The sequence below is a fragment of the Chionomys nivalis genome, chromosome 9, assembly GCF_950005125.1.
Source record: "Chionomys nivalis chromosome 9, mChiNiv1.1, whole genome shotgun sequence".
In the NCBI taxonomy this organism is placed as follows: Eukaryota; Metazoa; Chordata; class Mammalia; order Rodentia; family Cricetidae; genus Chionomys; species Chionomys nivalis.
The window spans coordinates 63,314,158-63,386,246 of record NC_080094.1 but is presented as its reverse complement, the minus strand read 5'-3'; the positions used below and the strand labels follow the sequence as shown (position 1 = coordinate 63,386,246).

At 36.8% G+C, this 72,089-nt stretch overlaps 1 protein-coding gene across 1 annotated transcript; it reads right to left on the bottom strand.

Annotated features, from left to right (window-relative positions):
• Positions 1-13,755: 13,755 nt before the first annotated feature.
• Positions 13,756-68,426, bottom strand: LOC130881018 (ankyrin repeat domain-containing protein 26-like). Its single transcript, XM_057780194.1, has 9 exons — positions 68,188-68,426; positions 56,119-56,236; positions 55,246-55,454; positions 52,537-52,750; positions 50,025-50,137; positions 47,781-47,907; positions 41,848-42,062; positions 39,948-40,176; positions 13,756-14,346 (listed from the first exon to the last, which is right to left on the bottom strand). Exons 1-9 carry the CDS (start codon positions 68,424-68,426, stop codon positions 13,756-13,758), a joined length of 2,055 nt encoding a protein of 684 aa, XP_057636177.1.
• Between the last annotated feature and the right edge of the window lie 3,663 nt (positions 68,427-72,089).

Genomic DNA, 72,089 nt, shown 5'->3' with positions numbered 1-72,089 from the left:
TCTCTTGTCCATCATTGCTAGGCTTGCAGCCTTCCCTTTGTAGTAGGTGTTTTCCGCTGTAAGACTCCCTTGAAGGAAACTAAACCTTCATTTGTAAGTGGTTGACAATTATAGTTTGCTTCTGGGTTAGCAATAGTGGCGTATGTCCACTTCTTTCAGCTCGTGGGCCCTATCTGTGCAGACCTAACATTTGTAACTAAGACAAAGAAAACAATTTATTGCAAATTCTAAAAAAATAATTAGTTCTTTAATTAACTTGCAGGAAACGACTGGCGAAAGTGCTTCAGTAAAATAATGCAAACAATCAAGAAAATAAAACACCAGGATGAAGAATTCATTTATTCATTCACCTACTACAGGTAAATAATTTCTTCTGAGTTTCGCAAACTATGAAAAAATTTATAAACTTAAAAAGAGAGAAAATAGTTAAAGTGTAATTATTTTTCAACTTTCAAACAAGTTAGAAAACAGTAATAGTGAATTTAACATAAATGAAAAAGTATGAGATTTTCTTAGGAAATAAATTACCCAAAATGAAATTAACCTTAGCATAATGATTTAACTCCTCCCCGATTAAGCATCAATGTATTTAATAAAAAAAAAATAGGCCTATCTTCTTGCAACCTCGGTGGAACTCTGAAACACAGCTTCCTCCACTACTGAGGGGACATAAGAGGTGAGTGAACAGCCACACCATGGGACATCCCACTCTCTAGGACCTCCACAGTGAGACAAAATCCCGGGACCCTCCCCCAACTCCCATGACTTTTCTAGCCAGCCAGCAGGAGACCTTCCTGTAGGTAGGCTCCCCCAAAACCCAAACCCATCCACCTGACCCTCCAAGCTACTAGCCCCACCCTGCCCTCAAACTCGCCTGTTTTCCTGTAACCTCAATGCAACTCTGAAACATAGCTTTTTCCAATACTGAGGGCTCGTGAGAGCTTGCTACAGTGCTGAAGGGTGCAAGAGATTGCTACAACACTGAGGGAACCAAGGGAGTAAACCAAGAGAGAAGACCAAGAGAGAGGGCATATAGACACCTCAAATGCTTCTCAAGACACAGACATTGACAGTACAGAGCAGACTAAGATAAGTTCCCAAACACTCAGACAGCCACTGCAAGGACTAGACCAAGGCAAGAAGACACAGCTGGCCTCATTTGAAGGAAGAGATAGGTAGGTGCCAATGCAAGAATTTATCCAACAACCTAAGACACAATAAGGTAACACCAGATCCCAGTGGTCATATAGCAGGAAGACTTGATCATTCTAACCCAGAAGAAGCAGAAGAAAACAACTTTAAACATAACTTTGTGAAAATGACAGAGACCATTAAAGAGGAAATGGAAAACTCCCTTAAAGAAATGGAGGAGAAGACAAAAAAATATTGGAAGAAATTAATAAATCCCTCAAAAAAATGCTGAGAAAAAACAATCAAATAAGTGAATGAAACTGTTCAAAACTTGAATACTGAAATAGAAGTAATAAAGGAAACACAAACCAAGGGAATTCTGGATATTGAAAATCTGGGTAAACGAATAGGAAATACAGAGATAAATATAACCAAAGAATACAAGAGATAGAAGAAAGAATCTCATGTGTTGAAGATACCATAGAGAAAATAGACTCATTGGTCAAAAAAACATTAAATCCAACAAATACTTAACACAAAACATCCAGGAAATCTCAGATATCATGAAAAGACCAATCCTAAGAATAGTAGAGGTAGAAGAACTCCAGCTCAAAGACACAGAAAATATATTCAACAAAATTATAGGAGAAAACTTTTCCAACCTAAAGAAGGATATTCCTATGAAGCTATAAGAAGCTTACAGGTCACAAAATAGACTGGATCAAAATGAAAGTCACCTCATCATACAATAATCAAAACACAAAACATACAGAATAAAGAAAAAATATTAAGAGCTTCAAAGGAAAAAGGCCAAGTAACATATAATGGTAGACCTATCAGAATTACACCCAACTTCTCAATGGAAAACATGAAAACCAGAAGGTTCTCGGCAGATGTGCTGCAGACACTAAAAGACTACAGATGCAAACCTATACTACTATACCCAGCAAAGTTTCATTCACCATCCATGGAAAAACAAGATATTCCATGACAGATTTAAACAATATGTATCCACAAACCCAGCCTTACAGAAATTACTGGAAGGAAAACCCCAATCCAAGGAAGCTAACTGTACCCACAAAAACATAGGCAACAGATAACCTCCCACCAGCAAAACCCAAAGAAGGGAAACACACAAACACTATTACCAAAAAATAACAGGAATTAGCAACCACTGGTCATCAATATCTCTTAATATCAATGAACTCAATTCAGCCATAAAAAGACACTGGCTAAGAGAATGAATACAAAAACAGGATCCAGTCTTCTGCTGTATACAAGAAACATACCTGAATTTCAAAGACAGACACTACCTCAGAGTAAAGGGTTGGGAAAAGGTATTCCAATCAAATGTACCTAATAAACAAGCAGGTGTAGCTATCCTAATATCTAAAAAAATAGATTTTAAACTAAATCAATCAGAAGAGATGGAGAAGGATACATCATACTCATAACAGGAACAATCCATCAAGATGTAGTCTCAATACTGAAAATATATGTTCCTAATATAAGAACACCCACATATGTAAAAGAAGCATTACTAAAACTTAAATTACACATCAAACGTCACACATTAATAGTAGGAGACTTCAACACTCTAATCTTGCCAATGGACAAGTCAACCATACAGAAACTTAACAGAAAAATAAGAGAACTAACAAGTGTCATGAATCAAAAGAACTTAACAGGCATCTATAGAACATTCCACCCAAATACAAAAGAAGATACCTTCTTCTCAGCACCTCATGGAACCTTCTCTAAAATTGATTTTATACTCAGTAACAAAGCAATCTTCCACAGATAAAGGTCTTGGAGAGATCAGAGATACAAGAAACATATCTAAATATAATAAAAGCAATATACAGCAAACCGACAGATTTAACAAATCACATCATACAGGAGGGATTCAGATCCGCTACAGATGGTACTGGTGATTTACAACTTTTGTCATTATTCTGCTATTTCTTTTTAGTTTTATAAGACAGGTCTACAAGTATTCCTAGTGTGGTCTCACACTTCAAAGCCCTGGTTGAACTTGAACTCCTGTATTTCCTGCCTTCACTCACCAAGTACCAGAACTATAGGTGTGTGACAGTTTTTCAAACTACCCAAGTATTTTAAGTGCTTAGGCATTACTGAAACTTTGAAGGCTCTTGATATTTAATGTACACAGATTGACAGTATAAGGTGCTTGTATATAAATATAAACCTGTGAAGACATTCAACCATCACTCAATGCTGTTAAATACTCATCACTTTCAAATGTTGATCTTGTCTATTGCCTTTGTGATAAGAGGAGTTAATATAGGTCCTATCCTCTTAGCCACTTTACAAATTCTATAACATATTACTATGTTCTTTTGGTTTCCAAGACAGGGTTTCTCTTTAGTTTTGGAGCCTGTCCTGGAACTTGTTCTTTAGACCAGGCTGGCCTCGAACCACAGCAATCCACCTGTCTCCATTTCCCAAGTGCTAGGATTAAAGGCATGCACCACCACCACTGGCTATTATTAATTATTCTTAATTAATCGTTCATAGTTAATATTAAGATTAAGTTTTATAATAAGGATCTTATACTGTATAAGATTGAAAATGTACTTATTTTAGTTTGTAAAATATTTTATGAGAAATCAGTAACTATGTTCTTAGTCATACCACCTAGTTACCATAGTTTTGCAAAAGTATTTATATGTACTGAATCATTTAATTTCAGCAAAAAAATCCTTATGGTCAAAATTAAAAGAGAAGTAATATATTTTTAAAGAGGTCTAGATTCCATGAGCCATATAACCAAAACAAAATAAAAATTGAATGTATTATACATGTTAGGCAATGTTTTCAACTTTCAGAATCAGAATAACTTCTACATTTTTAAATATTTTTTGAATTGGTAAGTGTTATCAGAATAATGTAGACAGGTTCAACAAGGTGCTTGTCCTTAAATTGGTAAAGATGCTAGTTCTAAGGCTGAGAACATGAGTTCAGTCTCGGGAGCTACATTGTAGAAGGAGAGAATGGAACTCCACTTTCTGTTCTGCCAATCCATTACACAAACAGGTAAATATAATTTAAACGTTTAAGAAAAAAGAGTGAAGAAGGAAATGTGTATGTAATTTAATACATATTGCATTAAGAATGAAATATTTCCAGAGAGTAGTCAAATAAAAATCAAAATATATACCTTCACTCTCACTGAAAAAAAAAAAAAAACAACAAAAGATGAAAGAGATGATAAGAACAAAAATTCAAAATTGAGTAAAAATAAAATGAAAAAAGGCACATCTTTTAAATTTTGACAAGCAATTAATACATCTCCAAACCTCTTCACTAATTGTTTAAGAAAAAAGATTAAGAAAAATAGGAAAATAGTCTTTTAATGTTCCATAGGTACCAAAGAGTTGAGAGGATGAATTTTGCAGTCTTAATTCAATCCTGTAATGGATAACAGAATCATAGAAACAGTCACAGAAACTCAGTCCTACCTCCAGTCTAACCTTATAATAGTTGGCTCTTTGCTCAAACCCCATTGGCTAATTGAGTGACAGTCTTTGTATTACTACTTCAATCTCCTTTCTTGTTACAGATCTGTTTAAGCTATTCATATTTCTATGATTTAATTTTAAAGGTCATATATGACTAAGAATTTATCCATTTCTTCTAGAATTGAATATTTTTGCTCATATTATAAATACAGTAGTTATATTTACATGTTATGAAATGCATGTATACAACTAAACATATTTAGTTTAATAAATCTGCTACAAAATAAACAAATTCTACTAATAACTTATTTTAAGTCATTTAAATATTCAGCATTTGCATAGATACAATATGAATTTAACGTTTTGTTTCTGAAATGGACTTACTTGTAAGCATTTCTGGTTGATTGTTAAAATTTCAAAGTCCTAGTCTTTTTTGATGAAATTTAAATTCAATGGATTGGAAGGCCTGACGATTTTCACTGAATTCTAGAAAATTCTTGAACCTTAAAAATTAAGAAGCTAAGACCATATAGATATAGATAAACAAACAAAAGCAGATGAAATCAATTGTTCAAAATACCAGGAAAATATGAACTCTTTCAATCTGTATCTGTGCATAATTAATACTTAACCACCACTACCCTAAAAAAATTCTTCCAGAAGTGTTCTTGCAAAGACAATCATAACATACTTATAGTTTTATGAGTTATACATACGTTCTTTTTTTGTCAACAAAGTAACTTTCTAGGAACTGATAAGTATGCACAACTTAGACAATAATGAGGACACTAAGGGAGACTTACATACATCTAATCTACATGGGAAGTAGAAAAAGAAAAGATCTGAGTAAATTGTGAGCATGAGGACCATGGGAGAGGGAAGAGGCAGGGAGGGGAGCAGAGAAAAATGTAGAGTTCAATAAAAATCAATTAAAAAGTATACACAACTAATACATAACATTTGCAATATGTCCACCCACTTTTACCTACTAAGAAGACCTCTGATTCAACCGTTAATGCATCTCAGTTGCAAGGATGGGAGGTGCATGTTCTACTGTATTGTGCAGCAGATCCAGGGTTCTTACATAGCTAAGTGCTAGGTCAACGTTACAATTTAAAGTAATTTCTATCTGCAATATAATTTAAGAGGAAAGAGAACAGCTGAAGAGACAGCGAGGTTGATTGTACCAGTGTGCTGCCAAGTTTAGGATATAATTTCACACTTCTGTAGTTCCTGATGAAGTGTGGCAAGAACAGAGGACTTGGATCTTAATGTCCCACAAACTTTTGTTTTTTATACAAAGTGACCGAGCGCAGAGAGGACAGTGGTCCTTGGGAGTCATGATTAAGCTTGAATAAAGCAAAATTCTTCCTGGAACTGTACTATTATTCATAAGGAAAACAGAACAAGAAAACTAGGTACAGATAGATATTTTAGAATTCAATAGAACTCAGTTATTCAAAGGACTTATAAAAACTAGTCTTCTTGTGGACGTTTGAGTGCTTAGATATATGGGCTCTTAAATCATGCAGAAGTCAGTTCCAAACACCATGCTATCTCCTACTAACAGGCAGTGTGTACACTTAACAATGATAGTGCTTACCTATACCCCTCTGTGAAGCTTCCTGGCCAATGCCAAGCTCATCCACGCAGGCCAGCTCTCCAGATTCCCTCACTAGCTACAAGTAGAGGGAGCTACTCTTATGTCAGCTACCAGCCCTAAGGCTCCGTTGTTCAAGACTTGCCAAGGTCAGGAGACATTCTGCTCGTCCTTCCACTGACTCCATTATTTGAGAAAGAGTATACAGAAACCCCAATCAAAGATGAAAAGACTACAGTTACTAATCATTTTTGGATTACTGGCCTGGGAATTACCTCAGAAGTCATGAGGAGTATCCAGAACCAACTAAACCTCCAAAGAAGGGGAAGCAGAATGGACATTCTTCCAGTTGCTTCTATTTCTAACTACTCCTGTGATTCACTATAATATCACACAAACACCAAAACTGTATCAACCAGGTAAGAACAACCAGTATGGTCATCTACTAAAATCTCAGAGGTCAGGGTTGCTTAAACGGACTAGATCAATTTCCCAGTATCCATTGGTATTGTTTAACTGCAGCTTTCTTTTTTTTTCTTTTTTGGTTTTTTCGAGACAGGGTTTCTCTGTGGTTTTGGAGCCTGTCCTGGAACTAGCTCTGTAGACCAGGCTGGTCTCGAACTCACAGAGATCCGCCTGCCTCTGCCTCCCAAGTGCTGGGATTAAAGGCGTGCGCCACCACCGCCCGGCTGCAGCTTTCTTTTATATATTCTTGCTGTCTTGAGTGGCTGAGACAAGATCGTAAAACAACTGAAGGTTTCTAGTTGGGATGACTCCCATTATTGTAGGAAGGATATTTGACTGAATCTGGACCTGTGAGTGGAGATCTGTACTGTGCACCTTTGTCAATATGCCTTCTCTTTTTCCAATGTCATTTGGCTAAAGGCAGTCTTATGAATGTCTCTCTTAGGATTCTCTCTCTTAAGGTTTCTGGGTTCATGTCATAAGCAGTGGAGCATGCTAAAAATTCTAAGAATTACTAGGTTGCTCCCAGACTCTTACCAGTGTACTTAGGACAACTCAAAGTGATAACCCACAAGTCTATTTAATAGTTTATTAAGTAGTACAGTGAAAAGCAAACTCATGAATGGAGAACAAAGCAGACACCAATCCAGAAACCAGCTGCTGCTATCTGGTAGCTTTCCCAAGGGCAATGAGAACAAATGGCAAGGCTTGCTCAGATTCTGCCCACCCAAGAGAGTGGACTCGACCCTTCTCTTTTCTCTGGTCACATCTCGAGATAAAAACATGCCCATGGTTAGTCACTACCAAATGTCAATGGATAAATAGATCGAGCTCCCACAACATTAGGTAATATGGCTTCATATAAAGAGATTCTTTTCATATCTGTCCATAGTAAAATCATGGGACTCCCTTTGCAATGTGTGTTTTGACTTAGTTTTCTCCAAGACACTTTGCTATCCAAGGTCATTACAATCTTTACCTCTGCTAGTTTTTACTAGAATGAACACAACTTATATATTTTGAAAGGGCTGACTTAGTATGATGTACGGTGTTTTATAATAAATTAGAAGACTTCTCTCTACTACTTTGAAGTCTACAAGAACATATTAAAAACTTACTACTATAAAAATAAATACTTCTCCAGTTGAATGGGAGATGGGAGGATTATATGACTTATGGCAATTAATTGCTTTAACCTCGCCCTTCTGCTGGCTAAGAGAGTAGTCTTTTGACATTGATAGGGGAAGAGGTTCTTGAAGGATGACCTCAGTGTTGTAGGATGTCTGCCAGTTTTGTACCAATGACCTGGCTCTAGCATCAACCAACCCATTAGAATTCTTATATCGATTTTTATTATTTTGTGAAAATGTTATAAGGTAGGGTTGCAAGGTACCTCTAAGTATTTAGATCCACAATAAATTTTAAGAAAGCGTGTTTGTTTTCATAAATTATTTTTGGTGTTGTCTAATTCTCAGACCTTTTGGAAGAGGACTTTTGGAGAAGACCTTCACTGTGATCGCTAAACATTAAAGACAGGGGTAGAGTAGCAACGGTGTCATAAAGATGTGTCATTTGTGCCTGAACATTCTACTGATACTTATTCTCCACTCTTTAACTAATCTACATTGACTGTACACCCGTATACAAAGAAAGTTGTCTGATGAGATCTGAGAGCATCATTAACCTATTGGCAAAGAGATAAGAATTATAAAGCAGATTGACATTATGCACTATAAGAAAAACAATAAGAGTAGGTTGAAATACCTGGAACCCTCTTGGTTTACAGAACCATACATTCAGGTCACAATATGAAGAAATCAAGTTAGTAACTAACCAGAAAACTTCCTCCCCACTGATTAACTTTCGTTATATCTAAAGGTTCTGTGCAGGCTAGTGGAGGGAAAAGTCACAGACAGTCTTATCCAACTGTGAATCTATTGAGAAAGAATAATGGCCTGCATAACAAAATATGTCCATGCAACAGTGAAATGAGTGTCATAGGGTAAGCAACTGCATTCTGATTGGGTTTAAAGGCACGTTACAGATAAGGAAACACATGCCTAATAATGCAAATTTGGGAACAATGTCCTAAAAATATTTTTGCCTAAGATCTATTTAAATGTTACAAGATAGTTAAAACTAGAAGACTGGTAATTGATGTTCAATTAATAAATCATGAATGCCAACAACAATGAAGAGGAAAGAAAGTCTAAATAAGTCAGTATTTTGGCTCTTATCTTTTAAGGCCAATTAATGCACATGGGACAATGGAATACCTTCAAAGGTACTATAATCTGGTAAATTCTACCTGTTCCTCTTGTTCATAACAAACAAGCACATCTTAAAGGCTGGACCATAAAAATGTGCATCCTGAAGAAAACAAAGTCAATGGAGAGGGAAATATGCCCTGTGGTTCCTGAAGAAGCTTCATGGTCAGCAATCCATCTATTTGGGTTATCTATCCCAGTAGAGGGTATAACTGTTAAAGGAAGACTAAAGAAGCAAAGGACCCTACTCAGACCATTAACAGTAATCCCATAGGAGTCTTGACTGATGTTAATATCAATATATGTAATTCCTGGATATCAATATGGTATCTCAAGAAGAAAGAGAAAGGGAAAAATACATGTTTAGATGAGAAAATTATAAACTCAAAATATTATAAAGGGAAGTTTGTGGTCTATATAAACATTTTCTCCTGGAATGGTTCAATTCTAACCCTGAAACGAGACAATGTAGTTACCTAATAACTTCTTATGAAATTAACTGAATGACTACTTACAAATACCAAGAGAAACATGATAGAAGAGGGTCTTAAGGAGAATGATCTCTTTGATGGGGACACTATGCTTGAACACGCCTCTGTCTTCTAGCTCAGAGAAAAAAATGTTTAATATTAAGAGTATGGTTTTTATTACTGTGGTATTATTTATCAAAAATGCTATGTTCCTCGTAAGCCTTCTGTGTAGGCACAGATGGAACTCTGTAACAAAACATTTTGAGTCCCTACAACGGCATTCAGGACTGTTAATCTGATCATGAATGCCTATGCAATTTAAGTCAATGCTTGGCTAGAAGGTAACACTATAAAACAAGGGACATGACACCCACTTGATACAATGGCATGGCTGTTGTATTATTTTGTTAGACAGACTACATTCACAGGTTCTCAACACAATTGTCTCCATCATAAATAGAGCAGTGATAAAAAGGTATTTTTCATAGAAAATGCACAGGTGTCATAATCAATTATATTCCATTCTACACTAAAGTGTTTCATATTACGGATACGGTCTGATGGCAGGGGTCTTAGGTGCCACAGTTCTCACACACATAGGTGTACAGACTCAAATATTTATTGGATATAATATTCAGTCATACCAGTATTTCACTTCAACTTTTCCCTATGACTCACATAACTTGAAATTATTTTTAACAAGAGACAAATTTTCTTTCCTTAGTCATAAACAAAAGTACAGTCTGGAAATACTAAAGGGAGTTAGTGCACAAGGATGAATGGATTTCTCTCAGTATATTTGTGTCTTTTTTTCTTCTTTTCTAAAGTGTACAGGAAGACTTTGATACTAAAGATGTGGTCCAAGGAAAAAGGAAGTTGAAGAAGTCAAGATTTGGAGAGTAGGTGCTATTCTCCGGAGCCATTCCTCTGTGGATAATGAAGCAGGACCTGAACTCCAAGTTAAATATGGAAGAAGCTTGCAGATTGGCACTAGCACTCACAACTTATTTAGCAGAAAAGAGAATTGATGTTAGTTTCAGCCTGCAGATCTCCATATAAACATTGAAGCCATTATAATGAAACAGTTAATCTGGGTACAAAAAATGCTTGGTTCAGGAGAATTGCTTGAAAAATGCTATTTTTATGTTTAACCAACTGTCAGGATTTTTAATGAAACCGTCACAGCATTAACTGATATCATTTAGCTCGAGATAATTGAGACAGTCTGTGTTTGATGGAACCTAGGACCTCCCTGAATATCCTGGTAGCTTATTACTAAATAAACAGTCATGAGAAGCCAGAACTATTCTTATTCTTTTTTCATCATTGCTTGTATGACATATTAATCCATCATGAGTCAGTGAATCACATCATGCCTGTCTAGGGACCTAGGTCAGATTTTACCCAGAAACCAGGTCTGGTTTGCCAGCTTATGTTGACTCCAAGGTGTGCTAAAGTAATAACAGTACATCCTCCTAGTTGTCGACAATCATAAACACTCCCAGATACCCTTTAAACACCAGAAACAAGGAAATCACCTCTTTTTCTCACATTTGATGAAGATTCTCACTTTCAAAATGTTTTTGCCTATTAAAATTTTTAGAAGAAATCTAGTATTTAAAACAGAAAAAAAAAGAGAGGGAAAAGGAACTGGGATTGATATGTGAAATAAGACTGTTTAAAAAAAAAAACAGAAAAGAAGGAAACAGAAAAAAATTAAACATGCATTGTTAGTCTCTTTAGAAACACAAATGGCTTAATCAAGAACCAAAATGCAGACTTGCCCCCGATTCTCATAGACTCAGCAGAGCTCTCAGTTTCCTACTATATCAACTTCTCAGGTGAAAGTGGATTTTGTTTGTTTGTATTTTAACTTTTTGTAAGATGTTCAGGAACAAAATGTTCAGAGTGACACAATCACATAGCAAACAATAGTTATGTAAATGTGGGTGGAGTAGAGAGGTAATAATTACTGTTTCATTGTATTGCAATCTTTAACATATGAAGGTAAATGTGCATCTGAATTTTCTTGATTACAACATTTTAAAACTTTTTCAGGGACAGTGCACTACTAGGAAGGGTGTGTGATTGTAACTGATACTATCATAATGAAAAATTGTTATAATACCCAGAGCCCACTGTTACTATAAGATACCCCCCAAAAGCATTACGGAATGAAGCAAAAATAGAAAGCATATGTGTGTATGTGTGTGAACTGTATGTGTGTGTGCATGTGTGTGTGTGCATGCCTGCCTGTGTGTGTGTGTATGTGTTGTCCTGCTGAGTTAATAAAAGTATAGGGAATCCTGGAAATGATAACAATGAGTATTTTATCAATCACTAAATTTTGAATTCTAAAGTTCAAAGATTTTAAGTTCTTACAATACTATACATTAGATACTATGTTCATTACAGATAAGCACAAATAGACTTAATAATATTAAACCTGTAAGTAGCACATGCAGGTTTAATGTGCAGGACAAAAAGAGAAAAATATAGATCAGTGATCCTCCAACTTCCTAATGCTGTGATCCTCATGATGTTCCTCATGTTGTGGTGACCCACCACCATAAAATTATTTCATTGCTACATAATAACTGTAATTTTGCTACTGTTATGAATTATAAGGTAAACATCTGACATGCAGTATATCTTATATGTGACCCCCAAAAGGAATTGTGATCCACACATTGAGAGCCACTGCTTTATATCAAGTAATAGAGACTTCAGACTAACAATTGATTTTTTATATCTATCCTGCCATATCCACTGGATTTATTAATTAGTATATGTATTATCAGAGATTGGTTTTGATTAACACCCAGTCCCACAAACACAAATATTGTGTGTTTTCTCTCACATGTGAAATCTGAGAGTGGGATGGTAGAAGAATATGAAACTAAAGTGGAAGTACAAGATACTGGAAATGCATTTTTGTTAGTTTTTTTTTTTTTGGTGTCAAAATGTGAGTTTTGAAAATAACTGACTCGTGGTACATTATAAGAGAGACTATGAAATGCCGTGAATTGCATGAGTCTAATCACTCCTTTGAGCAAAGATAACCAATCTTAAAGTTGATGGTTATTTGCTCCCTACCATACAGCATGTATCAAGACAGATATTCTGGGGTACCTTTTATAAATCTGGGTCTCCCAAAACATTAGAACATTATAGTAGGAGGCAGTTTCAAGGTTTCTATTTCTTTCTTTGGAAGCCCATTGTTTGTATGTGTTTGATGATGTAAGGAAACAAAACTTATTGAAGTAGTTTAATTGCCTTTGGAATTCTTTGTGCTCAAATAGAACTGCATAGGAGCCCAAATTTCTGCCTACACCCACAGTCTCTCACTCTATACCTAATTCCAACATACATTTAAGAGACATCAGAGCATGCGAATTTGTGCAGATTATAGCTCCTAACTGGAAGCTCTTTCAGCACAATGTTTTGCCTGTAGAATAAATTCCTGCCAAGTTATTCTGGGTTTATCCATGGTTTTGGTTCAAAAACAAAGCCAAAGATCTATCCTAAACCCACTATTTGGAGAAGGAATACTAGCAACGTCAGAGCAAGAGTAATAATATTTCAATAAATATTTATTCTAATGAACAAAAGTAAAACTTCAGAATTGTATATTTTAGCGACTATATGAGAAAGCAGGAAGCAATTATCATTATTCATCCATTAAACAAAATTAATGTAGAATAAATGCATCAAATAATAAAATTCCCCGAATCTGTTTCTCAAAGAAATATGTGCTTTATGAAAAGTCATTTAAATAAGTAAGAAAACAGAACAAAGAGTGATTATAATTCTTAATCTGACCATACAACTAGTGAAAAAATTGTAGAAGCTAAACGATATACTGGGAAGTTCCTGGAAAAATATTAGGAAAAATATTTCCTAATAAATGTGAAAACCAGAAACCCGTAATCATACATTCAGCCGGAAGATAAAGTTTTCCAGGGAGATTACAGAGTCCCGTCATCTGGGATCAACCAACTTCTGGGATTTTCCACGAACTCGTTTATCATACAATTTTCCAAGCTCAGAAAAAGTAATAAATTTACCCATGTGAGCCTTCAGCGGTACTAGAAGCGCACACTGGGGTAAACATCACCGAAATTTTCAGTCTTCAAACCTTAGGGTGGGGCAGGGACCTTTTCTACTGAAAGAGTTCACTGCAATGCACTGAAGGAGATTTACAAGACATACGAACAAGTCCTGACGTGACGGATTCTGCTCCCTTCCGAGCTCGGGCTCTGTGCGGTTTGGGATATCTGACTTATCTCCGAAGCAGGGTAAAACATTTATAAAATGGGGTCTTAACTTTACATAATCCCTTAGTTTTCAACATACAGGTGGAAAGGATGCTCCCGCATAACTGCAAGGAAATGCAGATCGGGATGTGGTGCCCACAGGGAGGAGGGAGAGAATTCCCACTGACCTTTTTGCTGTTTAAAGGACTGAATGGAGCCTGAGTAGTGGACCATTTTCACTCTGCCTGTTCCGGTGGAGTTAAGGAGCTGTCCGAGAGAGATGCAGTACAACAGTCGCCCGACTTTCCAGAGACACTCCTGGGGCTCCAAGCCACATAGCTCATCGCAATCTGACACCTGCTTTAGCAGGCACTTAGCTCTGAAGGCTGTGTGCCCGCCAGTCTCATCGTCATAGCAACGTGGGAGGGCAGTACCGCGGTAGGTTCCCCTCAGTGGCCACTTTTGTAATAACCCCACATTCAGGCTGTTGCTCAGTGCTGCAGTGAGGGTGGGTGTTGCAAAGGGTTTTGGTGTATGTGGGAGAGGCAGCAATTTCTTAAGGACGACGCATAAATTCAAGCATTGCTCTAAAGCTGTCACGAAGGAGCTCATTTTCAAGCTCTGAGCCTCCTTATCACACCCAGGCACACTGGTATTAAATTCCTGGAAGTTAGCCTGTAAATAAAGAATGGTGAAGTTGGAATCGGTCCTGACGCAAGAATACTAATGGATGCGGTGCTGTTCTCATCTTTCCTTCTTAAATTTAAATGTGGGGGAGCCCACCACAGCATCCATGGGTTGTGTCAGAAGATAAGCACTTTGCGTTCAAGTTCTCTTCTGCTTCAGAAACTTCGATTTCAATCTTTGTGTGTGTGTGTGTGTGACGCTGCAATACGCAATTCTTCTAAGTATGTTGAAGAAATATCACCTATGGTTCTCAATATAATCGTGTTAAAGTCATAAAAACAATAATTTATATTATAGCATATCATATTTTACAGAAATGAAGACTCACAGCAACTCATAAGTTCCATTATTACATAAATAGGAACCACATTTTCCAATGTAGTCTTTTTTTTCCATATAATCAGAGCTTCTTAACCCCAAAATTCTTCCTAGAACAGGAGAAATAAGGTAGTATTGTACAGAAGTACAGTAAAAGGGTCTGTTGGTTCCTGAATTTGAAGATTTGTCAGACCAATTAATTTAGAGTAAGTTTAGGGTCTAAATAAAATAAGATTTTAAAATGATGTTATTTCACAATTTTAAAAACCTAAAATAGATTGAGTTACTGTTAAATTTTCTTTGTCTTCATACAGGTTGTATGATTCTAACACCATAGAGGTAAGACATATGGGTTTCAAAGAAAGAAATCTCAATTATAAAAAAGTATATAGAACTCAAAAGCTTAAAGCTACAACTGATTTCTATTTGTATAAGGTGGATGGATAGCTTCAATTAGGCTTTTCTCAGATTACTTTAGATATTATCAGTAACAATCTGTGAGGCTGTCTGATATAAAGAAAGAAGAGGACAGACTAAATCACAAAGATAGAGCAGGTGTGGGATCCACTCTGAGTAGAAGGAATTTCAAAGAATATGCCATGATATTGACCAATGAGTAGTAGCTACACACACACACACACACACACACACACAGAGAGAGGAACTGCTATGCCACAGATTATAGACTCAAGCATGTCTATTGTGAAATGAAGATCTAGCAAAGATCTTATCCATTGTCTCCAAAAAGACATGATAGGTGACTGAACAGATGGTAAGGGAGTTAAACAGCACTTGCTGCTCTTTCAGATGAATCAGTTTTGGCCTCAGCACTAAGTTGGAAGTTCACAATTTTCTTTAACACTAGGGAGCATTAGAGTCTCTGAGGACACCAAACACATGTGTTCCACATACACCATGTGCAGGTAAAGCACTATACACATCAGATAAATAAAAACAAATCTTTTTAAAGGAGTACAAATTCAGTGGATACATCTGTAAAACAACTCCCACATCTCTGGCTCAGGGAGCACTGTGGAAGAATTGGGAAAGAAAGGTTCTAAGAGGCAAAAGATTAGGGAGTTTGCTTTAAGGCTGAATCTCTTAGTCAGGGCAGAAACCACACCCATACAGTCTCATAAACATAACTGGGAAAGTTATCAGCTGCCCAAACAGCACCAGTGGACATACCAAACTGGACAGGTGAATCCCAAGAGAACACCACCTTACAGGAAATTAAGGAATGCTGAGAAATAATTTTTCTTTGGGAAGATAACAATTGGTTATCCAGTACCAAATGGTCAACCCCAAAAGAATATATGCAAGTAGCATTATACAGATTGAGCATGTTTTATTTAGAAATATATACATATAGAGAGAAACAAACATGCAAGTAATAACAATATTCAAAGAGTTCATGAATTTGAAAGAGGACAAGGAAGGAAGTATGGGAGGGATTAGAGAGAGGAAAAGAATGGGAAAATGATGTAATATATCATAATCTAGAAATAAAAGAAAGTAAACAGAAATACTTTTATACAACTACTTTTCAAGACAATTAAACCGAATCCAGGAGCAATAAATAACCATCTTGAGACTGGTTTTGTTTTTCTGGTTATGTCACCTGAAGTCAAGATGATGGTAAACCTGAACTCATAGTTCATTCAGATGTCCTATAATTAAAGAGAATTAGAGACAACCCCAACCTCACGTGAGGCTAAAACCAGGCAGTATATTTGAGAACTAATTCATAGAAGGAAACTAACACACAATAAATCCTTGTCACAGTGATTTGGTTAGAGATCTGATTTGCTTTTCATAGTTTCAAACTACTGAAATAAGTAATAACTTTGAGATGCAATCATCCAATTCAAATAGTTATCATGAAGCTAGCTCATAGAAAGGAATTTAAAGCTTCTGTTTCTAGAAGATACTTCCAGGTGTTAGATGTCGCACCTCGACCTCTTAGAACCTCTCCTGATAATCACTGATTGTCTCCAACTGATCTTCTGACCAGAAGTTGGCAGGAGAAAGGAAACAGCATAGCAGTTTGAATTAGAAATGAATTGAGATTTTCCAAATAGACTGATTATTTTTAAGCAACAAATTTAAAATAATCTCCACTCCATTCACCTCTGTGGTATAGCTATGATTAAACTGTCTTCATACATATTTGGTTATTTTTCTTTTTAACAAAATAAATGAGGTTGTACTGCCAGATTGATTAGCATGGGATTTAAAGAACATTTTTTGCTTGTTTTGAAATCAGTCTTTTAGGTTTTAGCGAAGGTTGCTAGAGAAACAGCTTTGTGAGGGGCTGGGGAAATTTTAAGCTCCATCTGCTTGATAGGCAAGACATTGTAAAAGAGAATGGGAAATGTGTGTGTGTGTGTGTGTTGTGTTGTGTGTGTGTGTGTGCAGTGCATGCCTGTGCAAGTAAAAACAAAGTGTTTATGTATCATGGGAGGAAAGTGAACAAGAGGAATTGGAGCAATCGCCTTACTGAAAACAAATTTTCCTGCAATCTAGAGAAATATTTTTAGGCTGTCATCTCCATTGTAAATCATTTAGCAGTGTGCATTAAGTTGCCTCAGTAGGAAGACTAAACTGTGTTAGATTGCTTTTTCTTACAGCTCTTGGTTTCAAAACATTCTCCAAATTTTAATGCTTTGATAAAATTGTATTTATGTATTTTTCAGTCAATATCATTATTAGTTCCATATACAGTATGATTTTTAATGTTTTGTGCAATATAAAAATAACTACAGAAACAGCCCAAAATGTCCAGAGTCATTATTTTAACAAATTGCAATTAGGACTTATACTTTAAATACACCCCTTTATTTTTTTTGGTACTTATGCCAACAATACATATTAAATCATACATTCATCTACATTTCCCCCTCAAACCTCTCATGTATATCTTTATATAATTTTTCTTTTTTTTTTTCTTTAGGCATTGACCCAAGGAACACTCTCTCCATCTCTTACAGTTGAAAATTCTCTTCCTGTTTCTGTCTTTAAGCAATCTCCCAGCCCCTCTGCCGCATCTTTCCTCCCGGAGAACTTAGGAATTCTATTTTGTACATAACTTGTGGGTGCTTAGTTTTGAATCTTGCAAGATGACTTTAATAGATATAAGATATTCTCTATCTGTCTATGCTGTGCTCTATCTGCCTGTATGGGTCATGAATCGGCATCCTTAATTAAGATTAATGTTGCCCTCTGTTCTCATTTTCTGAACAGCTACATAAATAGAATCTGCCTTTGCAGTTACAGATTCAAATTAAATTATTTGATGTAATAATGGAAGAATGAAAACACAAACGAATTTTGTAAAGCATCCACCCACAAACAGCAAGGAATAAAGAGAGAGCTCTCTCCCCAGGAGATACTACAGAGAAACATGACCACCTTAAGGTTAGATTGAGTATTGATTAGTAAACTATCTTCTTCATAGAACAGAGAGTTTATCTCCTTTTCCATAGGCTTCATTATTTATTCTTGTAAAGTAAAAAGAAATGAATTACCAAACTGTAAAATCTCTTCAGAAACATATTTAAGTTATTATATTATATATATTTATTATATATTTAATGTGTTGACAAAATTTTAGTCTCAAATTCCTCCATAATTATTACAGTCTCAACTGAGCATTTGAAAAGAATAACAGGAAGGGTAAAGAGTAATTTAACAATTACTTTCTCCGAAGCCTATTGACCTGGATTCAGGAACAGTATAATAATAGAATTAATCAGGCCAGTCCTGCTGATATTCACACTGGTGCTCATCATTCAGAAATGACAAGTCTAATAGATGACTAAGAGAAAGCAGTGGAGGAAAGTCAATATCATCAACCTTGTCTGAGTTGGGCCTCCTGAGTTCTAAGTTTTACCCAGCAGTTTTGAGACAATGATTTATTTGAGAAGATAGCATCAATAGAACTAGAGAATTAGAAAATGAATGTGATAATTTATTATATAAAGTCTATATTTTATGTTCCTGCTCAATGTTTCAATAAGAAGGCACCTGTGGAATAAATACCCTTTTAGTTTGTCAACAAGTACTTTGTCTACAACCTCAATTATGGAATGGTATCTTAAGTTTTGTACATGTTAAAAGAACTGTAACTACATGTAGATAAACTATTCCTCTAAAAATGTTTAAATATTTTCTCTCAGTTGAAAAAAGAAATGATAATTGAATTTCTGTCCATTAATTGACCATTAACAGAGGTCCATTTGTGCTCTTAGTCCTTTCTCCAATGCTTTTTAAAATAAGTATGTTTTGATAATGGTTTTCTTCCTTCCAGACATCTCTGTGTTTGCTGCTATATTTCTTTCCCTTTGGAATGATTGTTTTTAAGCTCTTGAAGTTTTTTTCCAATGCTTATTTATTCTTCAAAGAACCATATAGAATGTCATTTCTTGTATGAAAACTTTCTTCATCCATATCCATTTTCAGTGAACTGTATTATTCCCATTGATGTTATTACTTCATAGCATTTTTGTAATGTTCCTAACATGAGCTATGTATATATAAGTTCTAAGCCAGCATGTGCTCTATTCTTCACTTAAGAGTCAATCATTTAAAGTATACTTTGACTTGATTTTGTGCAATTCCATCTGAAAAAGTATCAACGTGTAAAACTTGATTATATATACTAGATGAATGAATGGTTTATTGTAGCTGTTTATAATAAAGTAGTCCCACACTAGCTCAGAATGGAGTAAAATAAGGTATCTTTATTTAGAGGGTAAACTCACAGATTAGCTGTTTTCTGCATGAGGACAGGAACTGAATCCAGTAGCCAAGGGACTGTGCATGTTTCCACATCTGTATATATAGTAAATGTGGCCACACCCAGAGTGAGCCAGTATTTTAAAGCTATTGGCTGAAGGAGTTCCCAAAGCAGTTTATCTCTGATCTTCAAAATGTGTTATTTGGCAAAAGACTTTAGCAGCAAGCTTTTCAAATATAAATCTATGTGTGGATTATCCTTTGAAATTCATAGATGATCTATGGCTTTGTATTGTTCTACCATCCTGTTTCTGCCAGTTAGATAATCTTATACATCACAAACCAAACTACTGTTGTGGTTATTTTTTTAAACTTAATAATGTAGTAACTGTGAATTAGTTAGTTATTATTATGCATCTTCACCAGCTTTTCAATTAAAACTCTGATCATAGTAACAATTCTATCACAGTTTTGCAGTTTCCATGATTTTCCTAGCAAAACAAGAACTTTGCAACACTGACTGAGGGATACCAAGTATTTTTGTATTTTTTATTTTATTTTATTTTTTTTTGTAGCTATGCTTCTGCCATACTGATTTAAACCTATGTTTTACTTCTGTGGGACAATGGTCTATACCCTGTAACCTGTTTTATAAATAAATGCCGATTGGCCAGTAGCCAGGCAGGAAGTATAGGTGGGATGACTATGCAGGAAATAGAGGTGGAGCAAAGAGAATCCAGGGAAGAGGAAACACTCTGCAGTCCTCGCCCAGACACAGAGTAAGCCAGACACAGAGCAAAAAGATGTGACTGCTTTGCCAAAAAAAAGTACCAAGCCACATGGTTAACACAGACAAGAATTATGGGCTAATATAAGTTATGAGTTAATAAGAAACCTGAGATACTAGGTCAATCACTTTATAATTAATGTAGATCTCTGTGTGATTTCTTTGGAACATTACAACTGAGGGAACTGGGCAAGACAGAAACCTCTGTCAACATTTTACTATTGCCTAAGAATGTAGGAATGGAAAACAAGTCCTTTGTCCAGGAATAGTTGGATAATAGAAAATAAATTGCATTCTTTTACTGTGTTCTTTTTTGAGTTTTGGTACTTTGACCCTATTGCTTTTTTGATAGTTTTATGATTTTGTTTGAGAGTGGAGAGAGAAGAGAACAGGGGGAGAATATAAAGTTGGTTAGAGAGGGAAAGAGGAAGGTTCTGGGGATGATGGGAGAAAGTCAAACATGATCAAAATATATTGAATGAAAAATTACTTTAACAAATGCAGAGTTCAAAATGAAAAAAAGAGAAAGCAGCTTTTATAAATACAACTTTACATTTCGGGAATAATATATGATTGATCTCTGAAGAATGAGATACTTCCTGTGGTCTCTATGTAAACATGACAAGCCAGTCATAAGAGTAACACTATAATACTAAATAACCTCTTAAAATATTATGTGTAAAAATATTTATTTACTGGGAAAATATTCCTGATACCTATTGATAAATGTAGACAAAAAAGTATATCTTTTATCAAAGGTATATGTATATCTATCTGGAATAATTATAAAATATAGCTAAGTCTGCCTAGTATAAAATGGAATAAGTAATTCTATTTCCTTTCAATCAGTGATATTTTAATCTTATTTTCCACCAATAATAGAGCGGCACGTGGCTAGGTTGACTTTGTTCTAGTGTAATTATTAAAATCTCAAATTTTAAAAATTCTATATATTTTAAGGAAAAGATATTTTGTCTAGTCGATTAAATGGGAATGGTCCTATAGTTTCAAATACTTAAATACTTGCTTCCCACTTGGTAGAACTGTTTTGGAAGGATTGGTAGGATTGACTTTGTTGAAAGTGGTGTATTATATGATGCGGATCATGAGGGCTCAGAAATGTATGCCATTCACAGTTAGATGCCTTACCTTATGCCTATGGATCAAAATGTAAGCTCTCACCTCCCTCTCTAGCACCGTGGCTACATGCCTGCTTCTATGTGTCCACCATTAGGGTCATGGACTCTATCCATCTGGACCTGTAAACCCCAAATAATCTTTCTTGTACAGGTGCCTTGGTAATGTTGACTGCACAGGAATAGATAAGTAACTAAGTCAGTTGCCTAACCATTTCTTAAACTAGCAATGAACTGGGAAAGGAAGACGTTGATTAAGGATTCTGGCTGTATATCAGCATACTATCTAACGGTGGGAAAATCAGATTGCATCCTTGTACTTAGATGCTTTACATATAATAAGGCTGATAGCGCAGATTCCATACCTTCACATTTAATAATTCTAGTGATCTTGAATGAACTTAATACCAACTAGCTTCAGGAATGTAATGCTTGTGGCCACTTTGCCCTATCTCATTTCTTTTTTACCTCTATAGACTACTACCAAAGGTAGCAAAAGCCACAAATCTCAATAATTCAAGTCTCTTAATGGAACCTTCTGAAAATTCAAACTCCAGTGAGATCGACACTAAATATTCTGCTATGACAAAATAGTTTACAAATAAACAAAAGCAAAAGGACAACATCACAAAGTAAAATGATTGTTGAATAACTTAACTTAGGAAAGGTTGTCTCGGTGACTTGAAATCACTTATGTACCTACAACCAATATGTCAGCTTTGCTAAAGAGCCTAGGTTTAATATCACTGACTAACTGTCTACTTTCAAAAACAGTTAGCAAATCACACTTTTTATCAAGTATACTCATTTATTTGCTACAATTTCTATATGAGGAGGTGAACAAATATATTCTTTTTATTACATTTAACAAGCTCTGAATTCCATAATTCAAATTCAGCCAGGAAATATAATTTTAATTTTTACAAGCTTTAAACTAAAAGAAACTTTAAATCTTTGCAATTGCCTTAAGAGTAGATGTCATATGGTTGCATAATTCTAGAGGCTTCAAAGTTCCAAAAGCACCAAGTGACTGGGGTAGAAATGGCCCACAGTACAGACATCCTTGCTCTATGCTTGGCTTCTCACCCAATATGGGTCTCTTTGCTAAGTGGAGAAACTCAAGATAGGGTTATGCCACTCACAAAGAAAAGAAAAATCCGCAGCAGTAGTAGCTGCACAAGAATCCCACAGCTTTTGGCAGGCAGAGTTTATAGTAAGATTAGGTGGTAAAAATCAATACAGACCTGCAAAGGCAACTCTAGCCATCTTACAACTCTTCTGTGATTGGATGGATATGGTCAAGGATTCAGCCAATCAGGGACCAGAAGATCCTAAATAAATTAGGCTCTCCTCTAGCTTTAGGTACATTTTGTTAATGGAAGTCAACAGAGAAAGATGTGAAGCCTTCAGGGTGAACTAGCACTATGGAGACACTGACTTGCCTGCTTCCCAAGTTTCAGGCTTCTTCAAAGGGATCTGAGTTTCCTAACCACAAAGAGCGTTCTCCCTCACCTGAAACTTCTGCAGTTGTAGGCAGAGAGAGTCATTCCTGCCTCAGTCACTAGAGACCTGAGATTCCAATCTCTAAGATCTTTCAGATAGGAGACCTACTCTTGGTATCCCTCTAAACTACCTGTAGGTTTGTTGTTTTGGGCTGCTACCCTAAAGCTCCTGATGGCTTTGGGTTGTAATATTTTTCCAAGCCATAATGTCTTGCAGCTACCATTTTATTGCTACCCAAATTTAAGACTTGTTTCTACTACTACTTCATAGTAGTCACTTTTAAGTTGTTTTACCTCTTTAAAAGTTTACGCTAAAGTTCTTCTCATATTTACTCTATGGCGTGTTCTTGCACAATTCATGGAGGGAAGTCAGGCTAGAATCTAATTTAAGAAAGATGGTCTCAACATATCAACTCTTGAGTTCTGCATTGGCCCTACATCAAAAAGTCATCTTGTTTATAAAGAAGCAAAAGAATCTCTTCAAAAAGGTGAACAAAATCAATATTCTCCTACTTTCTTCTATTTTGTAGAGCCTATATGATCCACTATAATATTCTCAACAACCCTGGTGCTCTTTTGGTTGGATAAAATGACTGGCATGGGTATTAGTCTTAAAATTTCAGTAGTCAGACTTGCTGAGGTAGACTGGGTAAGTTCCTTATCACCCTTGCTTCTGTGAATGTTGGTCCTATTCCTCTTTAGCTTCCTTTTTCAGTACTCTGTCAAATGGGCTGATGTGATGTTTCCCCATCCCCCCAAAACTGAAGGTTTCTGGCTAGGGCAGTATGCACTATTACAGAAAGCTTTTTAACTTAACTTGCCAGTTGAAATTTCAATAGAAATCTGCACTCTATATTCTCATCTATCTTCATTTTGCCAATCAAATGATACTTTACCAAGGACCTGATTTTAATGTATTCATTCTATCCTGGGTCACTTTCTCTTTGGCCTACTGGTTGCCATGAAATAAAAGTGGGGCACGCTAGGAACTTTGCATGTTGATGGTGATGATTATTCTATGGTCACTTGATATAGAAGGCAATGGGATACGGAGAGGTTGCTGCATACAATAAGGAACAACACATTGACAACTGAATGTCTAATAAAGGGCAGCTCCCTTTGGCCACCTAGCGATAGAGTTTTGATACAGTTTTGATGATGTTCTGTAAAGCGATAAGAGGCTATCCTGTCCTCTTGAGAATAGGATCCCCAAAAGCCAGTACATGCAGCAGAGACACATCCCAGTACCACTGTCACTGGCCTCCCAGTCTGCTCCAACTGTCAACCACATTCAGAGGGACTAGTTTGATCCCATGCTCATTCACTCCCAATCTAGTTGGAGTGGGTGAACCCCCATTAGCTCAGGCAAACTGTCTCAGTGGATGAGCCCCTCATGGTCTTGACCTCCTTGCTCATACCCTCACTCCTTTCACTCTTCAACTAAACCTTGGAGCTCAATCCAGTGCTCCAATGTGGGTCTCCACCTCTATTTCCATCTGTTGTTGGATGAAGGTTCTATGGTGATATTTAAGATAATCATCAGTCTGACTACAGGGCAAGGCCATTTCAGGCACCCTCTCCTCTATTGCTTATGGAATTCCCAGGAATTCAGTCTATTTCTACAGTACCTGCAAACTCATGAAGTATTAGGATAGAACTGAATTGTTGCGATAGCTTTTGAAATGATTATCTGAGATGTTAGGATGTTCTATAGATCAGGAGATCATGAGTATAAGATTTCAACTCAGTAAAATTTGGCATTTATTTATTTACTTATTTGCTTATTATTTTCCAGTGACAGACTACTGATTTCAAGCAGCTTGGAAACACAATCATGGAATATTTAATAAAGCATTTTATTTATAATTGAGTATGTTATATTGAACATATACAGTTTTGAAAAAAAATTTCTTAACCTTTTTTTTATTTCCAGAATATTGGCATGCCTACAATTCTTGCTTTACTCATATACATTTTTATTCATTTATTTATATAAAAGTTTCTATAAGCCACATCTAATATATGATGGATAATAATCTCTCAATACTGAAATATAAAGTAAGATATAAAATAGATTTTAGATAAAATATGATTATTATAAAGTAGATTACAAAAGAGATTTACATTTGATATTAGCAATCCTAACATTTCTATATGAATTAAATACTCACTGCAAAGGACAATATTGCAATTAAGAAATGTTTCTCTAATGTGTATCAGTTTGTTATGTCTGTAGAATATGATTTTCCTATGGCAGCTTGTTACCAGCTTTCCCATTTCAGGAGGGTTCAGTGTAAATGTCTGACATTTCAATGTTATACCTGATTTCATGATAGTGGTCTTAAGGTGTTCTCAATTTCCTTATTACTTCAAATCAGGTTAAATGCAGACTCAACTAGCTATCTTCTCTGTTTGAATGCTGACCGTTACATAAATGCAGCTCTATGAAGAGAATAGTGTAAGGGGCCCTAGCTCTTGTCTACACCATCCATGTGTGTTTGTGTCTGTGCATGTGTGTGAGCGCACACGTGTGTCTGTGCATCTCTGTGTGTGTGTGTATACACCACATATCTGTAATAGAAATGTTGGTGAGATGGCAAGGAGATGAGATGTAGGAGAAATCTGACCTCAGCTGAATAACAGAAACATATAATTCAGCAGCACCACTTAGAACCCTGTATAAAAAGATCTATGACATATCCTTTGTCAACTGATATACAGATGTCATAAATACAATTAGAGATAGGTGGGAAGACACAGACATACAGACACATGCATACACACATGCATGCATGCACATGAGAGAGGTTGTTAAACAGTAGATAATCCATTTTCTTATCTGCTATAGAAACTCGTCCAATTGTTTCAAATTGTTTATTATTTGTCAATAAAAATATGGTTGGTTGTCAGTTCCTACAAAGATAAAAAACAAAATATTTGTTAGAATCATTCAAGCACTTAAATTTAATATTCATTTATACATAAGTTTCAATATCTTGAGTGCTTATTTTATATACTGTGTACACAGCACCTCAAAAATTCCAATTAAAAGTTTCCTTCCAAAAAACATCTTTAGAGCTCCTGCTGCAGGGCTTTCTTTCCTACACACCCCTCCCCCCCAAGCCTGCCTTGTCTGCAAGGTCCTTTGCTGAGGAACAGCTTCCTGCTCCTACACTAAGGCTACCCACCCAGAGCAGTGAGGAGGGTCTGACTAGCTGGCAGGCCTCAGGGTCCCCCACAAGGGAGCGGGGCCCCTGCTGCTGGGGCTGCAGGGTTTGCTGTGCTCTTCTGGACCTGCCCTGCCTGCCATGTTCTTCCCTTTGACCCTGGCTCATTGGGCTACCAGGCATCCCTGTGTAGGTGCTGAGAAGTTCCACCTAGATGGGTGAGTGTATGCTATCCAGGGGCGGACTGTACTGGAAGAGAGCACAAATCCCCCTCCCCCAGCTCCTGCTGCAGGGCTTTCATTCCTACACCGCCACCCCCCCAAGCCTACCTTGTCTGCAAGGTCCTTTGCTGAGGAACAGCTTCCTGCTCCTACACTAAGGCTACCCACTCAGAGTGGTGAGTACCTGCCTACCGGGCAGATCTCCTTCAAGAACCCCGAAAGGGAGCGGGGGGCAAATCCAGCTTGTGCTGCAGGGTTGCCTACAAAGATAAGAAACAAAATATTTGTTAGAATCATTCAAACACTTAAATTTAATATTCATTTATACGTAAGTTTCAATATCTTGAGTCCTTATTTTATATATTGTGTACACAGCACCTCAAAAATCCCAATTACAAGTTTCCTTCCAAAACACATCTTTAGGGCTCCTGCTGCAGGGCTTTTTTTCCTACACACCCCTCCCCCCCATGCCTGCCTTGTCTGCAAGGTCCTTTGCTGAGGAACAGCTTTCTGCTCATACACTAAGGCTACCCACCCAGAGCAGTGAGTGCCTGCCTACCGGGCAGGCCTCCCTCAGGAACCCCCGAAAGGGAGCACAGGCACCTCCAGCTTGTGCTGCAGGGTTGCCTACAAAGATAAAAAACAAAATATTTGTTAGAATCATTCAAACACTTAAATTTAATATTCATTTATACGTAAGTTTCAATATCTTGAGTCCTTATTTTATATACTGTGTAACAGCACCTCAAAAATCCCAATTACAAGTTTCCTTCCAAAAAAGATCTTTAGAGCTCCTGCTGCAGGGCTTTCTTTCCTACACACCCCTCCCCCCCATGCCTGCCTTGTCTGCAAGGTCCTTTGCTGAGGAACAGCTTTCTGCTCATACACTAAGGCTACCCACCCAGAGCAGTGAGTGCCTGCCTACCGGGCAGGCCTCCCTCAGGAACCCCCGAAAGGGAGCACAGGCACCTCCAGCTTGTGCTGCAGGGTTGCCTACAAAGATAAAAAACAAAATATTTGTTAGAATCATTCAAACACTTAAATTTAATATTCATTTATACGTAAGTTTCAATATCTTGAGTCCTTATTTTATATACTGTGTAACAGCACCTCAAAAATCCCAATTACAAGTCTCCTTCCAAAAAACATCTTTAGAGCTCCTGCTGCAGGGCTTTCTTTCCTACACACCCCTCCCCCCCCAAGCCTGCCTTGTCTACAAGGTCTTTTGCTGAGGAACAGCTTCCTGCTCCTACACTAAGGCTACCCATGCAGAGCTGTGAGGGTCTGACTAGCTGACAGGCCTCAAGGTCTCCCACAAGGGAGCAGGGCCCTTGTTGCTGGGGCTGCAGGGTCTGGTGTGCTCTTCTGGACCGCCCTGCCTGCCATGTTCTTCCCTTTGTCCCTGGCTAATTGGGCTACCAGGCATCCCTGTGTAGGTGCTGAGAAGTTCCACCTGGATGGGTGAGTGTGTGCTATCCAGGGGCGGATTGTCCTGGAAGAGAGCACAAACCCCCCTCCCCCAGCTCCTGCTGCAGAGCTTTCTTTCCTACACCCCCTGCCCCCCCAAGCCTGCCTTGTCTGCAAGGTCCTTTGCTGAGGAACAGCTTCCTGCTCCTATACTAAGGCTACCCATTCAGAGTGGTGAGTGCCTGCCTACCGGGCAGGCCTCAAGAACCCCGGAAAGGGAGCGCAGGCACCTCCAGCTTGTGCTACAGGGTTGCCTACAAAGATAAAAAACAAAATATTTGTTAGAATCTTTCAAACACTTAAATTTAATATTCATTTATACGTAAGTTTCAATATCTTGAGTCCTTATTTTATATACTGTGTACACAGCACCTCAAAAATCCTAATTACAAGTCTCCTTCCAAAGAACATCTTTAGAGCTCCTGCTGCAGGGCTTTCTTTCCTACACACCCTCCCCCCCAAGCCTGCCCTGTCTGCAAGGTCCTTTGCTGAGGAACAGCTTCCTGCTCCTACACTAAGGCTACCCACCCAGAGCAGTGAGGAGGGTCTGACTAGCTGGCAGGCCTCAAGTTCCCCCACAAGGGAGCGAGGCCCTTGCTGCTGGGGCTGCAGGGTCTGGTGTGCTCTTCTGGACCCGCCCTGCCTGCCATGTTCTTCCCTTTGTCCCTGGCTCATTGGGCTACCAGGCATCCCTGTGTAGGTGCCGAGAAGTTCCACCTGGATGGGTGAGTGTGTGCTATTCAGGGGCGGACTGTACTGGAAGAGAGCACAAACCCCTCTCCCCAGCTCCTGCTGCAGGGCTTCATTCCTACACCCCCTGCCCCCCCAAGCCTGCCTTGTCTGCAAGGTCCTTTGCTGAGGAACAGCTTCCTGCTCCTATACTAAGGCTACCCATTCAGAGTGGTGAGTGCCTGCCTACCGGGCAGGCCTCAAGAACCCCCGAAAGGGAGTTCATGCACCTCCAGCTTATGCTGCAGGGTTGCCTATGTTCTACTAGACCCCGCCCTACCCCCCACATTTGCCCTTTTGTCTGCGGGTCATTGGACTACCAGGCTTCCATGTTTTGGTGTTGAGGAGTCCATCTGGAAGGAAACGGTTCCTGCCCCTACATTGAGGAGATACACCCAGGGAGTTAGTCACAGCAAAGACTGGACCAAGACACCAGGCCTCTCCTGGCTCCATTTGAAGGAAGAGATGGGCAGGCGCCAATGCAAGAATTCCTCCAACAACCTGAAAGGCAACGTGACATCACCAGAATCCAGGAATCCCGAAATAAGAATTGTACACCCTATTCCAGAAGAATTAGAAGAATTCGACTCAAAAGTGAATTATATGAAAATAATAGAGGACCTTAAACAGGAGGTGAAAAACTGCCATAATCAATGAGAGATTACAAAGAAAAAGGTAGAGGAAATGAATAAACCTCTCAAAGATACCCAGGAAAACCAAGAGAAACAAGAAAAAGCAACCAAACAGGTAAGGGAAACGGTTCAAGACTTGAAGAATGAAATGGAAGTAATGAAGAAAACACAAACCGAGGGAAGGGTGGAGATGGAAAATTTGGATAAACGAACAGGAACTACAGAGACAAGTACTACCAACAGATTACAAGCGATAGAAGAAAGAATCTCAGACACTGAAGATACCATAGAAAAAATAAACACACTGATCAAAGAAAACAGCAAAACTAACAAATTCTCATCACAAAACATTCAGGAAATATGGGACACAATAAAAAGATCAAACCTAAGAATAATAGGAATAGATGAAGGAGAAGTACAGCTCAATGGTCCAGAAAATATATTTAATAAAATTATAGGAGAAAACTTTCCCAACCTGAAGAAAGATATTCCTTTGAAGGTCCAAGAAGCATACAGAACACCGAATAGACTGGATCAAAAAAAAAAATCTCCTTGTCATATAATAATCAAAACAAAAAACATACAGAATAAAGAAAGAATATTAAGAGCTGAAAAGGAAAAAGGACAAGTTACTTATAAAGGTAAACCTATCAGACTTACACCTGACTTCTCTATGGAAATCATGAAAGCCAGAAGGTCTAGGATAGATGTACTGCAGAAACTAACAGACCATGGATGCAAGTCCAGACTACTATACCCAGCCAAGCTTTCGTTCACTATAAATGGAGAAAACAAAATTTTCCAGGATAAAAACAAATTTAAACAATACGTAGCCACAAATCCAGCCTTACAGAAAGTAATTGAAGGAAAATCACAACCCAAGGAGTCCAACAATGCCCACCATAACTCAGACATCAAATGACCCTTCACCATCGCAACTCAAAGAAGAGAAACACACAAACTCTACTACCAAAAAAAAAAAGAAAGAAAGAAAGAAAAAATGACCGGAGTTAACAACCACTGGTCATTAATATCACTTAATATCAATGGACTCAACTCACCTATAAAGAGGCACAGGCTAAGAGATTGGATACGAAAACAGGATCCAACATTCTGCTGTTTACAAGAAACACACCTCAACCACAAAGACAGACATCTACTCAGAGTAAAGGGCTGGGAAAAGGTTTATCAAGCAAACAGACCTAAGAAAGAAGCAGGTGTGGCCATACTAATTTCTAACAAAGTTGACTTCAAACTAAAATCAATCAGAAGAGATGGAGAGGGACATTTTTTATTCATAACAGGAACAATTCATCAGGATGAAGTCTCAATCCTGAATATCTATGCCCCTAATATAAAATCACCTACTTATGTAAAAGAAACATTACTAAAACTCAAGGCAGTCATCAAACCACACACACTAATAGTAGGAGATTTCAACACTCCTCTCTCACCAATGGACAGGTCAATCAGACAGAAACCTAACAGAGAAATAAGAGGATTAAGGGAGGTAATGAATCAAATGGACTTAACAGACATCTATAGAACATTCCACCCAAATAGGAAAGAATATACCTTCTCTGCAGCTCATGGAACCTTCTCGAAAATTGACCACATACTCGGTAACAAAGCAAACTTACACAGTTACAAAAAAAATTAGTAACCACCTGTGTCTTATCAGTTCACCATGGATTAAAGTTAGAATTCAACAACAATGCTACCCCAGAAAGGCTACGAACTCATGGAAACTGGACAGTCAACTACTGAATCACACCTGGATCAAGGAAGAAATAAAGAAAGAAATTAAAGTCTTTCTTGAATTCAATGAAAACGAAGACTCAACATACTCAAACCTATGAGACACTATGAAAGCAGTGCTAAGAGAAAAGTTCATAGCACTAAGTGCCCACTTAAAGAAAACGGAGAAAGCACATATTGGAGACTAAATAACCCCCCTGACAGCTCTAGAAAAAAAAGAAGCAGACTCACCTAGGAGGAGTAGAAGACTGGAAATAATCAAACTGAGGACTGAAATCAACAAAATAGAAACACAGAAAATAATCCAAAGAATCAATGAAACAAAAAGCTGGTTCTTGGAGAAAATCAACAAGATTGATAAACCCCTATCCAAACGAATCAAATGGCGGAGAGAGAATACGCAAATTAATAAGATCAGAAACAAAAAGGGAGACATAACCACAGACACAGAAGAAATTCAGAGAATCATTAGGTCTTACTACAAAAGCCTGTATGCCACAAAATTGGAAAATGTAAAAGAAATGGACACTTCCTTAGGTAAGTACCATATACCAAAGTTAAACCAGGACCAGGTGAACAATCTAAATAGACAAGTTAGTGGCAAAGAATTAGAAGCTGTTATAAAAAACCTCCCTACCAAAAAAAGCCCAGGTCCAGACGGCTACAATACAGAATTCTACCAGAACTTCCAAAAAGACCTAATACCTATACTCCTTAATGTATTTCACAATATAGAAACAGAAGAGTCATTGCCAAATTCCTTTTATGAAGCTGCAGTTACTCTGATACCAAAACCACACAAAGACACAACCAAGAAAGAGAACTACAGGCCAATCTCACTCATGAACATTGATGCGAAAATCCTCAATAAAATACTGGCAAACTGAATCCAAGAACACATTAGAAAAATTATCCATTATGATCAAGTAGGCTTCATCCCAGAGATGCAGGGCTGGTTCAACATACGAAAATCTATCAATGTAATCCATCATATAAATAAACTGAAAGATAAAAACCATATGATCATTTCATTAGATGCTGAAAAAGCATTTGACAAAATTCAACATCCCTTTATGATAAAGAACTTAGAGAGATTAGGGATACAAGGGTCGTACCTACTATAATAAAAACTATTTATAGCAAGCCGACAGCTAACATCAAATTAAATGGAGAGAAACTCAAAGCTATTCCACTAAAATCAGGAACATGACAAGGCTGTCCACTCTCTCCATACCTCTTCAATATAGTGCTTGAAATTCTAGCGATAGCAATAAGACAACATAAGGTGATCAAAGGGATTCAAATTGGAAAGGAAGAAGTTAAACTTTCATTATTTGCAGATGATATGATAGTGTACATAAGCGACCCCAAAAACTCCAGCAAAGAACTCCTACAGCTGATAAACACCTTTAGTAGCGTGGCAGGATACAAGATCAATTTCAAAAAATCAGTTGCCCTCCTATACACAAAGGATAATGAAGCAGAGAGGGAAATCAGAGAAGCATCACCCTTCACGATAGCCACAAATAGCATAAAATATCTTGGGGTAACTCTAACCAAGGAAGTGAAAGATCTATTTGACAAGAACTTTAAGTCTTTGAAGAAAGAAATTGAGGAGGATACCAGAAAATGGAAGGATCTCCCTTGCTCTTGGATTGGGAGGGTCAGCATAGTAAAAATGGCAATTCTACCAAGGGCAATTTATAGATTCAATGCAATCCCCATTAAAATCCCATCAAAATTCTTCACAGATCTTGAGAGGACATTAATCAACTTTATATGGAAAAACAAAAAGCCCAGGATAGCCAAAACAATCTTATATAATAAAGGATCGTCTGGAGGCATTACCATCCCTGACTTCAAACTCTATTACAGAGCTTCAGTATTGAAAACAGCTTGGTATTGGCATAAAAACAGAGAAGTCGATCAATGGAAATGAGTAGAAGACCCTGACTTTAACCCACAAACCTAAGAACACCTGATTTTTGATAAAGGAGTTAAAAGTATTCAATGGAAGAAAAAAAGCATCTTCAACAAATGATGCTGACAGAACTGGTTGTCAACCTGTAGAAAAATAAAAATAGATCCATATCTATCACCATGCACAAAACTCAAGTCCAAATGGATTAAAGACCTTAATATCAGTCTGAACACAATGAACCTGATAGAAGAAAAAGTGAGAAGTACTCTACAACATATGAGTACAGGAGATTACTTCCTATGTATATCCCCAGCAGCACAGACATTAAGGACAACATTGGATAAATGGGACCTCCTGAGACTGAGAAGCTTCTGTAAAGCAAAGGACACTGTCACTAAGACAAAAAGGCAACCCACTGACTGGGAGAAGATCTTCACCAACCCTGCAACAGACAAAGGACTGATCTCCAAAATATATAAAGAACTCAAGAAACTAGACTTTAAAATGCTAATTAACCCAATTAAAAAATGGGGAACTGAACTGAACAAAGAATTCTCAACAGAAGAAATTCAAATGGCCAAAAGACACTTAAGGTCATGCTCAACCTCCTTAGCGATAAGGGAAATGCAAATTAAAACAACTTTGAGATTCCATCTTACACCTGTCAGAATGACTAAAATCAAAAACACCAATGATAGCCTTTGCTGGAGAGGCTGTCGAGTAAGGGGCACACTCATCCATTGCTGGTGGGAATGCAAACTTGTGCAACCACTTTGGAAAGCAGTGTGGCTATTTCTCAGGAAATTTGGGATCAACCTACCCCAAGTTCCAGTAATACCACTCTTGAGAATATATCCAAGAGATGCCCTATCATATGACAAAAGTATCTGTTCAACTATGTTCATAGCAGCATTGTTTGTAATAGCCAGAACCTGGAAACAACCTAGATGCCCTTCAATGGAAGAATGGATGAAGAAAGTGTGGAATATATACATATTAGAGTACTACTCAGTGGTAAAAAACAATGACTTCTCGAATTTTGCATGCAAATAGATGGAAATAGAAAATACTATCCTGAGTGAGGTATCCCAGACCCAAAAAGAGGAACATGGGATGTACTCACTCATAATTGGTTTCTAGCCATAAATAAAGGACATTGAGCATATAATTTGTGATCCTAGAGAAGCTAAATAAGAAAGTGAACCCAAAGAAAAACCTATAGTCATCCGCCTGGATAGGGGAAGTAGACAAGATTGCTGGGCAAAAACTGGGAACTTGCGGGTGAGTTGACATGGGGCTAAGGGGAAATGGGGTGAGAAACGTGAGAAGGGGAGGATGGGACGAGCTTGGGGGAATGGGATGATTGGGATATAGGAAGGGTGGATTCGGGAACAGTGAAATATATATCCTAACTAAGGGAGCCATCTTAGGGTTGGCAAGAGACTTGACTCTAGAGGGGCTCGCAGGTGTCCAGGGAGATGTCCCCAGCTGGTACCTTGGGCAACTGAGGAGAGGGAACCTGAAATGACCCTATCCTATACTGATGAATATCTTGCATATCACCTTAGAACCTTCATCTGGCGATGGATCGAGGTAGAGACAGAGACCCAATTTGGAGCAAAGGACTGAGCTCTTAAGGTCCCAATGAGGAGCAGAAGGAGGGAGAACATGAGCAAGGAAGTCAGGACCACGAGGGGTGCACCCACCCACTGTGACAGTGGAACTGATCTATTGGGAGCCCACCAAGGCCAGCTGGACTGGGACTGAATAAGCATGGGTTGAAACTGGACTGTCTGAACATGGCGGACAATGAAGGCTGATGAGAAGCCAAGGACAATGGCACTAGGTTTCGATCCTAATACATGAACTGGCTTTGTGGGAGCTTAGCCTGTTTGGATGCTCACCGTCCTGGACCTAGATAAAAGTGGGAGGACCTTGGTCTTCCAGCAGGACAGGGAATTTGGACTGCTCTTCAGTATTGAGAGGGAGGGGGAATGGAGTGATGGGAGGAGGAGAGGAGTGGGGAAAAGGGGAGGGGTGTGGGGGCGAGGGGGCAATATGTGGGAGGAGGGGGAGGGAAATGGGAAACTGGGAGGAGGCGGAAATTTTAAATAAAAAAGAATAAAATAAAAAAAAATGAAAAAAAAACATCTTTACCCTACCCAATCTTGTTCTTTTAAATCTCTCATTCTCTAATTAATTCACTTTTAACTTGTACCACTGGGTTCAGTTTCTAAATACCTTCAGATCCTTTTCTTATTGCAATACATAGAAGAAATCATTCAATATCTTATTGAAACACCCAAAGAAATCTGTCCTATATAAATAAATGTTAGAATAAACTCTGTGTATGCCTACTATGTTCACAGAGGCCCATTGAATGTCTTGAATTTAACATTTTACATCAAAGCCGGGTGATGGTGGCGCACGCCTTTAATCCCAGCACTTGGGAGGCAGAGGCAGGCGGATCTCTGTGAGTTCGAGACCAGCCTGGTCTACAAGAGCTAGTTCCAGGACAGGCTCCAAAACCACAGAGAAACCCTGTCTCGAAAAACCACATCAAAACAACCGTTTTCCCCAGGATATTAAATATAAGTTCATGGAGTGGATAGCATTTTGACTAGCCTTTAAGAATCTATAGAATCCTGAAATTCTTTGTTGTTTTGCTACTTTCACTTCACTAAATATTTAGTCAATAGAAATAATGTTTAGTAGGAAACAAATGGAAAGCAGGAAAGAGAACCATATTATCAAAATTATTATAGAAAAAATAAGTACTAAAACAATCCACAAGATACAAGACAAGGGAGATTGTTTGAAAGAAATATGAAATAGAAAACTCCATACATAGAGAAATCTATCAAAATACCCTCAAGCTTGAAGTAGTGTTACACACTTAATTATAGAATTCAAGATGAAGAGCCATGTGGACATCTGGGTGTTCATGATTACCCCATTATACCAGAGCAGTCAGGGGCATTCTTTTCAAAAAGGATCCTTTATATAGATATTAAGTATAATAAATGTAGGATCTAAAACATATTATTCATTTCCAGTATACTAATTCTTTTCATGAAGTAGTCTTATCTTACATATGTAAAGATTCTGGTTCAAAGACAAATGAAAGTGAAGTTTCCTCTAACACTTCTGATGATAAAAGCAAGGTAAAGTCTAAGTCTTGGGTTATAGTTGGTATTCTAAGGAGAAGTTGATACATGGGTTAATAAAGTACTAAGTCTGACTTTCTGAATTGCCTCATATGGCCTGCATCTTGATCCCAGTGCTATGGTAAATATAGGAAAGAGGAAAGAGAATGGAGCATGGAGACAGATGGGCTCATAGTCAACTCATGTATCTCTTCCTTTATAATTTGTGGAGAGCTCCAGTGTGGGCCTCTGTCTCTATCTCCATCCATCGCTAGCTGGACTGTGACTGAAAAAGCATGGGATAAAACTGGACTCTCTGAACATGGCGGACAATGAGAGCTGATGAGAGGCCAAGGACAATGGCACGGGGTTTTGATCCTACTTCATGTTCTGGCTTTGTGGAAGCCTAGACAGTTTGGATGTTCACCTTCCTAGACCTGGATGGAGTGGGGAGGACCTTGGACTTTCCACAGGGCAGGGAACCCTGACTGCTCTTAGGGCTGGAGAGGGAGGAGAAGAGGAGTGGGGGGAGGGGGAGAGGGGCGGGAGGAGGGGGAGGGAAATGGGAGGTGGGGAGGAGGCAGAAAATTTTTTCAATTAAAAAAAATAAATAAAAATCATTTTCCCCTAAAAAAATAAATAAATAAAAATCATTTTCCTCTAAAAAAAATAATTTGTGGAGAGCAAAAATGTGAGCCTATTTTCACCTTGCCTGAAGGTCAGAGAGTTTCAACTTGTTCAAAGTTGTTGACAACAAGTGTGGCTAAACACCCTGTCTTAGGTGTGTTCTTTTGACATTAAGATGACCCACACAGGTAGATTCATTCTCTGCTGATCAATGGTCAGGATATTCAAGCAGACTTCTGCTCCTTCTTTTGAAATAGGAGGTTTGACCTTGGGAGTGGCTGCCTTCAGGATACCTGGTCTAGGGTGGGTTCACTGCCTAAACAACCTAATGTTTATGACTTGATGTTTCTAAGTATTGAAGCAAGTAATTGCTTGAGTTGTTATTTGTATAGTGTTAACAGTCTTTTGTCTTCTTTCCCCAGTTGTGTTGGGGTAAAAAAGTGTATGGAAAATTAAACATCGGAATTTTAGTATTCATTGGAATGCTCTCCTGGTACCTTCCTATGTTTCTGTTTATTAATTTTCCTCGCATCTACATTCACTTCACTACTCTTGTATTCTACATGGCTCTACCCTGGTAAGTGGTAATTTTGTAAAAGCTGGTCTTCATCAATCATTTGTAATGATGGGCTGTTCAGAAGACAAAGGATCATCAAACTCCCCATATTACTGAATAATATTATAATGATAACCACTTTAAATAAAAAATTCAAAGTATATTAACATTCACAGTCCTATACAGCATCAAACAAACTAGACCTTTTCATTCATCTCTTGCCTATTCATATTATGTTAGTGATACTGTTTTAGTCATAGTAAAATTAGCCTAGGTCCATTAAGAAACAGCCTATATAAATAAATATATATATATATACACACATATATGTGTGTGTGTGTGTGTGTGTCACAAAAATCTCCTTTGTCAGATATTCGGATAGCTAATGATACCTCATTGCTTCCTGGTCCCATTTGATCAGAGAATTTTTCCATACTTTTACTTTATCATTAAAGATAAGATGTATTTCTTGTAAATGACAAATAGATGGACTTGGTTCCTTGATCCATTAAGTATGTCCATGTCTTTTGATTATAGAATTGAGGCTATTAATATTTAAAGTTATTATTAGAATTTCTTTGTGTTACTTGCAGGCACTGTGTTGCTGATTTTCTGTGTTGTTTATATTCTATGTAGTACCTGGTGTTTAGTGATTCTGTCTTTGTATCTCTTTCCAAAAGTTTTAAAAGTTGTAGAAGAATAATAATGATGAAGTTGTGGATGTTTGTTTACACCAGTTAATATAACAAGATAAAGGGAAGGTCAGTTACTATTTAAAATTTGTTTCATAAGTCTATTAATTTAAATTAAATTCATGTATTTTGACAGCATACCTCTATTTGCTTCTCTGTCTATAATTAAATTGGACTCTTGTTGCATCTGAAAAAAAGTCAGATATTAATTTTAACCTTTACATTAATTAAAGATTTCCACTTCAGGGGGAGAAAATGTCCTTGTAAACACAGACCACTTCTTCAGTCCTCAACACCAAATCTGTTCTTTAAGTGAACACAAAATGAACCTAAAAGATCTATCTCCTCATTTCAGTTATGTAACTTGTAATTGCAAAATGATAACTTCTAATAGGGACAAAAGTATACAATGTCTCCTAGTATATGGGACACAATGTGGAACCTAAAAATAAGATTGAGTAAAATATGTATACAGCCAAGCTTAAAGTTGCTTAAAAAGTAAGCCAAAGCATTTCAATGTAGACCTAGAGTTATGTGCAGGAATAATCATTTTTATTTATGCAACCATGGTGAGGAAGTCCTTCTGTCTATGTTTAGCTTTTATTGGTTAATGAATAAATCTGTTTCAGCCAGTGGTTTAGCAGAATAGAATTAGGCAGGAAAACTAAACTGAATGCTGGGAGGAAGAAAGCAGAGTCAATGAGAAGCCATGTAGCTCTGCCAGAGACAGATGCCAGGGATGGGACTTTACCTGGTAAGTCATAGTCATGTGGCAATAGACAGATTAATGGAGATGGATTATTTTAGGGTATAAGAGTTAGCCAAAAGTACGCTTAAGCTATTGGTCAAACAGTATTGAATTGGAATAGATTTGTGTGTGATTATTTCATGTCTGGGCAGTCAGAAACAAACAAGTAGCTTCCCCCTACACACCAATCTATGTGTTTATTTAGTGTAGGTCTGTGTCTGGGTGTACACATACACATGTGATGTGGGAGTGTCATCTATCAATCTGTTGATTTCATTGGTTAAGTGATAAAGAAACTGCTTGGCCCTCATAGGTTAAAACATAGGTGGGTGGAGTAAACAGAACAGAATGCTGGGAGGAAGAGGAAGTGAGCTCAGGCACGACAGCTCTGCTCTCTGGAGCAGACGTCATGCTCCCCTCTCCCCGGCAGATGCAATAAAGCTCTGACCCAGGATGGACGTAGGCTAGAATCTTCCCTGTAAGCACACCTTGGGGTGCTACACACATGAATAGAAATGGGCCAAGCAGTGTTTAACAGAATACAGTTTGTGTGTCATTATTTTAGGGTATAAGCTAGCCAGGCGACCATGAGCTGGGGCGGCAGGAACACAGCCCACAGCTCCTACTACACACATGTCATGGAACATTTGTCTATGTCAGTTAACAACTACTGAGACAACTTGTTCTCACCTTTAACATGTGGGCTCTAGAAATTGAACTGAAGTTGTTAGGCTTCACAACAAAGGCTTCTACACACTGAGCCGCCTTGTCTGTGCAGGAATAATCATTTCCTTAAAGGCACTTTGCATTCAGATTTCAAATAAATTTAAAAAGAATAAATTCACTTACATGCATGTAAAATTTGTAAATGATGTCTCATAAAACTGAGAACACTAGGGACTTTCCAAGTTTATAAAATTTCTAATTTTGTTTACTCTCTCTCTCTTTGCCCATGTAGTGTGTGTGTGTGTGTTTGTGTGTGTGTTTGATGGGGTGTACTAATAATGTGCCGGGGAACGGGGACACACTTAGGTAAAACTTACTTTCAGTATCTTTCTATTTTCCACTTTGTGTTTTTGAAACAAGGGTCCACACTGAATCTAGAGCTCACAGTTTATTCTAAACTAGCCTGACTGAGAGCTGTGGGATTCCCCTCTTCTCACCCACTCCCCATCACTACAATGACCAGTCACTATGCCAAGCTTTCAGGTGGATGCTGGGGATCTGAACTCATGCCCGTGCAATGGCACAGTAGCACAGTTTCCCAGTGGAGGCCTCTCTCTAATCCCTCTACTTTGTTTTTGTTTTTTTTTTTTTTTTTTTTTTTTTTTTTTTATCATGATTCACTCTAATCTTAACCTAGGAATTGTAAACTACAAAGCCTAGTAGTTAACGAAGTTGAAACAAGAACTACACCAGAACTGTAAACTGAAAGCATGACTGACCGTGCCTAGGAAGGGTTCTAGGCCACTGGTCGATAGCTGAGAGTTTGAGGAAGATGCGGACATTGTTTTTCTTGGAAGAAGACTTATTCTGGGTCCTGGGATGCTATCAAAATAGCCAGCAGAAGAGCTCTCGGTGAAAGGCCTCGAGCTTTGTGCATTTACTGCAGATCTGTGGGGCTGCGTTTCCATGTGAAGTTTTGTCCTGCTCGTCTCCAAATTCTTGTTACTCCTGCAAAGATTGGAAAGGGTAAAGTCTACAGCTGTCACTTCCTCATGAAGTTCTAGTAAGTTATTTGCATTTTAACAATACTGCCATGAGACTAAATGAGATTTCCATGGAATGGCACATTAATAGTAAAGGTGTCTGTGAGTTTTCCAACTGTATGCATTTGTGGGCACACAATTTCTCTGAAGGCAGTTCATGTAATTGTAGAGGTATTCCAAATAAAATTAGATTTTTAAAGGATGAGGGTTAGGTACAGATATCAGTAATGTGCAACTTGACAAATAAGACTCCTTCAATCAAGACTAGATATAGTTATAATATTCTTGATGATGTTATTGGACTGTGTCCTAGACTATATAAAGAATAAAATATGATACATATGATCCTAGATGTTCACTTTCTTGATTAGAGAGATTTATTACATGAAAATTTGTTATAGTATTATAATGTTATGCTTGATAAGTTAAAATGAAACATCTAGGAATATGTGAATTTCATTACTGTGGAATTTCTGTCCTCTTGACAAGATATGGCTTTTGTTTGCCCCCCTACACTTTAAGACACTGTAATTATCTGCAGAGAATTGTTGAAAACACTGGGCCCCTTATCTTTTCTCCATGGGGACATATAGATAACTAATTGTTGCACAACAGGAAAGAATCTTCTTTTGTGTTTACTTTAGCTCTCTGTCAGTTCTCCCTGTTTCTATGAGTAAGTGTTCATCCGAGCTCTTGTAACTTACACCGATTCCACTCACTGCCACACAAAGCCAGGATGAGTAGAATGGTCTGCATGTCATCACTGCAAGTGACAATATTCATGCCTTCCATGAATGAGGTCAGACATTTGTAGACCAGTTAGTAGATTTTACAAATGTCATCTTTTGAAAACATATGAAAATATTTCCCTTCCCCTTATGGGCACCCCATGTCTTAACTGAGTATAATGAAACATTTGGCAATGGGGAGTAATACAGTAACAAACTGTAGGAGAATGTTATAGTGGAACTGTTAATAAAAAAAGACTGAAAGAAGCATAAGCCATAGTTACATTTCCAAGGCAGCACAGGTGGAAATTGTCTATACATCCTCCAAAATCTTCACATCAAACAATTTTAAACCATTGTTTTTAATCTAGGCTTTTCTCCTCATATTAATCTTTTCCTGTATCACACTATGCATTTATGAAGAACATAGAAACTCAAAAGAATATTTTGTCTTCTGGCTCCCTCTAGTGGTAAGGTCAAATTCACAGCAAAGAAAATTGTTTAGCAATTGCCAGACTATGCCTGGGGAGGCAGAGGTGGTGGTTCTTTTACCCTTGGCTTTAAGATACACTATCCTAAAGATAGTTCAACATTCCATATTTATTTTTAGAAGAATTTTGACAAAACGTTTTATGTAAATATTTCTTAATTAGATTGTTTCAAAGATACATAGGTGAAAATATATTTGATTTGACTAAGTATATCAAATTATCAAGTATAATAAAAAGCAGAAAGCATCATAATCTGTAACAGAGTTACCACTTAAAATTTACTTTCTGTAATAATATTATTTCCCAAAATTATATCAGGCAATTAATATTCATCTTATAAATATTTCACAAATACAATTACACTTTAAACAAATTGCTGAACTTATTGGGTTTTCTACATATATGTATGTGCCTTACTTGTTTAGGTAATACTGAAGTGATTTTCTAACGTCTAGTTCTTCTTGATAGAGGTACTTATATCGTTCCAGTTCCAATGCACTTAATGCTCTGCTAACTTTCATTTTAGAGAGCATAGATTTAAGTCTTCTAATTTCGGTTTCCGTCACATTTGTTGTTGAAGTTGTGTCGTTCTCTCTTAAGAATTCCGAATATGGTTTAGCTGTTGCTTGTGCCTGAAACATTAAATGCCGGTATTAAAACCCTGTTTTGTATGTCAAAATCAATTGTACTCCGCTAATTCAGGGTGCGTGATGACTATAGATTTAAGCTAGTGAGTCGGAGAAAATTCAAACAAACGGTAAGTAAGAGATGCTAGAATTGTAAAGACGTATGACAAATTAAAAACCTTTGCTTGGTGAGGAGATGGTTAAGACACTGGCTTTGAGCTCTTTGCAGCATCAAGAGCTAGTTGAAAACATGAACCTCTGCAAAAATATAAACCACAAAACGCTCCTAGCAGCTAACCACCTGTCATCACCCAGCTTTGTGATCTAGACAAGAGGAGAAATAACTTCTTGAGGGGTGGGGGAGGGGTATGCACAGAAACAGAAGTGGTCCATACCCTGTACTCAACAAAACCAACCCCTTGACCCTAAGTAAACCTGGCTTGCAGTTTTTGTCTTTGTATGTCAACCCCAAATGAGGAATGGGAGCTCTCCTTACAGCACTGCACCACATGGAGGAACTCCCAGCTAGCTGGCATAAGAATTAAACCTTGGTTTTGCTTTCTGGATTTGACTGGATTCTGTGCTCTCTCTGGGGGTCTCAACTTAAGAAAAACAGAATCTCAAGTCTTCATCCATATCAGCTGTATAAAATTATCACAGTTGGGCAGTGGTGGCACATGCCATTAATCCCAGCACTCAGACGAACCTCTGTGAGTTCGAGGCCAGCATGGTTTAAAGAATTAGTTCAAGGACAGCTAGGGCTGTATATTGAGAAACCCTGTCTTGAAAAACCCAAAAAAAGTCATCACAAAGATGGACTTGTTCAAGTGTTTGTGAGGCACCGACCATCAAACCCAGATCTTGCTATGCTAGGTACATGCTCTAAGACATGCGCCACATCGTCAGTCTTAAATTGTGGTCTGTCCTGTATTTACAAAAGAAAGAGACATAAAAGATACAAAGTCATTATTAGTGGAAACCCATGGACCACAAAAAACCTGGAAATTATAATGGTAATGAAACTTGGAGGAAGGGACTATTGCTACATATTAGGTCAATATTGAATTTACTTGATATATAAGCTGAAAAGAATCTATGAATATCTAGTTTGTACACTATCCACATAGAAACTGTCAAAAATGGCAGTGTAAATGACTTCTAATGAGATCAAATGTGGGTGCCACTGTGAATCCACACTCTACAAAAGACCATAGATCCAATTATTCAGAAAATGTGGAGCCTGTGTCATATCATTTCTCCTGGACTTTAGCGTCTTGACCTTAAAACGTGGTCATAGTTGGACTGAGTGGGGAACCAAAATAATGAGTTCGCCATAAAAGGATTTCTCAAAGCTCCTTTTAGAATGACATGAATTCCAATACAATTCTGAGGAGATTTAAAGCTCTTAAGAGAAATGTGGCACTTGCTTGCTCACTTGGTTGAAGGGAGAGCAATACAAGTTTGCATAAACACATACAAACATACAAACACATATCTGTGTGTAACAAGAGCAGTAAAAAAGATGTTATCAACTTAAGGGGAAGATAGGAGGGTTTTGAAGTAGGGTTGCCAGGAGGGGAAGAAGGAATAAAAAACAGGTGAAAAGTATTGTAATTTATTTCATTTAAGATTATGTTCACTTGCTCAACTGTGTTCATACCAACATTATTCTTAATAGTAAGAATCTGGAAACAACACAGATGCTGATCAACTCAAGAGTGAATAAAGAAAATGTGGTACCTATACACAATGGAGTACTACTCAGCAGTCAAAAACAATGACATGTTGGAGTTTGCATGCAAATGGATGGAACTAGAAAAAGCCATCATGAATGAGGTAACTCAGATCCAGATAGAGAAACATTTTATGTACTTAGTCATAAGTGTGTATTAGATGTAAAGAATAGTATAACAAGCCTATAGTTCATGATCCCAGAGAAGCTAAGCAACAAGCAGAACCATAAGACAGACATATATGGATACCCCTGGGTAGGGGAAACAGACCTCCTGAGAAAATTAGGAGGGGAAGAAGGGGGGAAGGTGGGAGGGGAGAGGGAGGGGAGAAAAGAAAAAAGGAAAAAAACATGAGGGAATGGGATGCTCAATAAGGGAGAAAGACAGTGAGGGAGAGAAAGGAAAGAGATACCTTGATTGAGGGATCCATTAAAGGGCTAGAGTGAAACATGGCACTAAAGAAATTCTCAGGAATTCACAAAGATGACTCCAACTAAGACTAGCAAAGTGGAGAGGACATCTAAATTGGCCTTCCCTTGTAATCAGACTGATGACTACCCTCGTTGTCATCATAGAACCTTCAACCAGCAACTAATGGAAACAGATACAGAGATCTACAGGGAAGCACCTCAGACCAGTCCAAGAGAAGGTGGAGTGATAATATGAATAAAGGGGTTAAAACTACAATGGGGAAACCCACATAAACTGCTGACTGGAGCTAGTGGGAGCTCACTGACTCTGGACTGATAGTGGGTAAACCTGCATAGGACCAAATTAGGCCCACTGATTATGGGGGCAGTTGTGAGGCTTGGGCAGTCTGTGGAGCAGTTATCAGTGGGAGCAGGATTTATCCCTAGTGTTTGAACTGGCGTCTGGCAGCACATTCTCTTTGGGTGGATACCTTGCTTAGCCTAGATATGGGAGGGGGGAGTCCTAGGTCTTCCCTTGAAGTGAAGTGTAAGACTTTATGGACTCTCTATGGGAAACTTTACCCATTCTGAGGAGTGGATAGGGAGGTGGGATGGGGGAATGTGAAGGAAGCAAGAGGAGGGGAGAGAGTGGGAACTGGGATAGTTATATAAAATGGGGAAATATTGTATTAAAAACTCTTTATAAAAATTAAAAGATTATGTTAAAACAGAGAAAGACAAAAGCAATATTATTCAAAGAGGCCACAGAACTTAAGATGTATAGCTAAAAAACAGAAAGAAAATGATTCAATTGCTCAGACACAGGCTACTTCTTAAGTGAAGGAAGAAGTAGAGGATCTAGGGTATAGCAAAGAATGATTTCAGTATTGAGCACTAATTTCTCAGTGTGACCTTGCAGCCTGCACTGTTCCTTCTTACTAGCCCCCTCTTATAGCTTTGCACTGTTCATTTTGGAATGGTGGGGAGAGCAAGTGAACAAATAGTTGGGCAGGTGAATTGAAAATGGCATCACTTCATAAGGAATCTCTATATGGAGGGAAATTATACATGAAGGTATGAAACTCCAGTAACCATGACCTAGGTACCACAAATGGTAAGGTAGTTTAAAAATTACTTTTGTGTTACTAAAGGCAGACAAATGGTGTTTGGAACTTTTGAGCTATTTAAAGTGGATTCTGGGAACTGAACTCATGTCTTCTGGAAGATGGCTGAGCCAGCTCAGGTTTCTCTAAGATCCTAGCATCAGGGCTGGAGAGATGACTCAGCAGTTAATGAGCCTTGTTCCTGTTATTGATTGAAATAATTTTAGTTTTCAACTGGGAAGACTATGAAACATGGCTAAAGGTGTGGGAGGGTGGATTTTTATTTATTTCTGTATTTATTTTGGTTTTTTGAGACAGGGTTTTTCTGTGTAACAGTCCTGGTTATTCTGGAACTTACTTTGTAGACCGGGATGGCCTTAAACTCACTGAGATCCAACTGCTTCTGCCTCCCAACTCCTGGATGTTAAAGACCGTGCACCACCACTGTGCCTGGCTGTGGGAGTGTGTACTGTAATTGTCTAATTTTCATTAGATAAGATGATATAGTGTAGGCCAAACATCAAAAACGTGGCAGTCAGTACTAAGTTAGACAAAATTTCCATTTCATAGCATCGACTCAATAAACTCACTGTGCTAGGCTTTCTGAGTCTTTTTATTCCCCCAGCCACAGTTGCTAGGCCTCCTTATTCCCCAGGGAAAGGTCAGTGTGCTATCTGCCTGTTTTGAAGGCCCATAATGCAGAACAATCAGAGGCGATAGGGAGTCAAGTCAAAGCAAGAACTCAGTTTATTACTGAGTGTCAGCTTATATAGGTTAAGTGACACCATGTGATGTGGGGGTACCTCCAGCCAATGAGAGATGCCCCTCTGGCTGGAGGGGCATCTACCTAGTTTTTGTTTTCTCAATCTCACTCAAACAAAAACCAGGCTTTTCTCTGTCCTACAGGCCTCAAAGTTCAAGGCCAGCCTGGTCTACAAGAACTAGTTCCATGGCAGGCTCCAAAGCTACAGAGAAACCCTGTCTCGAAAAACCAAAAAAAAAAAAAAAATGATTTTATGCTAGTTCTTAATGTTCATCATTAAACCATAACCCATGTTAGCCTGCAATGCTTTACTGATTATGAAAATGTGCTTTGATTCTTTTATTTCTATTGCTATTTTAATCATTTTCTTTCAGAAATTGCTTAAACACTGCCAGATTTTTTTAAATGGTATCTGGCTGAAATACTTTTTTGTTTGGAGTGATTGAAATACTTATTCTATAAATCCTGAAGAAATATATACATACAACCATATGGATGTTTTAAATTAAAGGGAAATGAAACAACAGGGAAGTATCATTTCTGAGGATATACATTTGGTGCAACATAAATGGATAGTTTCTGTGTTATATGCAGGAACAAGAACTAAATGTGAACTCCAAGATCAGTTTGACTTTAACAGGAGAAGCTGGCTTCTGCAGGCTAATCTTGCCTTTCCTATCTAGTAAACTGTATACATTTTAATGAGCTAATTAAGCACAGTGTAACAGCTTGCAGACTGAATCAGCATGTTCTGTAACAAAGACAAGATGGAAACTGAAGTGAAAAAGAGAAGTTCTGGATGAGGGAGCAAAGGCATTACTGAAGAAAAGAACATTAATAGTTCGTCCTTGTAAGTACAACTGTAAACCATACCTTGATATCAGCAGCGCACAAGCAGGACAGGTCGGTCACCCTCATCAGCCTCATCAGCCTGTACTATACCCTACTGGGGAAACAGCCTGCACCTGCAGCTCCTCAAAACTTTATGCAGTGTTATCACATGACTCAACATTGTACCAGTAACTATTCATCCGAGAGAAAGGAACGCATGTGAATGTGTGCATTCACGTCTACAGCAGGATTACTAAGACACTGTAAGTGGAAACACTAACTAATGCATCAATAAACAGAATGCATGGTGTAGGAATACATCACCAGCTACAACAGGAAGAAACTTTGGAAAGCTCATGTTAGGTAAAAGAAGCCGATATAGAAAGGAGCTATTCATCTGTGATGCCAGAACAGGCGAATCTGAAGAGAAAACAGAGCTGGATATCTCCCTAAGACTAGGCAGGGAAGGGTTATATGATGGATGAAAAGTACAGAATTTCGTTTGAAACTAAGTATGATTATAAAATTATTGTATAATAGAGAGACATACATACATTGAAAACATCTAGTTTTACAATCAAAATGATTGCATTTCATGGATGATAATTGCGTATTAATAAATTGACAGAAAAATACCTTTATGGTCATAACCTAGGTTCATGCATTGCTTGCCTTCAATCTCTGATGAAGTATCAAGTTACAGAAGAATCAAAGCATATAGTTTCAATAGAAAAAGAAAAATATTTCCTTTGCTATCAAGTCTCTCACACTAACAAATGTATTTATTTCACTGCTCAAAGTACTGAAAGAATTATATTTTTATTTATTTTTTTATACTTTCCCCAATTAAATGAATTCAGCTCCCCAAACTTATTAAGCCTTACCGAGCACTGCATCAGTGAAACTGGAGTGCTCATTCCAGATGGGCAGATTTCAAAATCTCCGCAGGTATCACATTCTCCAATTTCATGTTTCTGATTTATCTTCTTAAAGGGTTTTCCAATAATGTGACTATGAAATAAATGAATGTACATTAGCAATAACTGCTTAATAATTGTTAAGGGTAAATACTTATAGCACTATGTTTTATCATAAATAAAATATCTGTAACCTGTGTTCCTCCTTTTCATTTTTTTACTCAGATAATTCTAATTAAATGATAATCAAATGCAGATAGTATGAAAGGAATTAGTGTATTCTGTGATTCAGTTAAATAACAGATATTACTATTTACATCAGTATGTGTACATAAAACATTAAGTCATTATCATTTGTCACCAGAGGACAGTTAAAAATGTGAAAAGGAAAAGAAAAATTATACAGAAATATTTGTTAATAAATATGCACATATACGCAATTTTGACTATGGTAGGCATGTCACCATAGATAATAAAGTAATTAAATTTGATAAAAACAATAAAAAATGTAAGGAACATATCATAGTATTGTTTGTAATGAATTTAATCATGACCACGTTCTTTTAAAAATAGTTACTTTATAAAAATTACAAATCAATAATCAAACAGATTTTATACAGTTTGTGTGCAGGGTAAACTATTCAGTTTACTTAGAAAATAGAATGAAGAATACTAATACTCATATTTATAAATTATAATATAGGGATAAATATGATTAAATAAAATGTATGAAATTCCCAGAGAATAAAACTAGTTTAAATGTAAAGAAGAAAATAGGATGAGAAGTACACACATACACACTAATAATAATAATAGAAAACAAAGCTATTTATTTGAGAAACCATGGTGATTATTGCACATGAAAGAGATTTGGAGGGAGGAACGGAAAGGGAAGCAATATAATTATATTTTAATTTAGAAAAAATGTTTGAACATAAGAAGATAAAATGAAAGTGATGAAATTCATGAACAGTATCAAAATAGCTCAGGTTTAAAAATAATCATGCGTGGCTACTAGGAAATACAGTTGTCTAAATCATTTCATTGTTTTTTAGGGACTAATTCTCATCATCAAAAATGCAAACCTATTCAAATATCTGAATCATCCCATACCCAACACTTGCCATCGCTTTCTTCAAGCAAACTAATATTTTTCTTAAAATATCAAAATACAAATATATCTAAATGTTTACTAACATGTATGCGTTGGCATGTGGTTATTGCCAGCAGTAAGGTGTTCATATCCATAATATATTCCACACATTTTAAAAGGAAAGATGCAGAAAGGAAGTAAACAGAATTCAGATGATAGTGTTAGGAGATAAAGTCTATGTATAAAATTCTTTAATCCTCAAGACAATGAGGAAGAAAGACAGAAAAGTCATATAAGAAATAAATATTTGTGATAAAGTAGAATGCATTTGATGCTTCATGCCAAAGGCAATGCTTCATTTGGTGTCAAAATCCAGAATATATTTGTTATATATAAAACACATAATGTATGTTTTATTTTGCTGTTGAAAAGATTGGTTTCCTTGTTGAAATACACACACACACACACACACTCAGAATGTATATGGATATATATTCAGCGTTTGGCAAGTTGAGGATGGAAGCTCAGAATTTGAAGCTAAGGCGGCCTAACAATGTAAAATATTGCTTCAACTGGAAGTCAGGACCGCGAGGGTTTGGTCTACCCACTGAGAGAGTGTGCCTGTTCTAATGTGAGCTCACCAAATCCAGCTGGACCTGGACTGAAAGAGCATGTGATCAAACCGGACTCTGAATGCGGCTGACAATGGGGCCTGACTGAGAAGCCATTGATAATGGCACTGAGACTTGTTCCTACTGCATGTTCTGGCTTTTGGGGACCCTAGTCTGTTTGGATACATACGTTCCTAGGCCTGGATGGAGAGAGGAGGGCCTTGGACTTCCCACAGGGCAGGGTACCTTGCCCTCTCTTAAGACTGGAGGGGGCGGGTGGAGGGGGAGTGGGGGAGTGGTAGAGAGAATGGGAGGGGGGGAGGAAGGGGAAATTTTTGAATGGAAAAATAAATTAAAAAAAATTTAAAAATCTGTATGAGTTTCTTTAGTAAATCTTACAATACTGTTATTTAAATGCTAACAACTAAGTGTAAATTAAAATTCTATTTAAGCATTACAAGAATTAGAGTCAAATCACCGAAATTATTTGAAGGATTAGGAACTTACCCAGCTGGTTCTCCTACATCACCCTTTTGTTTTTTCTGCACCTCCAAACTAAGTTGCTTGGGTTGTTTTAAGTCACTGAGTTCTTCTCTTAGTTCTCTTGTATTATTTCCAGACTATTAAAAGATAGAATATAATTTTTAAATTCTAGAGACTCATTCATCATTCCTGAAATATTAGGACTCATGAGATTATAAGGGATGTGGGTAGTTGGGGCTTGGGCTAAATTATAAACTTGATGGAAAGAGGAAAGAACCCCAAATCAGTTACTTTTCTTCAAAGCACTCAAATTGGTTTATATGTACATTGTCTATTTTGTTAAACTGTAAACATTAATTTTATAAAGATACAGTGTTTTAGTAATAAACATTATTAAAAACATTAAAGCAAAGTTTACCATTAGGGTGAACACATATCTCTTAAGGAAACTACAGGTACTTATTAACTCCTAAGTTTATTATAAGAAACAATATTTCTCCAGTTACCTAGAACTTTCATTAAGTAGACTTTTCTCTGACCCCAATAAATACTTATAATCTAAAGTACTCTAAATATCCTTAACTTGTGGGTTGCAACTGCTTTGCAAAACCTCTGTTTCCAAAAGTATTTACATTATGATTCATAACAGTAGCAAAATTACTGTTATGATGTAGCAACAAAATCATCTTATGGTTGGGGGTAACCAGAACATGAGGAACTTTACTAAAGGATGTAGCACTAAGATGTAGCGCTAGGATGTTGCACTAGGAAAGTAAAGAAGCATGATAAAACTCTAAGAAAGCTATAAGCCAATGTACATAGGTTGAAATGGGTATTTTATTAACAAGGATATAAGTCTGCATTGAAGTTTTACTCAAATGAAAACTTTATATAATTTCCCCTGGGCCAATCTATAGATAAAATTATAGATAAGTAGTTGATTGTTTCAATTATCCTTAACTCTTGCTTCCTTTCCCTCTGCAAATAATGATTACTTTCTATGAAGATGTCACCGTTAAATGGAAAGTTGTTCTTAGTGTCCATTATAAATAGGAAAATATGTGTCTCCATATACATCTCCAAGTAAAATTACCCAAATGATATCACGTTAGGTGCTATTTGAAACTGTTTGTGTCATTTCTGCCTTAGCCATCATTCTCATTCAGGGGAGGCACAATAGAGAGGCACAGGTGACTTTCATTTTTAAAATTAACATTTTAAAGTTTTAAAAATGGCCGGAAGTAGCTATGTTTTTGTTTGTTTCACAAGTTTATTTAAGTCATATTAAGAGTTCCTTTCAGATGTCCTTATAGCTTACATATCCAATAACTCTCTTATAATTTAGGGTAGCACATTTGGGACTCTGAGGAATCCCTAAAGTCCTGTCAGGTGCAGCAGAGACAGAATAACTGAAGTTTTGCCTCAGATTGACCAAGTGCCTCTCGAACTATATTTACACAATAAGATGTGTCATATATGAGGCTTTGACAAAATGTAAAATGCAACTGTTTAGTATTTATTCATATTTATTCAATGAGGCTAATTTGTGTCTTTTGAAAAATAAGAATTTTAGGGACACCTTAAAAAAAGACAAAATTTCTATTCCAGATCCATTCCCTTTCTGTCTCTCATTAGAAAAGAATAGGCTTCTAAGAGATAATAAAAAATCTTTAATGATACTTTATTTACCTTTGAATAAATAAAGCATGCCTGAATATCAGAAGGGGAAAGCTAAGCTATGAGAGGTCAGGCAGTGGTGACACACACTTTTAATCTCAGCAATTGGGAGACAGAGATAGATGGATCTCTGTGAGTTCAAGGCTACTCTAGGCTACACGAGACCAATGCAGAAACAAATCCAGGTGGTGGTGGTAGTGCAGCTTTGATCCCAGAACTAGTGAATCATATTCCTTTAATGCCAGCACTAGACAGAATATAAAATGAGAGGAGAGAGAGGCTTAGTCTGCTTAGTCTGTGAACGCCCAGCCTTGGCAGAGATAAGACTTCTCTAGTAGCTTTGCTTTTCTGGTTGTCGGGTTGAACGCCAATATCTGACTCTGGGTTTTTATTATTCATGCAACACAAAATAAAATATAAGAATAGAAAATGAAAATCATCATATCAAAGTTGAACAAGACAAACCAACAGAAAAATAAGAGTCCCAAGAAAAGGCATATGAATAAGAGACTCACTTATTTACACATACAGGAGTCCCATAAAAGTGCTAAGCTGAAAGCCATAGTATATATGCAGATACCTGGCACAGACCTGTGCATGAGGGAGGAACTGAGATGACTTGAGGGACAGGAAACTGTATGGGGATTATAGGGCCTGAGAAAAGAATCTATGAATAATAAAAGGGAAAAATAAAATCCTACCCAAACGCAAAATTTGCTTTCTCTTATTAATAATACATAGTATTAGGATCTTAACCTTGCATATGTAAATCAAATAAATAACGTAATCGTGTATCAAGTTGAAAACAAGAATTATACCACAGATAATAAACTCAAAGTAACATGATTCTCAAACACACCATCCATGCGGAGCATGCCATGTAGGCATGAGAAGATCCTGAGCTTGAGGATGGCTCCACCAAATTTTGCCCATCTTCCATTTCCAATTGGGGAGGTTTCTCCACACAAGAGCATTTATCAATCAGCCTTGTATTCAGTGAATTTGATACAGAATTGTTTTGCTCAAATTTCGTGTGATGTTCTGTATGGGACTTTTCTTGGGTGTTGTTAATCCTATGGATCCCAAAGAGATAAATATTGAATAGTAATAATTTTCTCTGGAAAGTTGCAAAATGATTTTCAATAAAAATTCTGACAAAATAATAAATTTTGTTTTGAGAGAATCTTAATATTGAAAACTATGCCAAATCGTACCTACTGAATACAATTATATGTTTAGAATTATTCTGAAAGAAGACATACAGTATGTGTCTAAGGAAATGACTCCACAGGTAAAGAGATTACAACACCATCATGGCAGCCTAAGACCAGAGTACAAATCGCCTAAACTGTGAATGTTCCATGTGGATGTAGGGCCTATTTGCAACCCTAGTGCTTCAGAGGCAGACAGCAGTCTAGCAAATTAGTGAGCTCTCAGCTTGAGGGAGAAACAATATCCAATATGTAAGAAGAAAAGAGATTAACTGAAGAGGACATCCAAAATAAGTCTTACCTTCACATGAATGCACACACATATGTATATGCCTATATGACCATACACAGGCAAACAGGCACACATACACATAAATGAGGAAAACAGAATACACACACAGAGACATGCATATTTGGGGAAAAATTCCATATAAAATGAAAGACAATTATATACAAGATAGCAGCAAAATATGACTACTTAACTGGTAAGCTGGTGCTAAGAGGAATAATAAATATTGAGGTCAGATTAGAAATACTTGAATTCAAAATATAATTATGTGATATGATGAGTATATTAACATTCATTATTTACTAACATATTAACTATATTTAAATTTAGTAAAACATCACATTATATTCTCAAAATATATACAATTAATAAAACAAAGCTATAAAAAGCAATAAACATTGCTGCTAGGAAGGAGAGTTAGGAAGTTAGAGGAAGCATCCAAAATGACATTCTCTCAAGCATTTGCTGTCAGGTTTTGTATAGAAAATATCACACATTGGTGCCACAGGTCAAATCTGACAGGAGCAACTTCTCAAATTAGATTTCCTTTTCCAAGGTATGTGGCATGTTTAGGTTTGTGTCAAGTTGACAAAAGCCATAACACACACTAAGCAATAAGAGAAGCAAGCAACTGGCTGAGTGATGATAAACAAACAGAAAAACAAATGGAACTTTGAGTCTATTCAGCTATTTCAAAAGTACTCAGGAATCAGATATTGGACTGGTTTCTTCTTGGCTTCTACACATGTTCTCTTACCGACAAAAAATTATCTTTGATAACACTGTGATTTGTATGAACCTCTTTTACTATTGTGTTCTTCTCTATTCTAAGTACAAGGAACATAAAACATGTGAAGTTTTACACATAAGACAAAAGTTAACAGTGGGGAAGAGTTAATTTTCCAGATTTCACTAGAACTAACGGCACTTTCCCCGGGAGTTTCAGTTGTACTCACCCGAAAACAGCCAAGCATTTTTTTTAATTACATTTTTTTAAAAGTTAAAGCATAATGGTTTGGCACACATGGGAAGTAAAGGCAGGCTGATCGAGAGCAATCTGGTCTACATAGTGAGTTCTGAAACAGTCAGAGATACATAGTGATACCCTATCTTGAAAAACACCCTCCCAATTAAACTACAAATTTATTATGTCTCTATTTATCTAGTCTCCCTCCAACCTATCCCATGTCTATTCTTTCTGTATTTAATGACCTCCTTTGATTATTACTGTTACACACACACACACACACACACACACACACATACACGTACAGCCTTGTGGGAAGAGGAGAAAAGAAGGCCTAAGGGAGTGAAGTGCTGAGTGAATGTGTACTGTTGACATGGGAACATCCATGTCAAGGTTTCCAGAGTCTCAGTAAAGTGACAGGTAAAACCTTTCCAAGATGGGACTCAGAGGATTGGCAAAGCTTTGTGAACTGGAAAGAGTTAAATGTGGTGCAAACACTGGCAACGGAAGCTTCTTCCTCTTCCTGGATGCTGCAGCTTTAGATGGCTTGCCTAAGAGAGTAAACAACAGACCCTTCCACCCTGGTGCTGTACAAGGTTAATACACTGAAGTAAAGCACCATGGCAGTAGTAGTAATCGTTTATCAGAGTACATATACCCCGTCTGACCCCATCTTTATGTCCATGTGTCCATGTGCTGTTCTTATTTATTCTTCAGCTGCCCTTGTCTGATTTCCAGATCCACATCAGGCAGGAAGTAACACAATCTGCTGACATCATTCTGTGCATGTGTGTTCTTTGTATATATTGATGAGCAACTTTATACCCACATGGCTGAATCTAACTAGAAACTTTTAGAAATATGTGGCTGAAAATCTGGGTGCTTGGATTAACTATATGAGTATGACTAAAAGAGGGATGGGAATAAAATATGCCTCAAACAACGTTTTATCAGAGACCACCTTCTGATCTAACTTTCCAAACACACATTGCCAGGTAGCTTTCTAATTCCATTGGTCTCCATATTCAACTTTACTAAAATACTATTTAGCAATGACTGAATTAGCTGATTGCATCTTCTGTGACATTTTCATTTACTCACCTGTTTAGTTCATATAATAATAAGTTATTATTTCTTATTTCTTCCAGATAGTATTGCTTGTACTTTTCAAGTTTTCTTTTGCTTGACTCTTTGGAAGTTTTAAGTCTGGAGACTTCAGACTGTAAGCTCTTTATTGTGTTTTCCATCTCAGTTATTACCGAAGTGTGCTTCTTACTAATGTTCTTATTTTTCTGAGCAGCTGTCGGTGCCTACCACAAATTGAAATTTATATTTAGAGAAAATATTACTCAAATAATGCTAGTATATTTGACTCTCTGCCTTTTGACATTTTAGTCTTTCAGGGTTGAGAAAATGATTCAGACAACGATTTTTCAAATGTGTGAAAAATATGTTCCTGTTTAAAATATTCATTGCCAGTATAAGCAGTATTAAATCTGAATTGTTAGAAAACCTACTCATTTATATGGTATTGGGAACTGATCTCACACATTGGCGCCTTGCTAGGAACACACTCTAGCCCCAAGCTATGCTATTCATCCTGAACCGTTGCTTCCCATGGAGTTAGTTGATTCAAAGAGAAATTGATGACTTATCAAAGATGGAGTTGCCTTCTCCATGGATGAAAACCTCAGAGTCTAGCCATACTCCAGTAGATGGTGTCATAGCCATGTACATACTGGCATCAGTGAGCTTAAACACCACATTAAAAACAACCCCAAAATGGGCACATAAAAAAGTAGTAAAAGTGTAAAAGTAATGAGAAAAGAATTAAAGTGTAGGTATTAGAAGGCAGATTAAAACACTCTGTATGCACAAAATTATTTAACATTAAAGTATTTTTAATGAGATATTTCATATGTTTCTTAAAGTATTTCTTTTCATTGACAGAAAGGAAACATGAAATGGACATACCGAACTGGGACTGGGTTCCAGGCTGTGGTGTGTGTCTTGCAGATGTTTCTGTAGATGTTCTATTTCCTTCTTTTGGTTCTTCACTGTAGCCATTATTGAGGCATTTTCTAGTTCTAACCTAAAAGATATTCAAGTATATTTTAGAATAATTTTTTCACATACCAATTTTAAATGCCACATTATTTTTACTTTTGAAGGTTTAGATGTCATACATGTCAAACAATATCATGTTTCATTGAAAGATTTTCACAGAAGTCTATTATTGTACTTTATTCTTTGTTGCCATTAAAAAACCATCTTCTCCCCTCCCCTTTCCCTCTTCCTGGATTCTTCTTTCTCCTACCTACTCTTGTTTTCTTGACTCAAATATCCCAACTAATCCTGTGTTAATACCTTCTCACTTCCCATTAGAACTCTCTATTCCTTCTCTCAGTCCCTTTTCTAAATGCTTACACACTCACACACACAAACCAACACATAACATTTATATGCTCATATGAAACAGTGACTTTATAAAATAAATATACCAAATGTCCACGATGAACAAATTGTAAAATTGTACCATTTTTGAGCTTTTGATAAAAGAATAAACAAGATGTAGGTACATGAAAATTACATATTTTTTTGGTTGGTACTATTTGGGAACTAATATTCCACATGCATGCGGAGCCATGATATACTGTTGAGTTACTTCCCAAACTGTGTTGTGAATTTTGAGAAACATTTAACAGTTTCACAGTGTTTTCATATTAACTGTAAGTTATATAAATTTCATATTATTTATTTTCTATATAAATATATGCCAATTTAAAGTTTACATGTGTAGGTGATCTTCCATCCTCTGTACATATTCTTTTTCTTTTTGTAACTGAATGAAAGATAAAAAATAATTTTGTTAATACTTTGATATAAATTGAGCCATCAAATACTTTCATATAAACTGAGCTATCATCTCTTGATGTGATAAGGCTTTTTATAAAGTAAGGGAAGACCCTCTTATACTCATACTTTATGACTGCTTTGATGCTACCACTACAGGTTTAATTCAGTTGTTGCACCAGGATTCTCCCAACCCACAGAGCAGGAAGTAATATGGCCTCACTGTTCATAAAAATGAGCTAATGCTGCTAAAGGACTTTAGTTCCTTATGTTTCTATTTTATCTCTAATCAAATATTGAAGCTGACAAAAATAAAAGGGGAAAGGCCCTTGTGGCCTTTGTGATTTTGATTTACAAGGACTACATAGTCATTTTAACTTAAAAAATTGTGTATATATACACATATGACCAAAGCTATACCAGCAATGGTAAACATTGACATAATATTGTGTAATGTATAGGTTGTGTGGAGTGGCAAGATCACAGTTGTAACTGAAGACAATCTGAAGTGTTCTTTGGGGGCTGTTGTCTTTTATTTTCTTTCTATTAAGTATGGAACTGAAAAAGTAGATTAGGTAGGTTGGTAATGAACTCTCAAGAACCATTCACTGCTGCCTCTCCAGAGCTGTGATCACAGCAGGCACTATCATGTCTATTTTTAATGGGTTCAGAGGACTGAACACAAGTCTTTCTGCATGCTTGTAAACATTTTGTGCTATCTTCCTAGTGCCTAACATGAGAATTTTTGTTATTATTAGATATTTTATTGAAGGGTGTGACCAAGGTGTTGAGACAGTTTAAACACTAATGCTGAGTGTGAATGTGTGAGCCTTAATCCCAGCTCCGATTACTACAAGATGTTTGTTCTGAAACAAGTTAAAGTCCCATGTCTCAGGTTTTATTAATCAGTAAAATGCAAATTGTAACAATATCTACAGCTCTTCAGTACTGAGAAGTTTTTCACGCAATACACACATTTTTATTTTTGTGTGACACAGTGACAGGATTCCTCTATCTAAGCAAACTAATTCATTCTTAATTGCATTGGAATACGGAGAAAGGATACGTGTCCAGCTCTGCATGCAACTTTCACTAATTCCACTAGCCGATGGTAACTTCATCCCTTTATTTTATAGTACATGTATCACAACATAGGGATTTAGGTATAAGCTATCCAAAATAATGCTTCCCCTAAAAAAGCCTGCATATTATGTCATTTATTAACTTGTGTGTAGATGGAATGATCCTCAGAGGTAGCTAAAGCCACTGATAGGAAAGCATTGCAATCACACTACAAAACGAGTTTCTCTGGACTCTTTACATGAGAAAAATATTTGACTATCTTAATTATTTACTAGTTTACTTTGCACTCTTATTCTGTCATATCAGTTTTATTTTTATCATTTTGTATAATCTCTTCTATACAATATATTTCAATCATGTTCTTTCCTCTTCCCCAAATCATCCCATATTACATCCTACTCTACCATATTCCCAACTTCATCTTTTCCTCATTTACTCAAAGAAAAAAACACAAGAAAAACTGCAGACAACAAAAAATGGAACTCAAAACAGATAAAGGAAAATAAAATCAATGAGATGAAAAATACCAAACTAAAAGAAAAAGTGAACACACACTCACACCCATGAAGTCCATTTTGTGTTGGCAACTCTTGCTGGGCATGTAGACTGTTTGATATACTCAGTGACATTCTACTGGAGAGAAGTGATTTTCTCTTCCCAACTATGTGCCAATCATTAAAATCTTTTTGATTATGGTGAGAATTTGTGATTCCATCTCCTAAGTGTTGGGATTTGTTTTTTCTGGTTTGAACCTGAGCAGTCTTGTGCATGTTGTTACAGTCTCTGTGAGTTCATATATGCATAAGCTGTACTGTGTCTGGAAAATATTGTACTGTATCCACCACCTCAAAAAGTTTCTGTGTACACTCCCAAAAAATACCTCGCCCAACAAAAAGCAGGAACCAGTTTGAAGACAACTATGCCCAAATTCCTAAATATTGTTATAAATGTTTGTTTACATTTAAAGGAGAATATGCTATAAAGATGAATACTTTACATTGGTATGGATCTTGGTTTATTGATACAAATTTTAGATAAATCTTTTATATGTACATTTCTCTTCTTGATAAGTTATTGATTTGTACAGGTCATTTAATAATGTAATGTATAATTAAGAAATATAGGTTAACAGATGAACATCTATAATAGTCTACCTTGTAGTCATGTCTAGATATATAGAGATACAAACAGTTAGATATTCTTCAAAACTTTCAAAGACTACAGAATATTGCATTTAAAATGTCTTAAAAACTTAGACCTTTCATGACAATGAGACATATCTGCTCCTGGCAGCAATCAATCTACTTCAAGAGGATGATAGACACTAAAGAGGCTCCTTATGGCATTGGTTAGCCATATGGGCAAGAAGCTGCTCTTGCCTGAACTGCTTGATATTATGCTGTATGAACTGAACATGAAGGACCCAAAGAAAAATGACTGCTGAACTTGCACAAATGTGAGATGATTCATCGGGGTTCCTGGCTCATGAAAGAGTCTGCTAGACTTTCTGAAGGACACAGAAGAAAGTGACTGACAAACTGCTAGTATAGGTAGACATGTGTTTGAAATTTCCTGCTTCATGAAAAAGTCTACCTGACACTATAGGTCAATAAGGTGAAGGTAGAGGCTAGCAATGATACAGAAGAACTTTTTGGGTGACTGTCTAGGTAGCAAGATGTCTCTGTCAATTCTAGAGTTTTGGAAGTTACTTACCATGCATTTTCTGTTAACTTAGGTAATATTCTATCCTTTTGGAGTCTTTGATGGAGTTGAATAGATATAATTATAGTTTTCCTTAGTTATGAAAAAAGATAAAGTAGATATAAATATTGTAGTTGTCATTCTTGCTTGATACCTGTTTTGTTATATGTAATTTTACTATGTTAATGTTAAAACCTTCAGTTTTATTTAGACAGAGAAGGAAAGGTGGTATTCCCCTCTGTATGTTGTGAATAGCACTGGTTAATCAAGAATCTGTCTTGTGCCTGGAAGGGCAGAATAGAGGTAGGCAGGGAAACTAAACTGAATGCTGGGAGAAAGAAGGCAGACTTGGGAGAAGTCATGTAGTCCTGCCACAGACAAACGTCGGATGCTCTACGGAACTTTATCCAGTAAACCACAGCCATGTGGAGATACACAGATTAATGAAATGGATTAAATTAAGATGTAAGTGCTAGCCAGTAAGATTTAGAGCTAATAGACCAAGCAGCGACTTTAATAATATAGCTTGTGTGTGGTTATTTTGGGTCTGAGAAGCCAGAAACAAAGATACCAGCATGGGAGATTTGCCAAGGCTTTCTATGTATATACTAATTAAGTTTGCATAGTGATAAAACTGACAAAGAAAATGTTTTTGTGGTTACATATCTGTTAAAAAGTGAAATATTAAATCAAGGCATATTTACATATTAGTGGGCTGAAGTTGCAATACTATTTTTCTTAAAGATTAATTACCTGCTTTAATCCCACATCTCTTGTTTTCAGATACATTTCAAGTTCATGTGTCTCTGTAACTTGTCTGTTGTATTGCTCTCTTCTCTCAATCATCTCTTCTTCCTCTCTCTGATCCTCTTCAAATCCATTATAAGCACAAATTATTTTGCTTCTCATCTTTACTTGTTCTTTTATGGTTGATCTGTGGTTAAATAAGCTAATCTTAGAATTACTCTAGTCAGAAAACAAAATGTTCATTTTATAAATTGGACTCTCATAAGTGGCTTATAACATTTCCAAAATTTATACTCTGAGTTTTCATTTCTATTCTAACTTCTAAACTTTAAAGAAAGATACACAACCTAATATCTATGAGCATTCTTTTCATGTATCCATTTTATCACAATTTCTACTTATTTTGCTATTTATTATGTATTTTATGAACAATTTAAGAATTCATTTGGGGAATTTTAATAGCAAGTAATGGTGATCATAATAATAAACATCAATATGCTTTTAAAAGAAAAGGACTTAAATTACTGTTTTTTCTCTTTAATTGATAGAATTTAATTGGTTAATTTAACCATTACTTGAGTATGACTAAGTAAAGAGATGCCTACCACATGTAAGGTCCTAGGTTTGATACAAAGAATCACCCAAAATACATATTAAATTTGTTAGCAGATTAAAATAATCACTTGTAATGATGTGAACAAGAATGGGTCCCATAGGCTCATGTACTTGAATGCAGTGGAATTGTTTGAGGATTAGAATGCTTAGGAGGTGGCCTTGTTCAAATTGGTGTGGCTTTATTTGAGGAAGTGTGTCACAGGGGGTAGGCTTTGAGGTTTCAAAACCCCATGCCAGGCCCAGTTTTACTTTCTTTTTCTGCCCTGATAACAGGAAGTACAGTTTCGGATACAGCTTTAGCATCTGTTTGCATGACACCATGCTCCCTGCCACCATGTTCCAAGCCATGATGACAATGGACTAAGACTTTGAAATGGTAAGCAAGCCCCCAGTCAAATGTTTTCTTTTATAGGAGTTGCTGTGGTCATGGTGTCTCTTCAGAGCAATAGAAAACCAAGATACCGCTTAATAAGAATGATCATATTTTACAGGAGAAATATTAAAAAAATATTAAAATAAGTTTGAGCTTCTAAGTATTTCAACAAATTTCTGCATGGGAAACATTCATTATAAGCATTTAGAAATAGTGGAAATTATTCTCCTCAGTTTTGTTTCTTACAGAATAATTTGTAATACATAACAAAATGTCCCATAAAATCCTACTTGTCTAATACAGATGCTTAATTGTGGTAGGCTGGCTCCATATACATATTACATTGGGATTTTAAAGGGCATATGCATTCGGTTATCTATGTATGAGACAAAGAAATTAAAAATATTAATGATTATATAGTGGATTTATTATTTCTAAAAATTTCTTCTGCCCTTTAAACACAGAAATTTTCTCTTGCAAAATGTCAAAAAGAAACTAAGAAATCATCAAAATCCATTTACCCTCTCTATCACAAAATGTCAAAAGGAATTTAAGAAATTTCCAAAATCCTTTTGCCAATCTTCAGTATAAACAGAGCAAGTGTTCTACAAAGGACTATGGTGTTATACCTCAGCATACAATTTCTTTCTTTCCTTCTTACAAGTTTTTTCTCTAACCATGAGTTCTCTTCTTTTACTTTAGATAATTCATTTTTCAGTTTAGTTTTTTCAGAGAGTAATTGAACATTGGTTTTCTCAAGTTCTCCTAACTCTTTATATGGATCAAATGCAGGTGTACATTTTAAGGAGCTCCCAGGATCTGTATGAAAAAGAAAACATAAAAATAAAATAAGTAAGCACATTCTATGATAAAACAGCACTCATTATACTAAGTTCTGGAGAAGAAACAAACTAGATCTCTAATATTACTCAAAGTTTAGCAGATAGAGCAGACAAATGTCCATTATGACTTCTGATAAGCATCGCAATAAAGCTGAGTTTTCATATCAACGAACAAAATTAATTTGCACTGAGCCTCAACACTAATCCCAGGGAGAATGAGGGCTGAATATGGAAACAAAAAAGAAGGCAGAAAGAAGACACACAGCAAGTAAGACACATCTATGCCAATATAGAGAACATACTGAAGTTTGAGCAATGTATTTCTGTCTATGATAGAGAAAAATGGACCATTGTAGGTCATGGAACAAAGAGAAAGAAGCTTTCCTCCATGTCTATAGACTCAGCACATAGGAAGGTAAGTCTGAAACATTTTCAGTTTTCATTCATCTGGAGCTACATGGCATGAGCATGTCACAAATGAAAAAAAAATTGTGGGTTTGTGGTTAAAATCACTGCCAGGGCATTTCCCCAACTCTCCTACAGCCCTGGATACCAGACCAAACGTTTGCTCAGGCTCCCAGCTCTAAGATGATGAAGCTGATCATACCTTAAAACTAATGCAGTTTTGGCCAAGAGCATTAAACTAACAGAGAAAAGAAAAATGCAGAGAAAGAATTCTGCGTATTTGCACAGGGTCCTCAAATATTTAGCATAGAAATGAACACAAGGATGCCAGAGCATTCCTGAGTCTGAGGTGAAAGCAGTTGAAATGTTCACATGATGCTACAGCCATGTTCACATAGTGGCAGAAAGCATCCTATTGACTGAGCTAGATAAGTTCATAATTTACAGGATGTTGGGCAGATCTTGTAAGTTAGGCAAGGAGACTGAGAAGAGTGAAATTCAAATATAAATTTGAATTGATAGTTATAGCCTGAACTAGGTACAAGCCGCAGACAGACCATTACTGCAATCAGCTGTACTTTCTGATGAATTACCAATGTTCTGCAGGAACATTATTCCTGTAAACAACAGAGGAACCTGTGGTCACCATAACTCAAAAATTAGTTCCATTAAATTCTCGTTGAATGTTATGTTGTAATGTAATGTTTGTGAGACTGTATGGTGCAGCTTCTGATATAATTAGGAGGATCAGTATCACAGCAAACACTGTGATTATTTGACTCTTAAACCATTTCTGTCCCCTTTTGCTCAATTGTTCTATAGGTGTATCTTTTGGGACTAAGGTCTATAACTCTACATTTTAATTGGATGTGTGCTGAGAGTCATTTCATTAAGAAAGCTGCTAGATTAAACCAACATGCATATTTTAAAAATATCTTGACTTCAAATTTAAGTCAAAAGATATGCTACTTTGGAGAAAAGTTTTTGCTTTTGTTCCCACAGGGAATGAGAGGCTGTGAGTTCATTCTGTGTTTAAAAAATTATGGTTTGATTGAGAATGACTCCCTGAAAAATCTCTGATGGAAACGAATGACACAGATGATCCAATGATTTAGAGCACCTCTGTTGCAGTTTCCTCTATATTCTACATGCAGAACAGCTTCAAGGCTGCTGGCTGACATGATCTAGACTCACAGAGTACTCCAGTCAGGACTGGTCTAAATTCCTAAATTTTCATAGGGTCCTCAAAAGATTACCAGTGACTCCAATAAGCAGAAAGTAGTCTAGAAAACTACATCAACATTGCCTAATAATTGACTATAGATGTTTGTTATCCTTAAAGGGGTTGTCACATATTGTTATTGGGAATAGAAAAAAAAGCTGAACAAAAGATATTAGATTCAAGGATCTTTTCTAAAAAGAAAAAGGGGTGGTATGGAAATTGTAAGATCAATGGGGAGATTATTGAATCTAATCAAAAAACAGCTATTAATCTTAAATATTTTACATTTATATGGATTATGACTTATTAATAAAATTTAAAAGATAATTTCATTATATTGTATGTATATCATACTCTTGTTTAAGGTTTATGTTTATACAGCTCATTTAAAAATGTAATATATAATTAAGAAATACAGGTTAATAGTAATCTATAATAGTCAACATTATAGTCATGTTAGGCATATTTTCAAGGTCATACATAGATATGTTTAGATAGATGGTCTTAAAACACTTCAACGATATACATAATATAACATTTAATATGTTTAACTACTTAAGGATTTAATGACAGTGAGACACTTCTATGCCTGGCAGCACCAATCTACTTCAGAGATAATGGGCATCACAGAAACTACATGTGGAATTTGTTTTCTTTATGGCAAAATATAGCCATATGATCAAAGAAACTGCCCTTACCCTAACTGATGATAGCTATTGTACAAACTTGGCAAGGAGAACAAAATGAGGGAACTGCAAAACTTTACCAAGGTAGGATAGCCCTTCAGAATTTACTGTTTCACAAGAAAGTGTGTCAGATATACTAGGCCTGTAGGCAAAAGATGCATGACTGAACGTGACTGAAGAACTTTGGGTGATTGTTCAGGCAGTGAGATGTTCCTGTTGTTAGGTAAATTTTCACCCTTCTGGGGTCTTTGATGAAGTTGGAGACTAAATACTTATAATAGTTTTCCTTATTTATAATAGAAAGTAACTTAAATTCAAAACTTTAAACTCACTAAGACAATACAGAGAATAGAATGTTTTTGCTAGTTTGCAAAATACAAATATACTGGATACTCTAATTGTAATTCTTACTTAATAACTGATTTTGTTATATAAAATTTTACTTTGTTAAAGGTAAAATTTTACTTTTTAATTAGACAGAAAAGAGGGAGTGCTGTGAAATATCCTCTTGTACACTATAAAGACTTATCACTCATATTAGCTTTTAAAAACTTTTGATTTGCCACTAGTCAGGCAGAAAGTGACCAAACTAAAGGTGTTGGGGTTGGGAAGGTTGAATTCAGTACTCACCAGCCTGGGATGAAGATAGAAGAGTGAAATGTTTCATAATCTAGCACTGAGAAGTGGCAGTTGATTTTTAAATGAGGGACAGGAGAAATCAAATATCATTTTTTTTAGAAATATATAGAAGCACACAGACATGTGACAGAGGTCTCAGAAGATTTGATAGCAAGGATGATGGTTCTAGATTTACTGCTGGTCTATGTGGAGATAATGGTAACATGACCTCAAAAGTGTGAAGGCACAGGGACTAATCAGAGTCAACAAAGAGGAGGCATTGGTCATGGCCATAGCATTTGACCAAGAGAATACAGTGCTTTCATTTTAGATTAGTTCAAGGATAATTCTTGTATGAAGAGCATGACAACTCAGCAGGGTTCCACAGGCAGTTACAAGCAGTGTGTGTACATGTAATACAAAAATCACTTTATATTAATGCAATGTTATTGGAAACTCACCTTCTGCTGAACACGATTCAATTATTCGAGACAAGGCATTAAGATCATGTATGTCTCTTTTTGACTTTAGAACCTGTAAGATAAAAAATACTGTCTACAAAGGGGATAATTCATCTTCTTTTATAATCAGAGAAAAGCGTACCTTTTGAAATTACCAATTTGCAAGGCATTTTACAATAGCTACCTTCTTAAACATTCAAATATACTATATTTAAACAAAAAGTTCTACAGATTTTGCCCTTCTTTTTCAGACTCTTCTTTTTTTGTATTTTAGGCTTGCCTGGAACCTATAAATGAGTTCAGGTTAGTCAGGATCTCATGGAAATCCTCCAACTTCAGTCTCGTGACTGCTGAGACTCCATGGAAGTGCCATTACAATCAGCATTATCTAATTTTGCAATTAAATATAGTTGTTTTTGTAATATATTCCTGTCTTTCATAAAATATATTGAACAAATTAACACCTGTTTATACAATACCTTAATTTTTTCTTTAGGTTTGTTCTTTTTGTCCCTATAAATAGAAAACATATTTTTAGGTAACATTAACACATAAAAAAAGCTAATATCTAAAATGATTAGGTATTCATAGAAGATGCCTTATAACTAGTTATGCCATTTGTAAAGTTCATATATATATATATGTATATATATATAAAATCACATAGTATCTTCTATAAGTACAATTTAGTAATAAATAGAATAGAAAATGGAAAATAATTTCGGTGTTAATAAAATTATGAAAAATTAATTTTGATAAATTTTCTGACAGTCAAGACAAAGCAATCATAGTAGTGTGTATACTATTAAATATGAATTACTACATCAAGTTTATTTTTATTTCATTTATTTATTTATTTATTTTTTTTGATTTTTCGAGATAGGGTTTCTCCGTAGCTTTTGGTTCCTGTCCTGGAACTAGCTCTTGTAGACCAGGCTGGCCTCGAACTCACAGAGATCCGCCTACCTCTGCCTCCCGAGTGCTGGGATTAAAGGCGTGCGCCACCACCGCTCGGCTTCTTATTTTATTTTTAATGATCTTATTTTTGAATTTATGTATGTACATCATTTAATCCTTCAATATTCTTTCAAACCCTCCACTGTAGCTATTTTTGCTGTTACAAATTTATTTCATCTTTTTTATCATTGTCCATGCATGCATGTATATATATGTATATATACATACATATATGAAATATGCATTTATTTTTAATATATAATTTTTGAAAGATTGCATGGTATCATGGGAGCTACTTCTCAATGAGTTCCAGCTCAGGAGCATCAGGGCCCTGCATCTTGAAGTGCATGGTGCCTTCAGCAATAGAAATTTACATCTGGGAAGCAACCAAATGCAATAGAAATAGTCATTTTAATATTTTAAAGACTATTAGTATGTAAGATTTCTTGGACAATTGTGATCAACACCTTAAAAGAGGGCATCTCATGTATGATCTTGAGGTTTTGGTTAGGAATTCTTTGACTCATGGATGGTAATTATCAGCTCATATAAAAAAAGTTTGTTCTAACTTATATATATATATATATATATATATATACACACACACACACACACACACAAACTTATGTGTAGTATATTTTTTCAGGTAGATAGTTAATTCCTTATTACTTTCTTTAGAATACTTACTATTATTTTACTGCCCCTTTCCTTCTGCTGTATTTCTCTTCCCCCTACTTAATTAGAGGCCCCCTCTTTCTCATTTTCCTGATCTGATATCTTATATTCCATTATTCCCTTCATTACTGCTCCCCAATCCTCCTATCCTGCTGACAGTCCTAATTTATTTTCAGGTTTCTGAAATTACTATGGGATATATACTTACACTTGAACCCCAGATGGGAGGGAACATGCATGGGCCTCTACTGCTGGAGACATCTCACACTCAGGACAAGTATCCAGAAAAAAATTTCCTTGTTTCTTGTGCATGCATCTACAAGCACATTCAAAACCTGTATATTAAACATTCTTCAACAATGTTTATTATGTATCACATATATGTGCACCTTTTCTATTTTGCCTATGATATACTATATTGATTATCAGAATGTTTGTGGTTATGCTTAAAAACATTTTTCTATTCTAAAAGAGCCCATCCTCAAAGTGAAATTAAATTGTTAGATCAAAGTTGTGATATTTTTTAAATGAATCACTGTTACCATATTATGGCTTAAAACTGATATACATACTGGTTTCCAAATTTCTTTTGCCTCACATTTGACACCCAGATTGTAATATTTTAAACAAAATTCATCAACATTGATGGTATACAATATTACCTAATGTTCTTTGTCCTGGTTTGCTTGTTGGCTGTCCAAGATTATCCCTAGTCAAACCTCACGTTAGGCATGGAAATTATCAAGAAGTAGAATTAATGTACAGGGCAGAAACAATACCTCGGTTGAGTTCTTCCTAGCCTTACCCATCATGTTTCTCTGTCTCCTCAACAGCAGGTTGTGGCTTTCTAGCTTCTACATAGTTTCTCTGTGGAATAAAGGTTTTTATAGCAGCAGTAGTAGGTGCAGGAGAAGGAGCATTGGGAAGATCTGTTACTGCAACAGAAGTAGCAGCAGTAGTTACAGCAGGAGTGCCTGGAAAAACAAAAGCAGCGGTTAGCAGCAGCAGCGGCAGCGGCAGCAACAGGAAGAGACACAGCAGCATAAGTAGCAAATGCAGCAGCAGTAGCTGCAGCAACAGTAGAAGGGATTGAAGCTTATTCGGTAACAGGAGGAGGAACACAAGAAGCTACAGCAGCAGCAACAGAAGCAACGAAGGCAGCTGCTGCAGCAAGACCAATAGCAGCAGAAATAGCTGCTGCAGTAACAGCAGCAGCAACCACTGCTGCAACAGAAGCAAACTCAACAGTAAGAGAAGTAGCAGTCACAAAAGCCACAGTAACAGTGGCAGCGGCAGTCGCAGTAGCCACAGGAACAGAACTGTCAGGTGCAGCATCAGGAGGAACAGCAGCGAGAACATTAACATTTGCAGCGGCAGAGGCAGCAGCTGCAACAGCAGGAGCAACAGCAGCCATAACGGCAGTTACCGCAGCAGAGGCAGCAGTGGCTGCTGCAGTGGGAGTAGCAGCAGCAACAACCGCTGCAGAAACAATAGCAGCCCCAATAGTAGCCCCAGACACATCAGGAGTCACAGATGCTTCTGTACCTTCAGAGGCCTGTACTGCATCTTCTGTTTCACTGCTTATACGATTCTTCCTTTTGGCTTTAACCTTTAATTGAGAGTTGGATACTAAAGTTAACTATTTTTAATAACACAAAGCTGTTTTCCCCAATGGTCTTTATGAGTTGACTCTTGCATATTAAGAATTTACTTCATAAAATTTTTATGTGCTCAGTTTGTCTTAAGAGGTCATGGAAAGTTTGGAGAATTCTGTTTCATTTATTTCTACGTGAAAAGATATTTTTTCTTTTATCTTTTAAATTTTTAAATGGGACACTCTTCATTTGGAGCTTTTTCTTTCATATATGCATTTCTAACTCATATTTCTAATTTCTATATAGCTGTTATAAAAGAAACACTCTGCTAGTGACATATAGCATTGAAAGTCACTTTTAGAATTGTGACTTTTGTTTCTTCTACAACAAAAGGGGGGGGTGCTCCTCTATCCGCACTAAGATAGTTCTCACACAGCCTTTTATGAACCTTCCTTTTTCTTGGGCAACCTAAATGTGAAGGTGCTCACAAAAATGAAACCAGGTTTGCCCAAAGAAAGGAACGCAGTGGAACTTCAGAGCTCTGAGTATGTTAACTTGGAATAATTGGAAAATATAAGACGATTTTTAAATTTCACATTCATGCACCATAAAATTTGGCAACTATAAGAAATGTTATCACATATGTTATCTTCAGATCCATTTATAAAATTCAGCACCGTATCCACTTTAGATAAACAGTGGAGCTGACAGTGTTTGGATATCTTTGAGGAAAGTGGTGAAGCTAACAAAATTTTACTCTTAGGAATGTCTCTACCCAAGGGCAAAGAGCAACTGGAGCTCATGGAATCCCAAAGAAGAGGAGGAGAAAGGACAGTAGGAGTCAGAGGGTTCAAGGACACCACAAAAACAACCACAGAATCAACTAACCAGGGATCCCAGGGGCTCAAAGATGGAATTGACCTAGGCACACTGCATATGTTAAGTTGTGTACTTGACCCTCATGTGGAATCTCTAGTAGTGGGGGCAAGGGATCTCTGACTCTTACTGGCTTTTTGGATGCTGTTTCTTTGCCCACCCTAAACACCTGGTGGAGGTGAGGGTGGTGTTTAGTCTTACTGCAACTTGATATGCCATGTTTGTGGATATCAATGGAGACCTGCCTTATCCTCAACAGAAACAAGGTAGGAGTGGATTAGGGTATAAAAGCAGAAGAAGAGGGAGGGGAGGGTCTGGAAGGAGAGAAAGGAGGGAAAACTGCAGCCAGATTGCAAAATTAATTAATTAATTATAAAAAAGAATGCCTCTATATTTTTTACTGGCCTTAATTCAATATGCCTCACAACTCAGTTTTGGACTTATTTAATTTGTAAACATGATACACAGTAAAAATGTGAATTAAATCTATTTGATAATAATTACGTTACCTACCTTAAAGTTTGTTGCTTCTAGCCTAACATTAATTATAGCTCTTCTAGAAGGAAACATTTATCATTTAAATATATTTATAGTAGAGTATTGAATAGAGAAGCTTAAAAACATAATACTATTTGCTCTATGCTACATTTTTTGCAAATCTTTTTATTATATATACAATATTCTGCCTGCATGTATGCTTGGATGCCAGAAGAGACCAGATCTCATTACAGATGGTTGTGAGCCACCATGTGGTTGCTGGAAACTGAACTCAGGAACTCTGAAAGAGCAGTCAGTGCTCTCAACCTCTAAGGCATCTCTCCACCCAGCTAAATTGTTTTTTTTTTTTAAAAAAAAAATTGTAATAACAGTCTTTTAAATTTAAATATTTACGTACCAACGGCTTCTTAGTTTTATTGTCATCACACATATCTTCATAACTTTCCAATGGCACTGTTCATAACAAATAAATGTACTTAGTTATACCACGAACACTAAAGAAAAAAACACAGACTGTATGTCTAATAGCCATAAATTTTCAAATCTGAAATAAGAAATTCTATTTTTCTTATTTTCCCATTTGAGAATTTCAATTCCATCCATTTATCTTTACCTGAAACTTTATTTAAGGAGGTATTTAAACTTCAATATAGTCTTTGACAGATATCAAATTTTTTTTAGTTTTAGGCAAAGGAATTAGAAGGTTTAGTCACAATTGCATCCTGATCCTTAAGAAACATACCTGAGCCGGGCGGTGGTGGCGCATGCCTTTAATCCCAGCACTCGGGAGGCAGAGGCAGGCGGATCTCTGTGAGTTCGAGGCCAGCCTGGTCTACAAGAGCTAGTTTCAGGACAGGCACCAAAGCTACAGGGAAACCTTGTCTCGAAAAACCAAAAAAAAAAAAAAAAAAAAAAAAAAAAACAACAACAACAAAAAAAAAACATACCTAAGTTTAGGTAGCTAATCTGACACTGGGTATATTAATGGCACTTCGAGGCAACAGAAACCATGTATGTCAATCCCAACCCTGGCTGCTCTAGGGCCATGAGCCTAGCCATGCATGGCCCTCTGCAGTATCCTGGGCACAAACGCTCTCCCTCACCCCGTGGGAGAGCACAGGACACCCATATTTCTATGGCTCCTGCTGTGGCATAACTCCAACACTCCAACATAGCCACAGGCTCCAGCCAAGATCCTGTCCCTCTGTATAGGCCTTAGTGGCAACCTGGGCCACAAATGTCAACAGAGACCTCAGTTGCATATAGGTCTCACCCTCACAGGGCAAATCTGCTTGGTCAATATTCTAGTTGCAAGTAGTAGTACTGTCCACTCAGATCAGGATGGCCAACACTTTTTGCTGTTGTTTTGTCTTTGTCTTTATGTATTCCATGTGCTTTGATTCTCAATGGTTTTGTCCTGTTCATATTTGTTTGTTTTCTTTTTATATTATTTAATACTATTTAGTTTTCTATATTTTCTAGATGCCCTTTTAATATAGAAAACTGAATAGTAATAAAAAACATACAGGTTTTTCTAACCCTCACCCTAAAGGTGGTGCACACCTTTAATCCCAGCTCTCAGGTGGAAGAGGCAGGTGGATCTCTCGCAGTTCGAGCTCACTTTGGTCTACAAGCTAGTTTCCAGGACAAGCTCCAGAGCCACAGAGAAACTCTGTCTCAGAAAGAGAGAGAGAGAGAGAGAGAGAGAGAGAGAGAGAGAGAGAGAGAGAGAGAGAGA

Coding starts and splice junctions, on each gene's coding strand:
- LOC130881018 (XM_057780194.1), bottom strand. CDS start 68,426: ATGCTGCTGTGTCTCTTCCTGTTGCTGCCGCTGCCGCTGCTGCTGCTA. Junction 52,751..55,245: donor TTATTATATGAACTAAACAG/GTGAGTAAATGA, acceptor TGGGATCCATAG/GATTAACAACACCCAAGAAA. Junction 40,177..41,847: donor CTTCAGTATTACCTAAACAA/GTAAGGCACATA, acceptor CAATCTTTGCAG/GAGTAACAAGAATTTGGAGA.